We start from the raw sequence: 71,404 nt of genomic DNA on the forward strand, positions 1-71,404 counted from the left end.
GGCTGGCAGGCAACCAAGGATGTTGCCTCAGTCAGGTGGGGCCTCCCCTCCTGCTAAGCAATAAACAAGAGGTCACCTCCCTCACTCATGGGCCACCTCTCTCACTCCAAGCCCTATGGTAAAAAAGGGTCTCTTAACTACTTCTTGTTAGTCAATAAATAACTTTTCCACCTATTTGCCCATGATTCAGCTAAACACAGGGCCCTCAGCCCTTCATGAAATATCATTTACATAATGACTAAATAAAATAATAATCAATAATAGAAATAATAATGATATAAAGTACTGTCTTATATTAAATCAACCTAGTTGCATACCTTACAGAAACCTCCCCACCCCATTCCTGGTGGGCTGAGGGCCTGGTTGTTTATGTGCTAAGGGTGCCACAAGGCCTGAGAGGCCCAAGGTGGCTCCTCCAACTCAGTTCCCAGGTAATACACAACCACAGTGGCTTCAGTGCCCCCAGAAGCTCCTTCTGAGGCTCTGCCCAACGTGACACTGGCCCCTTACCTCCCCCCCACCCAGGATGAAGAAGGATGAGAAATGAGGCCTCCTGGTGCTCTTCCCCCCTCAGACCCCGGCCAGTTGGCCCACCACCCCCAGGTGATGGAGGACAAGAAATTAGTCCTACTGGGGCTCTGCCCTCCTCCCAGACCCCGGCCGATTGGCCCACCCCTGCCCCAGAGGATGGAGAAGGATGGGAAATGAGGCCTACCTCCCTGGGGAGCCCTCAGAGACAACCTCCCACCAGAGACCCTAAGAACAGAAAGGAAGGCGCCTGCTCCGCCCCGCAGGGATAGAGGGAAGTAGGCAAGGGCACGGGAAGGGGCAGAGAGTGCTGGGGAGGGGCACAGGGGTACCACAAGGAGGGAGAGGCGCCGAGGGAGAGCCGCAGGAGCTGCTCTGCCTCGGTAGGGGCAAGATGGAGTCGGGGCTGGAAGAGGCCTCACACAGTCGTCCAGGGAAGCTTCCTCCTTTGACGGGGGAGGACTAATGCTCGCTTAGCCTCCCAGAGGTAGCGGGGCCGATGCCAACATTCTCCAGGTTCCCTTTGAGCCGCCGCCCCATACGCTCCCTTTACAGAGTGGGAAACTGAGACCTGAGGTGGTGAACGGCTTACCCACCGTGGTCCCTTCCTTACCAAACAGGAAACTGAGCCCCGGGGTTCCGCAGTGGTGCCCAGAGATTTGTAGATCTTAAGTGGAAACTGAGGCCCAGAGTTGCCCGCCACTTCTCGGGTTACAAGCCCAAGCAGAAGCTCGCGGGCTCTGAGCGCGGTAACTCAGTATGCAGGCGCGGCAATGCTGGGACCAGAGCGGGGGGCGGGGGAACGGGCGGGGGCAGGGCAGGAGGAGCAGAGCTCCAGTCCACCCCGAAACTGTAACCCTCTTCAGTGTTTGTGCCAGGGTTCCCTGACAGATAAGGGCTGGGCTAGAGAAGGGCCAGGGGCATTGGGGGAGCCGAAGAGGTGGAAGCCAATCGATTCATTGATCAACAATTAGCGTTTACCAACCTCAACTGGTGTCACCCGACTGCTTTTTGACCAGGCAGTCAGTCAACAAACCTCGAAGAAGCCCCTAAATATGTGCCAGGCACTGGGCAAGGATGCAAATACAGGCAAAGACAGCCCTTCCCTTAAAGGGGGCCCAGCAGGGGTGAAGGAATGAGGCTCTGTGAGAGATGGGCTCTGCGGGTCTTCTGGAGGGGCTCACATTTTATTAGAATAATAATCACGGACATTTATATAGTGCTGACTGTGTACCAGACACTGTGGGGGCCATCTCCAGTCCTCCCCATCTATATTTCACCTCTAGACCAAGATAACTCCACTGGCGAAAGTCAAGCTGCTGACTTTGCACAGCCCTCCCTCACTTAAATGCAATTCACTTGCTTCTCATGGCATCATCTCCCTGATGTCATGGTCCCCTTCCAGAATGAAGGACAAACAACAACCGGAGAGGAAACTGAGGCGCAGGGAGGGGAAGGACTGACCCTTGCTCACAGAAGCCAAAATTGACCCCAGATCCTTTGATTCTACAGAGGAGTCCAGGAGGCTCTCAGGGAGTCTGACCAGCCTGCTTCCCAGTTCTCCATACCCTGGGAATCACTCCGGGTGCACCTGCTGCATTAAGCACCTACATGTGGCTGGCACTCTTCTAGGCACTGGTGACACAAATACAGTTAGAAGCAAGTCCCTGTCCCTCACCTCCTACTCTGGGGATACTGAGCCCCACCTGTGCCTCTTTCCAGTTATATAACCCATCTATGAATCGCCTAAGCTCAGAACCGTTAGCCCTTTCATCAAGTCTCAATTATTTATGTGACAACTAAATTAAATAATGGTCAAATTCTATGATATTATATCACCTGACCTCTATTGAATGCCCTGTAGAAACCTCCTCTCCCCAATGGCCTGGGTGTCTAGGTGGTGAAGACCTCAACAAGCCTGAGGAAGGTCATCAAACTCAAAGTTCCCAGAAAAACACAATCATAGTGGATTCAGTGCCCCCAGAAGCTCTTTCTGGGGCTCTGCCCCCCCCAGACCCCAGCCTCTTGGCCCTCCTGCCCCGAGGATGGAGAAGGATGAGAAATGAGGCCTACCGAGGCTCTGCCCCCCAGACCCAGGTCCCTTGGCCCTCCCACCCAGAGGATGGAGAAGGATGAGGAATGTGGCCTACTGGGGCTCTCCCCCCACCCAGACCCCGGACCCTTGTCCCTCTCCCCCAGTGGATGGAGAAGGATGAGAAATGAGGCCTACCTGGGCTCTGCCTTCTTCCCAGACCCCGGCCCCTTGGCCCTCCCCCACAGAAGATGGAGAAGGATGAGAAATGAGGCCTACCGGGGCTCTGGCCTGCCTAGACCCCGGCCCCTTGGCCCTCTCCCCCAGAGGATGGAGAAGGATGAGAATTGAGGCCTACCTTTCTGGGGAGCCCTTAGAGACAACCTGCCTTGAGGTCTCCCAAGGACAGAAGGAAAGGAGCTTGCTCTGCACCCTAAGGATAGAGGGATGTAGGCGAGGGCCCAAGAAGGAGCAGAGAGAGAGGGAGAGGAGGACCAGAGGGGCACCCACAGGATGTAAATATCGGAAACCAAACTTGAATCCAGATCCTTTGACTCTAGGGAGGAGACCAGGAGGCTCTCAGGGAGTCTGTCCAGCCTGCTTCCCAGTTCTCCATACCCTGGGAATTTCGCTGGGTGTACCTGCTGCATTAAGCACCTACATGTGGCTGGCACTGTTCTAGGCACTGAGGACACAAATACAGTTGGAAGCCAGTCTGTTCCTCACGTCCTACTGTGGGGATACTGAGCCCCACCTGTGCCTCTTTCCAGTTATATAACGCATCCCCAGCCTCCATGAATTGCTTTAGCTTAGAACCCTCAAGTATCCATTATTTATGGGACAATTAAATTAAATAGTGATCAAATGCTATGATATTATATCACATGACCTCTATTGATTGCCCTGTAGAAATCTCTTCTCCCCAATGCTGGTTGGCCAATGGTCTGGGTGTCCAGGTGGTCCAGACCTCAACAAGCCTGAGGTAGCTCCTCGAACTCAGTCCCCGGGTAAAACACAACCATAGTGGCTTCAGTGTTCCCCCAGACTCCGGCCCCTTGGCCCTGCCGCCCAGAGGATGGAGAAGGATGAGAAACGAGCTCTACCTCTCTCAGGAGGGGCACCCACAGGGAGGGAGAGGGGCAGAATGAGAGATCAAGGAGTCCCGCTCTGCCTCCAAGAGGGCCAACACAAGGTCATTTAGGAAAGCCTCTTTGTTCTACAAAATGTAAACTGAGGCCAGGTGAAGGGAAGGAACTGGCCCAATGTTATACTGGAAGTAAAGGTCAGAAGATTTTGAACAAACATCCTCTGATTCTAGAGATGTGACTATGTGTTAAAAAAATTTTTTTCAAAGATGGTGGAAAGGTATGGAAGGTAGATAGAGGAGAATTTGGGAGATAACCACTGGTCCAGACCCTAGAGCTTCATGCCCCCAAGCCCCCCTGCCTAATGGCCCTAAATAGATCCACTCTGCCTACAAGGCTGGCTTTGAACCAAATATTCTATGGAATGAGTCAGAAGATTTGTGTTTGGGGCAGGGGGATTTAGCTTGTCTGGTGTTGCAGTTTTGCCATCCAGCCTCCCACCCCCAATTCTAGCATCCAGCATGAGACACAGTAGGGGCTTTTTAATAAACATTCGGTCCAATGGACATGCCCTTGCCTAAATAGCTTTTAGAGGGAGCCTGAGTCCATCCAAATCACCCCTCAAATCTTTTCTCAAATCAAAGGAAGGAAAAGCCAGGTATTGCCAACTGAATGAAGGCTGAGTTCCCATTTGCTATAGCAGCACATTTGATTTTGGTTCAATGTGCGGCATAATCAGCTTGTCTCTTCCTGCCCCAGTCCTGTTTGGATGGACCCTCTCCAGGACCCCTTGTACAGTCTAAAGGCCCAGCACATATGTGGCCATTTTAGGGGGACCCTGTCAGCAAACCCAGTGGGGGGAGGTGGTTGGGGGGGGAGGAGTAAGGCCCCAGGCAGGAGCCTGGCAAGCAGCCAGGGACCTTGTCTCAGCCAGGTAGGGTCTCCCTTTCTGACCAGCAATAGACAAGGGGGTCTGTTGCTCACCTCAGCTGTGGGCCCCCTCTTTTACCCCAAGCCCTAGCTAATATAGGGATCTTTTATTTATTTTCTTATTAATCAATAAATAACATTTCCACCTATTTTTCCATGATTCACCTAAATGCAGAACCCTCAGCCCTTCATGCAGTATCATTTATATAACAATTAAATATCAATCATATAAAATAACATCATATTCTATTAAATTACCCCTTAGTAAATACCCTGCAGAAACCCCTCCCCATTCCTGGTTGGGTAAGGGGCTAGGTGGGTCGAGGCCTTGCCAAGCCTGAGAATCCTGAAGCAGCATCTTTCACTCAATCCCTGAATAAAACACAGCCATAATGGCATCAATACCCCCAGAAGTTCTTTTTGGTTCTACACCCCACCCCAGACCAGAGCATCTTAGCTCTCCCAGCCAAAGGATGGAGAAGGATGAGAAATATGGCCTACCTTTTTCAGGAGGCCCTCAGAGACTCCCTGCCTCGAGGTCCTCCGATGACAGAAAGGAAGAAATCTGCTCTGCCCTCTAGAGATAAAGGGATGGAAAGGTGGGCACAGGAAAGGGCAGAGAAAAGAGGAAGGGTAGGAGACAGAGGGGCAGCCACAGGGAGAAAGAAGAGCAGAGGAGAGCCAGATGTGCTGCTCTGCCCCCAGCAGGGAGAAGGCGGAGTTATGGCTGGATGGAGCTTCTCACAGTCGTCTAGGAAAGCCTCCTCCTTTTATAGGGATAGAAACTGAGTCCCAGAGACAAGAAAGGACCAGCCCTTACTCACACTGATATAAATATCAGAAGACAAGTTTGCATCCAGATCCTACAACTCTGGAGAGGGGTGCAGGAGGATCTTGTCCAGCCTGCTTCCCAGATCCCCCTATTCTGGGAAATACAATGGTTGCACCTGTTGCATTAAGTACCTACTACGTTCCTGGCACTGCAAATACAAATGGGAATGAGTCTCTGCCTGTCACCTTCTACTAGGGGGATACCAAATGTGCCTCTTTCCAATTATATAACTCATCCACCTGTATCTCCATGAATCAGCTAAGCTCAGAGCCCCAAACCCTTTCATCAAGCATTAATTATTTATGTGACATTTAAATTAAATAATGATCAAATCACATCATATCACATCACTCCTATTGAGTGTCCTGCGGAAATTTCCCCTCCCCACTCCTGGTTGGCCAAAGGGCTAGATAGCCATGGGGTAAAGGCTCAAGGTGGCACCTCGCACTCAGTCCCCAGGTGAAACACAACCATAGTGGCTTCAGTGCGCCAAGAAGCTCCTTCTGGGGCTCTGCCCCTCCAGACTCCAGCCCCATTTGCCCTTCCACCCAGAGGATTGAGAAGGATGAGAAATGAGGCCTACCTTTCTGGAGAGCCCTCAGAGACAACCTGCCTCCAGGTCCCCCAAGGACAGAAAGGAAGGAGCCAGCTCTGCCCAGCAGGGATAGAGGGATGTAGGCAAGGGCACAGGAAGAGGCAAAGAGAGGGGTGGGGAGGAGCAGAGGGGGAGGAGCAGAGAGGCCCAGAGGTGCTGCTCTGCCCCCAGTAGGGGCAAGATGGAGGTAGGTCTGGAGGGGGCTTCAAGGTCATCTAGGAAAGCCTCCTCCTTTTCACAGGGAAGAAACTGAGGCCCAAGGAGGGGAAAGGACTGGCACACTGATGTAAATATCAGAAACCAAATTTGAACCCAGATCCTTTGACTCTAGAGAGGAGTCCAGGAGGCTCTCAGGGAGTCTGTCCACCCTGCTTCCCAGGTTTCCATACCCTGGGAATCACACTGGGTGCACCTGCTGCATTAAGCACCTACATGTGGCTGGCACTCTTCTAGGCACTGGGGACACAAATACAGTTCGATGCAAGTCCCTGTCCCTCCCCTTCCCCACTTGTCTCCATGAATCACCTAAGGTCAGAACTGTTAGCCCCTTCATCAAGTATCCATTATCTATGTGACAGTTAAATTAAATAATTATCAAATTACATCATATTTAATCACCCCCTATTGAATACTTTGCAGAAACCTCCCCTCTCCATTCCTGGTTGGCCAAGGGCCTGGTTGTATATGTGATAAAGGCCCCACTAGGCCTGAGAGGCCCAAGGAGGCTCCTTGAACTCAGTTCCTAGATAAAACACAACCATAATGGTTTCAGTGCCCCCAGAAGCTCCTTCTGGTGCTCTTCCCCCCCAGATCCCAGCCCCTTGCCCGTCGCCCCCAGAGGATGGAGAAGGATGAGAAATGAGGCCTACCGGGGCTCTGCACCCCCACACTGTGGCCCCTTGGCCCTCTACCCCAGAGGATGGAGAAGGATGAGAAATGAGACCTACCTCTCTGGGGAGCCCTCAGAGACAACCTTCCTTGAGGTCTCCCAAGGACAGAAAGATAGGAGCCTGCTCTGCCCCCTAAGGATAGAGGGATGCAGGGAAGGGCACAGGAAGGGGCAAAGAGAGGGGTGGGGAGGGGCAGAGGGGCACCCACAGGGAGGGAGAGGAGCAGAGGGGGAGGAGCAGAGAGGCTCAGAGGTGCTGCTCTGCCCCCAGCAGGGGCAAGATGGAGTTAGGTCTGTAAGGGACCTCACAGGGTCATCTAGGAAAGCCTCCTCCTTTTACAGGGGAGGAAACTGAGGCCCAGGGTGGGGAAAGGACTGGCCCTAGATCACATGGATATAAATATCAGAAACTAAATTTGAACCCAGATCCTTTGACTCTAGAGAGGAGTCCAGGAGGCTCTCAGGGATTCTGTCCAGCCTGCTTCCTAGTTCTCCATTCCCTGGGAAACACACTGGGTGCACCTACTGCATTAAATACCTATTATGTGGCTGGCACTCTTCTAGGCACTGGGGATACAAACACAGATGGGAGTGAGTCTGTACCCCTCATCATCTAAATCTGAATGAGCACTTCCCAAACTACTTCCCTTCTGGCTGGAGATAGCAAGGGGACAGCTGATAATAAATAACACAGGGACAGCTGATAACACAAACCTTTCTTTCTTGTCCCTTTTCTTTCAGAAATGTGTTGAATGATTTTGGATAACTCCATTTTTTTGTGTGTTTGTGTCTATGTGTGCATCTGCACACTTTCATTGTTTCACTTGTTAAGGGAGGGAATTGGATGGTCCCTTCTAGTCTTAAAATCTGTGATTCTGAGCACACTTTTGCGTCTCCACTTTTCCGCTAACTCCTACAGTCCTCCAAGTGTTGGCATTTCTCTTGCCTTTGCATCTTGCAAGTCATGTGACCCATGGATCCTTGCAGCTTGCCATTTGCCTAGTTGTTGTTTGTCATTGTTCATCCATCCTTCATTTTCCAAGAGGACCAGGGGTGATGTCTTGACTCCTGGGTGAATCGGATTTCAGAGAGGCAGAGCTGCACAAAGTTTTCAGCCTCACTCTTCCAGAGTCATTGAAATCCAGTGGCAGGACAAAAGTCAGGATCACTGGTGATAGCCCTGGATGCAGTGGATGATCTTGGTGTCTTCAATGTCTGACCAAGCTCTAAGTGCTTCACAGCACCTGTTTCAGCCACCTTCGTGGCCACTGGAACAAATTGGTCTCATCTGCCCATTCCACCAGGGGAAGTCTTCACATGCTGGAGACAGACAACCCCTAACTCACTGATGAGCCCTTTTCAGGGCTGCCCATCTACCTTTGGTGTCTAACTGGCACTCAACTCTCACCCGTTGCTCCAAGAAGCTATAGTGTGTGAAGTGGCCGCACCCCAGTAAACCATCTCAGCAGATGGGCTAAACCAGGTTGAGGGTAACCCAAAAGGCATCTGCCTTGTGGTATGCTGTTAAATGTATGACAGCCATCTCTCGTCCCCCCAAATATTCTCATAATACAATTTGAAGCTTAATTTGCATATCGACATTTTTCTATTCTTTTCTTAAGTGAGACAATCAACAAAACAATCAAGCTCTGACTTGTAGCAATTGTTAATTTCCAAGATGTTAAGTACTCACACTGAAAATTTAAGAATCAATTCTCCTAAGTGCATCCAACCTGGCTCTAGCACAGCCCTGCACATGCCCCAGCACTGTAGCCTTAGGATTTCTGGGTCTTTGCTTCTGCCCTGAAGCTGGACTTTCTTGAGTGGGTTGTCTCCCCTAATTGTAATGTGATCTCCTTAAGAGCAGGGACTGTCTTGGTTTTTTTTTAATCCCCAGCTCTTAGAATGGGGCTTTGCACATAGTAGGTGCTTAATAATTTTTTTCATTAATTAGAACCATGCCTTTTTCTACGTTTTGATCAGAGTGATGTTAATCCATTACCAAGTACCAAAACTCTAGATTGACTTGATCAAAGTTCAATCTCGGAGACTTCTCTCATCAGGCTCTTTGGTTTATGTCCCCACCAAGAGTTTCCATGAAACATCATAATTTGGCTCATATTTGGCCTTTGAATAAAAGGTAAAAATGTGTTTCTCTGTTTCACTGCAAGTCCTAAGGCTAACAATATGTTGAAAATAAGATGTGTTTTATTTAACCCAGCAGAAAACACCAAAAATTCAGCATAGCCCACAAACAGCCAAAACTGCATCCCTTCCCTCTCTGATGAATCTCTAGTATTTTCCAGGGACCTATAAGGTCAAGACAACCAAATCTCCTCTCTTCCACCTCTCAATTCCCAAATCTGCTGCTATCCCTTGATTGAATGGTATTGCCAGCCTGACCAGGACCGAATTCTGGAAATGGAAAAGATGAGTATGTAAATGCCCTACTGGAATAAAGCTGTTGAGAAGCTAGGAGCATGAGACAACTCACTCAGTTTCCATCTTCCTGACATGTTTCTTTGTTTTGGAACACCTTGTCTTTCTTTTCTCTTCCATGTAACTGCCCTGGTATTATTGACCAATATGTTTGCTTCTGTGAGTCCCCTGTCTAGACGTGCCTGTAGATTTAAAATCAAAAGTACTACGAATTAATTCTTAATCTGAATTCAGCCATATGTATTTTCTCATAGAGACACATCTTATAGACAAACATTTAGTTCAACATTTCTTAAAGTACAGACTTCCCAAAGTTGTAGCTATTTGAAATGTCTTAGGCATTGCTTCCTTGACCTTCCTACCCCATTCAGCTACCATCCTACATTTCTCTTCCCTTTCATTGCAAAACTTTTTCCAAAGATTGTCTACCCTCAATGTTTCCATTTGCTCACCACTCTCTCTCTTCTCTGGGTTCTGATCCCAAAGCTCTATTGAAATTTCTCTCTCTGAGGTCACTGTTGACCTCCTAATCATCCAATCAAATGACTTCTTTTCAATCCTCATTCTTCTTGACTCCTCCATAGTACTTGACACTCCTGATAATGCCCTCTGCCCTTGGCTTTGTAGATACCAAAGTCTCCTGGTTCTCTTTCTACTCATCTAATTGATGCTCCTTTGTTTCTTTATATGGCTGGTCACCCTCTTCCAAACCAATTAAGATGATTCCTCTAAGACACAGAGCCAAGATGTTGTGGTAGTGGGAAGCAATGTAGAGAGCTCTCCTCCACAAACCGTTCCAAACAGATCTAGAAAATGTACCACCCTGAATCCTAATGGGGAAAGCCAGAAAAAGTCACAGGTGGTCATTTGTCCAGCCCAGTATACCATAGGGTGATGACAGAGAAATCAATGGACACTGGAGATGGGTCAGGTCAGGAGCATACTGTACGAGGAGCACTCCAATGCCTAGAGAGAGGAGGTCACAGACCCATACCAGAGCACTGTGACAGGCACAGGTCTGAGCTGACAGCTCCGTTGTCCACTACCCAGTCCCAGGTAGAGATCCAGGGCAGAGTGAGAAGAGGACCTTCATATAGCATAGAGAGGCCCTGGGAAGCATACTAAGAAAAAAGGGAGTTCAAAAGCCAGCAGAAGCAACAAAACAGCAGTGGTGTAGCTCAGACCCGAGACCCCACAGAGCAGGGTCTCATTTCCAGCATCTAGTTCAGCCTGTAGAAGAATAACCAAGGTAGGAATGCTAGACCAAAGGGAAACCTACAATTTTGCCGCTTTGAACCAATAGAGTTTTCCAAGCTGGCTGATGGGGCAGAGTCTGACAACATTCCTCAGATGCAAACCCAGGTCAAAAACTTGCAGAACTCAGACAAGGAGGCACAGCAATCCAACTTTGCCCTGATTCAGACTACCGTGGGAGCACTGAAAGCTTACAGGTTCCCAGCCGCATCCTGAAATCCTATAATATAATACTCGGTACCCCAAGAAAGCAGTGAGAAGACCAGCCCAGATCCTCCCTCCAGAAGTATGCCAAAGCCTAGATCTAACATCAAGTCTAAAATTAGCAAATAGGCTGGAAGAATAAGCAAACAAAAAAAGAACCCCACCATAATGAACTATTATTGTGGCAGGGAAGCTCAACACACAAACCCAGAAGAAGAGAATGACTCCAAAACAACTACAAGCAAAGCCTCAGAGAGAAAACACAGATTGGCCACAAATTCAACTAGAATTCCTGGGGGGAGGGGGAAGAAGAAAGAGTTGTTTTTTTAAAAGAGTTTTAAAGTGTTTTTATGACCCTGGAGAGACTAACATGAACTGATGCTGAGTAAAGTGAGGAGAACCAGGAGAACAACTGTACACAGTAACAGCAACACTGTGCAATGATCATCAATGATTGACTTAGCTCTTCTCAGCAATACAATGATACAAGACAGTTCCAAAAGACTCATAATGGAAAATGAGAAAGAACTATGGAGTCTGAATGCAGATCAAAGCATACTATTTTCACTTCATTTTTTTCATAGTTTTTTTTTTTCCTTTTGTTCTGTTTCTTCTTTCACAATGTCTAATATGGAAGTATGTTTCACATGATTGCACATACATAACCAATATTAAATTGCTTACTGTGTTAGGAAGGAGGGAGGGGAGGGAGGGAAGGAAATATGGAATTCAAAATCTTATTTAAAATAAATGCTTAAAATGTATTTAACATTAAAAACAAAAGAAAAATGTTTCTATGTGGCGGAGAGAAGATGGCTCTGTGAAAGGAGGGAACTACTGGAGCTCTCTCACAAATTCTATCAGATATGTCTAAAAAGGGGAATCTGAGCAGATTTGAGAGAATTAGAAGCCACTAGGAGACTGAGAGGAGCAGGAGCGCCAGGCATGTGGAACGGCACCAGACTACACCAACCAGGAACAGCAGAGGAACCCAGCCAACACGCAGGTCTGGGAGTGCGATGGATGAGTGAAACGCGGGAACAGGAGCAGGCCCAGGGGGGAAGTGCTGGCTATGGCAGCGATCGAGCCACAGGACTCTCAGCCCAGGACGGGAGTCTGTCCGAGATACAGGAGACACCAGTGGAGAGCCTTGGGCTGTGGCAGCAGCTACCCTGAAAGCCTCCAGCCCATAGCCTAGAGATTTGAAACTCATCTTCTTGAACTTCCAGGAGCTATGATGGCCAGGTAAATCGTCTCTGCCTCCCTTCTTCACCCAGAGAATACTCCCTCAGGAGATACAGAGGAGCCAGAAGTGGGGCTTTAGTAGCCTTTTAGCGAGAGAAGTTGGGGAGAGGGCCCTTCTTGTGGTGGCGGAAGGAGACTAGCGCAGGAAGAGAGGTGTCCCAGCAGGCCCCACCTCAGCAGAACAATGAGAGTTCCTGAGCCCCAGCGGGGTGGACACCAGGACACCAGATGTGCCTTTGCACAGCCAGGAAAAGTGGCAGACACCAACACAGACAACAGCTGAGACCACCCATGCTGTAGAGCAGTCCCGGGAAGGAGGAGACTTCCAGCAGCCAGACCACCCCTCCCTCACACCTCAGGAAACCAGAGTTCCTAGCACACAAAGCCAGTGAGCAGGCCCACAGATCCCAACACAAGAAACTTGGGACAGAGCCTCCTGAGCCCCAGAAGCAGAGATCCACTTTAGAAGCCAGGAGGGAAAAAACACCATGAAAAAGCACACTAAAAAGCCAAAGAACATTGATTCCTATTATGGAGACAGGGAAGATCAAAATACCAATTCAGAAGAGGACAGCATGGACACTATACCCACATCTGAAACCTCAAAAGGGAATGTGAACTGGTCTCCAGCCCAAAAAAAGCATTGCTGGAAGAACTCAAGGAGGTCTTTAAAAACCAAATTAGAGAGGTAAAAGAAAAAAATTGGAAAAAATTCATTGATGATAACAAACCTTTAAAAAGTAAAATTGGTGAAATGGTTAAGGAGATTCAGAATATAAATCGAGAAAATGTCTCATTGAAAAGAAAAATTACCCAAATGGAAAAGGAGATAAATAAGCTAAAGGAAGAAAACAGTACATTAAAAATTAGAATTGGGCAAGTAGAAGCTAATGACCCTATGAGACATCAAGAATCAGTCAAACAAAATCTAAAGAATGAAAAAAAAAACAGAAGAAAACATGAAATATCTGATTGGAAAAACAACTGACCTGGAAAACAGATCCAGGAGAGACAATCTAAGAATTATTTGTCTACTGGAAAGATATGATGAAAAAAAGAGCCTGGATAGTATCTTCCAAGAAATCATCAAGGACAACTGCACCGAGGTCCTAGAACCAGAGGATAAAATAGTCATTGAAAAAATCCACCAATCACCTCCTAAAACAGATTCCAAATTGAAAACTCCAAGAAATATTATAGCAAAATTCCAGAATTATCAGGCCAAGGAGAAAATACTGCAAGCAGCCAGAAAGAAACAATTCTAATATCGCGGAACTACAGTCAGGATCACGCAAGATTTTTCAGCCTCCACATTAAAAGACAGGAGAAATTGTAATATGATATTCCAAAGGGCAAAGGAACTGGGACTACAACCAAGGATCAACTACCAAAATTAAGCAGAATTTTTCAGGCAAGGAGATGGACATTCAACGAAATAAGGGAATTCCAGACCTTCCTGATGAAAAGGCCAGAACTCAATGGAAAATTTGATCTCCAAATACAAAACTCAAGAGAGACATAAAAAGGTAAACAGGGGGAAAAACCCCACAAACCTTATTAATAAGGGCAAATTATCTGCTTCTCTATATAGAATTATATCGTCTTATGTATGTTTTATATGTATATATATATATATGTCAATCTTGAGAATAGTACAGCTATTATGACAATTGAAGGGGATACACATAGACTGTGAATGTCTGTATAAAATAACTGATATAAGGATAAAAAACATAATTAAGAGATGTAAAGGGAGGGCTTTGAGAGAAGAGGTAAGGAAGTAGTAGAAAAGGGTAAATTACACCAAATGAAAAGGCACAAAAACACATTTTAGTAGAGGGAAAGAAGGGAGGGAGAAGAGCAGTATTTGATCTTTACTGTCATCTGATCTGGTTCAAGAAGGGAATAACATACCCTGATAAGTATAGAAATCTAATTCGTCCTACAGGCAGTAGGAAGGGAAAAGGGAAATAAAAGGGAGGGGGTGGTCAGAAGGTAGGGAAGAAATAGCAAGGGGAAAAAGGAAAGATAAGGGAGGGGAATCAAGAGGAAGGGTAAACTGAGGAAGGTGGCAGGCAAAAGCAAAACTCTTTTGAGGAGTGTAAGGGAGAAGGGAGAAATAGAAGCATAAACAGTGGGAAAATAGGATGGAGAAAAAGACACAGATAGTAATCATAACTGTGAATGTGAGTGGGATGAACTCTCCCATAAAATGGAAGCAGATAGCAGAATGGATTAAAAACCATAATCCTACAATATGTTGTTTATAAGAAATACATTTGAAACAGGGGGATACACACAGAGTAAAGGTAAAAGGCTGGAGTAGAATATATTGTGCTTCAGCTACAGTAAAAAAAAAAAACAGGGGTAGCAATCCTAATCTCAAATAAAGCAAAAGCAAAGGTAGATCTAATTAAAAGAGATAAGGAAGGACACTGCATCCTGCTAAAAGGCACTATAGACAATGAAGCAATATCATTATTTAACATATATGCACCAAGTGGTATGGCATGCAAATTCTTAGAGGAGAAGTTAAGGGAGTTACAGGAAGACATAGACAGCAAAACTATACTAGTGGGGGACCTCAGCCTCCCTCTCTCTGAACTTGACAAATCTAACCTCAAAATAAACAAGAAAGAAGTTAAGGAGGTGAATAGAATTTTGGAAAAGGCAGATATGATAGACCTCTGGAGAAAAGTGAATGGGGATAAAAAGGAATATACTTTTTTCTCAGCGGTACATGGCACATACTCAAAAACTGATCATGTACCAGGGCATAAAACCCTTACAATCCAGGGCAGAAAGGCAGAAGTAGTCAAAGCATCCTTTTCAGATTATGATGCAATAAAAAATTATTTTTAATAAAGGACCATGGAAAAATAAACTAAAATTTAATTGGAAACTAAATAATCTAATCCTAAAGAATGAGTGAGCCAAAGAACAAATCATAGAAACAATTAATAACTTCATTCAAGAGAATGACAATAACGAGACAACATACCAAAACCTATAGGATGCAGCAAAAGCAATTCTTAGGGCAAGTTTTATATCTCTAAATGCTTACATGAATAAAATAGATAAAAAGGAGATCAAAGAATTGGGCATGCAGCGGAAAAAAGCTAGCAAAAGAACAAATTGAAAATCCCCAATTAAATACAAAATTAGAAATACTGAAAATCAAAGGAGAGATTAATAAAATTGAAATCAAGAAAACTATTAAATTAACAAATAAAACTAAAAGCTGGTTTTATGAAAAAAAACAATAAAATTGATAAACCTTTGGTCAACTTGATTTAAGAAAAAAAGAAGAAAACCAAATTACCAGTATCAAAAATGAAAAGGCTGAACTCACCTCCAACGAAAAGGGAATTAAAGCAATGATTAGGAATTATTTTGCCCAATTGTATGCCCATAAGTTTGACGACCTTAGGGAAATGGATGAATATTTACAAAAAATATAAATTGCCCAGGTTAACAGAAGAGGAAGTAAAATTCGTAAATAACCCCATCTCAGAAAAAGAAATTGAGCAAGCCATCAATGAACTCCCTAGGAAAAAATCTCCAGGGCCAGATGGTTTTACATGTGAATTCTATCAAACATTTAAAGAACAATTAATTCCTATACGTTATAGACTATTTTGGAAAATAGGTGAAGAAGGAATCCTGCCAAGTTCTTTTTATGACACAAATATGGTACTGATACCCAAACCAGGAAAAGTCAAAACAGAGAAAGAAAATTATAGACCAATCTCCCTAATGAATACTAATGCAAAAATTTTGAATAAAATATTAGCAAAAAGATTGCTGCAACTTATCACGAGAATAATACACTACGACCAGGTAGGATTTATTCTAGGAATGCAAGGCTGGTTCATTATTAGGAAAACTATCAGCATAATTGATCATATCAACAAGAAAAGTAGCAAAAATCATATGATCATCTCCATAGATGCAGAAAAAGCCTTTGACAAAAAGCAACACCAATTGCTATTAAAAACCCTAGAAAGTATAGGAATAAACGGAGCCTTCCTTAAAATTATAAATAGCATCTACCTAAAACCATCAACAAGCATTGTATGTAATGGGAATAAGCTAGATGCATTCCCAAGAAGATCAGGGGTGAAACAAGATGTCCAGTATCACCTCTATTATTCAACTTGGTACAGAAATGTTAGCTGTAGCAATAAGAGAAGAAAAAGAAATTGAAGGAATTAGAATAGGCAAAGAAGTAACTAAATTATCACTTTTGCAGGTGATATGATGATTTACTTAGACAATCCTAGAGAATCAAGTAAAAAACTACTTGAAATAATAAACAGTTTTAGCAAAGGGGCAGGATATAAAATAAACCCACAGAAATCCTCGGCATTCCTATACATTACTAACAAAGTCCAACAGCAAGAGATAGAAAGAGAAATTCCATCCAAAGTTACTGTAGACACTATAAAATATTTGGGAGTCTATCTGCCAAGACAAACCCACGGCCTATATGAACATAATTATGGAAAACTTTTCACACAAATAAAGTCAGATCTAAATAAATGGAAAAACATCAGTTGCTCATGGTTAGGCCAAGCTAATATAATAAAAATGGCAATTTTATCTAAATTAATTTACCAATCGAACTACCAAATAATTATTTCACAGAGCTGGATAAAATAATAACAAAATTCATCTGGAAGAACAAGAGGTCCAGAATATCTAGGGAATTAATTAAAAGAAATGCTAGGGAAGGTGGCCTAGCCATACCAGATATCAAACTGTACAAGAAAGCAGAAGTCACCAAAACTACTTGGTATTGACTAAGAAACAGAGCGGTGGATCAGTGGAATAGGTTAGGTACACAAGACACAGTAGTCAACGACTATAGCAATCTACTCTTTGACAAACCCGAAGAATCCAGCTTCTGGGCTAAGAATTCACTATTTCACAAAAACTGCTGGGAAAATTGGAAAATGGTATGGCAGAAACTGGACACAGACCAATATCTTACACCCTATACCAAAATAAAGTCAAAATGACTTCCTGATTTAGGAATAAAGGCTGATACTATAAGCAATTTGGAAGAGCAAGGAATAGTTTACCTAACAGATCTATGGGAAAGGAAAGAATACATGACACAACAAGAGATAGAGAGGATTACAAAATGCAAAATGGATAATTTTGATTATGTTAAATTGAAAGGTTTTTGTATTAATAAAGTCGAAGCAACAAAGATTAGTAGGGAAGCAGAAAATTGGGAGAAAATCTTTACAACCAGTGTCTCTGATAGAGGCCTCATCTCTAAAATACACAGGGAACTGAGCCAAATTTATAAGAATATAAGTCATTCTCCAATTGAGAAATGGCCAAAGGATATGAACAGGCAGTTTTCAGAGGAAGAAATTAAAGATATCTATAGGCATATGAAAAAATGCTCTAAATCACTATTGATTAGAGAAATGCAAATCAAAAGAACTCTTAGGTACCGCATCTCTCCTGTCACATTGGTTAACATGACAAAACAGGAAAATGATAAATGATGGAGAGGATGTGGGAAAATTGGAACCTTAACACATAGTTGGTGGAGTTGTGAACAGATCCAGCCATTCTGGAGAGCAATTTGGAACTATGCCCAAATGGCTATAAAAAATGTGCATACCGTTTGACCCTGAAATACCACTTCTAGTTCTGTATCCCAAAGAGATCACACAAGTAGGAAAGGGACCCATATGTACAAAAATATTTGTAGCAGCAGTTTTTGTGGTAGAAAGAATTGGAAATTAAGGGGATGCCCATCAACTGGGGAATGGCTGAACAAGTTGTGGTATACGAATGTAATGGAATACTATTGTGCTATAAGAAATGGGGAAGATACGGACTTCATAATAACCTGGAAAGACCTACGTGATATGATGCCGAGTGAGCGGAGCAGAACCAGGAGAACATTGTACACAACCACAGATATATTGATTCTGTGCAGGAGACAAATCTTGGAGGGACATGGCCACTGTGAAAATTTGTTTTTGATTGACTATACATGTTTTAAAGGGTGTTGTTTTTCTTGTGTTCTCAGCTTGGGGAGGGAGTTGGGATGGGAGGGTGAGAAGGTGGGTCTTGGCTGATTAAAATAAATAAAATATATTTTTTAAAATGCTCCCTTTTGCCTTCCCCCATCTACACTCTTTCCATTGATAATCTTCACTGTCATAGGTCCAGATGGCACCTCTACACAGATGACCACCAAATTGACATCACCACTGTTGACCTCTCTTCTGACCTCCAGCCCCACATAGCCTTTAGGGCTTTATCCCATAGATGCCCTACCTACACCACAAATTTGGTGTGCCCCAAAGTGAGTTTGTCATCTTTCCCCTAAAGCAGTTCCATCTTCTGTCTTCATTATTTCTTTCAATCTCCCATGTTCAAAACCTTAACATTATCTTTGAATCTTCCCTCTCACATTTAATCAGTTACCAATTCTTATTGATTCTAGCTCCCTAAGTGTATCTTACATCTGTCTCCTATCACTCAAGAATTTATTAAATCCCTTATTTGTGCCAGGCACTGTGCTAAGCACTGGAGGTACAAGGAAAGGTAGAAATAGTCCCAGTCCCTCAGGAACTCACGTTCTAATGGGAGATACATGTTAATAATTAGGTATGTATACATACATATGGATTAGATGAAAAACAACTTTACAGGTGAAGTCTCTAGAAGCTAAGGGGACTAGAAAATGCTTCCTGCAGAAGGTAGTATTTGAGCTAGATCTCGAAGGAAGCCAGGGATTCTAAGCGTTGGATGTGGAGAGGGAGAGAACTCCAGGTAGGAGAGACAACAGCCAATGCAATGGCAAGGACATAGTAATAACAGCATCACGTGCAAGGAGCAGCAAGTAAACCAGTATCATAGAGTGTGTGGAGAGGAGTGGTATAAAGCTGTAAAGGTGGAGGGGTTATAAAGAGTTTCCAAAGACAAACAGATTTGATCCCGGACATAATGGGGAGCCACTGAAATTTATCAAATTGCGGGTGGGATGACATGGTTAGACCTATGCTTTAGGAGAATCACCTTGGTAGGCTAGCTGAGGATGGACTGGAATGCAGACAGAGTTGAGGCAGGGAGTTTAGTTAAAAGGCTATTGCAAGAGATGATGAACTAGAGGGGCAGCTGTGTGGGTGAGGAGAAGAGGACATATACAAGAGATGTTGGGGAGAAAATAACAAGACAGCAACCAATTGGCAACGTGGAGCAATTGAGAGTAAGGATTTACGGATAATACCAATGACATGAACTTGGGTATTTGAAAGGACGGTGGAGTGCCTCATAGTCATGTGGAAATTCAGAAGTGAGGAGGATTTGAGGGAAAGACAATGAGTTCCTTTTGGGACATGTTGAATTTGAAATGCCTATAGGATGTTCAATTCAAGATATCTAGTGGGCCGTTGGCGATGAAGGATTGAAGCTCAGGACATAGACTAGGGCTGGATTAAGAGAACTGGGAGTCACCTGATAATTGAACCCATGGAAGTAGATGATATTACCAGGGTAAGATAGTATAGAGAGAAAAGAGAAATGGACCCAGGATGGGCACTCAGAAATCGTGCCTTGAGGGGCACCCCCCAGTGACTGCATATGACATGGATGAAGATCTAGCAAAAGAGACTGAGGAGAAGTCATTTAGGTAGATGCAAAAGCTAGCACTACTGCATTATGCAGTGTCATGAAACCTTAGAGAGGAGAGAGTAGCCAGAAGGAGGAGGTGATTGACAGGGTCAAATGCTGCAGAGAGGTCAAGAAAGATAAGAACCAAGAAAAGGCCATTGTTTTGTTTAGTCATTCAGTTATGTCCGACTCTTCATGACCCTGTGGATCATACATGAATCTATCCTCCACTGTCTCTTGAAATCTGTCCATGTGCACGTTCTCGGCTTTCATGGTATTGTCCACCACCTTATCCTCTGTTGTCCCGCTTTTCCTTTTGCCTTCAATCTTTCCAAATATAAAGATCTTTCCCAATAAGTCTCATCTTTTCATTATGTGGCCAAAGTATTTAAGCTTTAGCTTCAGTATCTGCCCTTCCAATGAATTGTCAGAGTTAATTTCTTTAAGTATTGATTGATTTGATCTCCTTGCTGTCCAAGGAACTCAAAAGCATCTTTTAATTACATGGTTGCAGTCAATGTCTGAATTGATCTTTGAGCCCAAGGATAAAAAATCTGACACTTCTTCTGTTTCTTCTCCCTGTTTGCCAGAAAATGATGGGATCACTTGCCAAGATCTTAGGTCTTTTATGTTAAGCTTCAAGCCAGCTTTTACACTCTCCTCTTTCACCTGCACCAAGAGGCTTCTTAATTCCTCTTCACTTTCGGCCATCAGAGTGGTATCATCTGCATATCTGAGATTGTTGGTATTTCTCCCAGCAACCTTAATTCTAGCTTTAATGTCGAGCCTGGCATATTTCCCATGATGTACTTTACATGTAAGTTAAATAAATAAGGTGACAATATATAGCCTTGTCACATTCCTCTTCCAATCAGTTGTTCCATGTTTGATTCTAGTTTGCTTCTTGACCCCCATACAAGGTTCCTCAGGAGACAAGTAAGATGTGTCCTTAAATCTCTTTGAGGACTTGTCGCATTTTGTTGTGATCCATACAGTCAAAATCTTTAATGTTGTTAATGAAGCAGATGCTTCTCTGGAACTCCTTTGCTTTCTCCATAATCCAGCGAATGTTGCCAATCTGGTTTCTAGTTTCTCTGCCCCTTCTAAAATCAGCCTGCTCTTCTGGTAATTTTCAGTTCATATATTGCTGAAGACTATCTTGCATAATCTTATGCGTAACCCTGCTGGTGTGTGAAATTAGCACAACTGTTAATTAATTTGAACATTCTTTGGTATTGCCCTTCTTTAGGATTGGGATGTAAATTAATCTTTTCCAATCCAGTGGCCACTATTGAGTTTCCCAAGTTTGCTGGTATATTGAGTGCAGCCCTTTAACTGCATCATCTTTTAGGATTTTAAAGGGAATTCCATCACCTCCACTAGCCTATTGCTAGCAATGCTTCCTAAGGCCCACTTGACTTCATTCTCCATCATGGTTATTGGTGTGTTAAGATCTTTCTTGTACAGTTATTTTGTGTATTCTTTCCACCTCTTCTTAATCTCTTCTGCTTCTGATAAATCCTTACCATTTTTGTCTTTTATCATGCCCATTTTTGCATGAAATGTTCCCTTGATATCTCTAATTTTCTTGAAGAGAGCTCTTGTCTTTCCCATCCTACTGTTTTCTTCTATTTCTTTGTATTGCTCATTTCAGAAAACCTTCTTGCCTCTCCTTGCTGTTCTCCAGAATTCTGCATTCAATTGGATATATCTTTCCCTTTCTCCTTTCCCTTTCACTTTCTGTCTTTCCTCATCTATTTGTAAAACCTCACCAGAGCCATTTTGCTTTCTTGCTCTTCTTTTTCTTTGGAATGTTTTTTGTTGCTGCCTCCTGTACAATATTGTGAACTTCTGTCCCTGGTTCTTCAAGCGCTCTAGCTATCAGATCTAATAACTTAAATCTACCCATCACCTCTACTTCACATTCATAAGAGATGTTATTTAGGTCAGAACTATGGGGTATGATAGTTTCCCCTACTTACTTCAATTTAAGTCTGAATTTTGCAATAAGAAGCTCATGTTCTGAGTCACAGTCAACTCCGGGTCTTGTTTTAACTGACAATATAGAGCTTCTCCACCTTTGGCTGCAAAGTATGAAATCAATCTGATTTCTGTATTGACCATCTGGTGATATCCATGTGTAGAGTTGCCTCTTGAGTCGTTGGAAGAGTGTTTGCTATGACCAGTGAGTTATCTTGACAGAACTCTATTATTCTCTGCCTTGCTTTGTTTTGTACTTCAAAGCCAAACTTGCCTGTTATTCCAATGATCTTTTGATTTTCCACTTTAGTATTTCAATCCCCATGATGAATGTGCCATCTTTTTTGGTGTTATTTCTAGAAGAAGTTGTAGGTCTTCATAGAGTGATCAACTATGGCCTCTTCAGCATCAGTGGTTACAACATTAATTTGTATTTTTTGGTTTGGTTTTTTGGGTTTTTTTGGCAGGGCAATTGGGGTTAAGTGACTTGCCCAAGGTCACACAGCTAGTACATGTGTCAAGTGTTTGAGGTCCTCCTTATTCCAGGGCCGGTGCTCTACTCACTGCACCACCTAGCTGCGCCATAAACTTGTATTACTGTGATGTTGAATGGTTTGCCTTGGATTTGAACAGATGACAGTCAACCATTTTTTAGATTATACCCCAGTACTGCTTTTCTCACTTTTTTATTGACTATGAGGGCTACTCCATTTCTTCTAAGGGTTTCTTGCTCATAGTAGTATATATAATGATCATCTGAATTAAATTCACCCATTCCCATTTATTTAGATTTGACAATTAAGAGATCATTGATAATTGAGAAGTTTCAGCTAAATGATGAGGTCAGAAGCCAGATTATGGAGGGTTTAGAAGAGAATGATAGGTGAAGAAATGGAAGCGCCATGGATAAACAGTTTTTTCAAGGAGTTTAGCTGAGGAGAGATACAGTATTATAGCTAAGAAGAGAGGTAGAATCAAGCACTTTAGGGGGGTTTTTGTTTGTTTTCTAAAGATGGGAGAGATGAGTGTGTTTGCAAGCAGCAAGAAGAGAACCAATAGTTAAGGAGAAACTGAAGATTGTAGAAAGGATGGAGAGAACAATGGGGACAATTTGTTGGGTGAGACAGGAAGGGTGCATGTAGTGGGGTTGGCCTTGACAAGCAGCAGGGCCATCTCATCATCTGAGACTGTGGCAAAAGAGGAGACAGTGGGATATTATGACTGAGAGGGGTGAGATGAGGAGAAGGGGAGAAGGAGGAGCTCTCTAAGAAGGGCTGCAGTGAGGCAAAGTAGGCAAAGGCACCCCATGGGAGGCTTAAGGAGAGAAAAGAAGGTTTTTCAAACAGCAAATATGGCAAGTGGCCTAGATAATTGATTAGGGAGAAATGGAAAGACTGTCTTGTTTCAGTAAGAGACGAATCGAGATTTAAATAACATAAATCTAAAATGAACCCGATCAAAATAATGTCATGATTGCCACTGGTTCCACCCAACAGCATAGGTATTTCTGTGCTGTTAGGTTTCTGTTTGGTAAGATGTGATCCTCAATAGCACAACATGATGGGTGGCATCCTCAATTTCTCCTAACATTATAAAGAGGCCAAGGAAGCATGGGGATTGTCCACTGGTTATCCCTCATTTTTGTCAGGTGGCTTACCTATCTTCTCTTTTGATCTCTTCAGAGGCATCCTTTGCTTTTGTTCTTCCTCATTGCTCATTCCTTGTTAGGTGCTACAGCCTATTCACGCTCACCATGTGTCTCTTCATCAGTCTCTGAGGGATGCTTGTTTTTCATTCTTTCCACATTGTAGTGTTCTGTGACTTGTAATTATACAACACCAGTAGAATACTGGTATTAAAACTAGGAGGGTTTGTTTCTGAGAAAAGTTGGAGTCATTAAAGGAGGTTGGCAAGCAACCAAAGGCAATTCAAGCCCACTTACCCGCCTAGTAGTTAACTTTGAGACGAACTCATTGTCCATTGACAAAAATCTCTACAAGATGTAGATCTAAATGCTGATGAATGAGCTCTATGTCAGCATGTGGGGAATAGGTAGACTTCATTTATTTTGGCTTTCACCAACTGGCATTCCTTGGATTCTATGAGGAAGACACCAGTGGGGATGCCCAAATTCTGGAGACATATACCCTTCAGTTGCCCCCAAAATTCCACATCTTGTAATTTCCTCAAGTTGGATGGGGAGCTCATAGAACAGAAGAGAGAGTCATCTGATAAACCCCCCTTTAAGTAAGCAAATATTAACACCTTGCTATATTCTGGCTACCTGGGAAGGACAGAGTGCAAAATTCACAACTTGCCTCTCCCAACCCCCAAATTCCAGGCTCTACTTGAAGCCAGAAAAGAGGGCAATGGATCATGCAAACTGTTGTCCCTCAAGGGGGGTGGTGTGGACAGTCAACCAAGGGGCCTTCACAGCTGGCCTGGAACTAAGGCTGCAACAGAATGTAGAAGGAGGGAGTGGTGCTAGGGGGTAGTAGTGGTAGAGAAAAGGTAAGATGCTAAGAATTGGATTGGACAAATTCCCTGAGAGCCTCCTGGGTCCCTCTCTGGAACTAGGTTCAAATGCTGCTGTTGATATTACTAGCACTGTGACCTCAGGCAAGCCCCTTCCCGTCCCTGGGCCTCAGTTTCCTCTCCTATAAAATGGACTAGGTGAATTCCTGGAGCCCATTTATAGCCAGGATCTCTGGTTCTGATACACCCCTGCTGTGAACAGAGCAGCACCTCTGGCTCCTCTCCCTCTGTTCCCCTCCCTCCCTGTGGGTGCCCCTCTGACCGTTCCTGTGCCCTCGACTACATCCCCTTATCCCTAGGGGGCAGAGCAGGCTCCTTCCTTTCTGTTGTTGGGAGACGTTGAGGCAGGTTGTCTCTAAGGGCTCCCCAGAGAGGTAGGCCTCATTTCTCATCCTTCTCCATCCTCTGGGCAGGAGGGCCAAGGGGCCAGGGTGTGTGAGGGGGCAGAGCCCCAGAAGGAGCTCCTGGGGGCACTGAAGCCACTCTGGTTGTGTTTTATCCGGGAACTGAGTTCTAGGAGCTACCTTGAGCCTCTCAGACCAGGCGGGGCCCTTACCACATAAACAACCAGGCCCTTGGCCAACCAGGAATGGGGAGGGGAGGTTCCTGCAAGATATTCAATAGGCAGTGATTAAATATGATATAATTTGACAATTATTAAATTTAATTGTCACATAGATAATTGATACTTGATGAAGGGGCTAACAGTTATGAGCTTACGTGATTCGTGCAGACAAGTGGGAAGGAGAAGGACAGGGACTTGCTTCGAACTGTATTTGTGTCCCCAGTGCCTAGAACAGTGCTAGCCACATGTAGGTGCTTAATGCAGCAGGTGCAGCCAGTGTGATTCCCAGGGTATGGAGAACTAGGAAGCAGGCTGGACAGATTCCCTGAAAGCCTCCTGGACTCCTTTCTAGAGTCAAAGGATCTGGGTTCAAATTTGGCTTCTGATATTCACATCAGTGTGATCCAGGGTCTGCCTTTCCCCTCCCTGGGCCTCAGTTTCCTCCCCTGTGAAAGGAGGAGGCTTTCCTAGATGACCTTGTGAGGCCCCCTCCAGTACTAACTCCATCTTGCTGCTGTTGAGGGCAGAGCAGCACCTCTGGGCCTCTCTGCTCCTCCCCCTCCACTCCTCTCTCTCTCTTTGGGTGCCCTCTGACCCTCCCCACCCCTCTCTCCGCCCCTTCCTGTGCCTGCGCCTGCATTCCTCTATCCCTAGGGGGCAGAACAGCACCTCTGGGGCTCTCTGCTCCTCCCCCTCCACTCTTCTCTCTCCCTTTGGGTTCCCGTCTCCCCCTCCCCACCCCTCTCTCTGCCCCTTCCTGTGGCCTCACCTACATCTGTTTACCCATAGTTGGGAAGAGCAGTATCCTCCCTTTGTGCCCTGTGTCATCAGAGGATACTGAGGTAACCGTTCCCTGAGGCCCCACTGGGGCAGGAAGGGGAGGGGAGAGAGACAGAGACAGAGACAGAGACAGAGACAGAGACAGAGGAGGTAAGGCCCATTTCTCATCCCCCTCACTCCTTTGGGCGGGACGGGCGGGGCCTTGGCCTGGTGGGGGAAGGCAGGAGAGCCTCAGGCCCCCGGGAGCACTGAGGCCTCTTTCGGTAGGGGGCCACATGTGGGGTGGACCCGCACACACATACTCTCTCTCTCACACACACACACACACACACACACACACACACACACACACACTGCCCAGGCCTGTGGCTGATCCTGATTTGGGGGAGGGGGGGGATGTTCTGCAATTCTAATAGAATGTGATAATTAATGTAATATTATATAACACAATACAACAATTATATATGATACTATATTGCCTGTTGTGTTATGCTATGTAAGTGTATGTTGTGTTAATAATTCTATTGGGAGGTAATGCCATTCATGTACTCTAATAATTAATATATGATGAAGGGGGTGGGGGTTCTGAGCTTATCTGATTCATGGAGACATAAGTCAAGAAGTTATAATTTATGGAGGAGCCTGGATTGTCCCAGAGCTCACAAAGATAAGAATTAAATAGGTCAAGTGGCAGGCCAGATGGTGACCCAGAGGAGAGGTGGGTCTTCTTGATGAACACCCCCCCCCACAATGGCTACACAAGAAGCCCCGCCCAAGTATCCAGGAAGTGGCCCATCCATCCAGGGCAGGACTTGGCCATTTTTCAAAATTTAAACACCCCCTGCAGAGACTCCTCCTTGTCCTCCTTGCCTCTTCCTCCTCCCTGCCTGGCTGCCCACATGGCCTCTTCTTTAGAAACCAGGAGATGAGAAGGCAAAGGCATCCAGCCTTGAAGGAGGGCCTTTGCTTGGATACAGGTGAATGGGGGAGATGCCTGGGCCTACAGAGAGGGGTCAGCCTGGGTACAGAAAGCAAAGCTGCACTGGCTTGCAGGAAATGTCACCCAAACAATCAAGTCTACTTACTTGCTCCCAGTTTTTCCTCCTGTTTTTGTGTTTCTTAGTCAACATTCTGTTTGTACCCAGGTTCTGGTGAAAACCCATTCCTTTGCTGGATCATCGCCTGAACATCAAGTGCCTGCCCCTTCTGTGAGCCTAACAGGGAAGAAGAAGCAGCCCGGGGACTCCTGACTTGCCTCTGTAAGTTGGGGATGAGGCACCACCCTTCCCTGTCCTTGACCCCTAACTTCTCACTCCAAAAACCCCAACGATTTCTTAGTGGAAAAGGAAACACTTGGCTCGGGGCAATGCTCTCCTCTCATGTTCTGCCCATGTTTATATAGACGGGTTTGCATGTTCCTATCTTTACCCAGTCTTCTTTCTGGTTCATTCCCTTCTGCTTGCCCCCAGATCCCCAGGTCTCCCTTCTGCTACAAACAAAGTCTTCCCTTGTCCCTTGCCCCTTGGATCCTCCCCTGCCTCTTGGCAGTCTACACTGGCTGCTCCCCCCCTCTCACTGCCCACTCAGTCCTCACTTCCCTGGCCTGTCTCTAGGTGAACAGCTTGGATGAGAGCTCAGATCCAGTGCATTCTGGTTCATCCAAAGGACACAAAGCATCCCTTCTAAGAGCTCCTTCTTCCCATCTTTAGAAAGGCTCTTGAGAGGAGCATGGAAGCCTCCCAAAGATAAGGACAGAGAATAGGGTGGAGAAGAAGAAGGAACAGGAGCTCTGGTAACAGAGTTTGACAAAATCGGGAGAGTGACCTGGGGTTCAGGAGAGGATCTCAGTCCCACAGCCTGGTGAGACTCCCTCCCTCCTTTGCCCCAGAGAAAGCAGGTCCAGTTCTGAGGCCAAGGGGCTGGACGGAATGCTTCTTTTTAAAGACCACCAGTGGAGGGGAGTTTGGAGGCCATAGAGCTGGGCTGCACAAGTCTCAGGGCAATGAGCCACACAAGGGTTGGGACAGGCTACAGGAGCAGGAGGGAGGCCTGGGAAGGAAGGAGGCTGGGTGACCTGGCTGCTAACACCCAGGGCTGTGAGACTGGGTGGCCCAGACTGGGGAGCCAGGACACCGGGGAGGATGGGCAGACCCAAAGCAAGAGGGCATTTGCAGAGTGGGTCCCCAGAGGTTGGGGGGAAGTTTTAAAAGCAGAGGGAGGCAGGGGAGGTGGTGGCCACATAGCCCTCCTCTTGAGCACCTCCGACTCCATGGGGGCCTGCTTTGGCTGGGCGCCATGTGGCCTGGCTTTCTGGAGCAGGCACCCAGGAAGCACCCAGAAGCTGCAGCTTCTGCTTCAAGACATCTCCCCCCTGTTTTGTGCTCTCATCCCCAAGGTCCAGTGGAGCCACTTAGAGGAGAGACGTTAGGGCAGGAAGGCCCAAGTGGAGTGGAAGATCTGCCAGGATGAGTACAAAGGTCAAAGGCAAAGGGAAAAAGTCCAAGCAAGCCAAGCAAGAAGAAGCTGCTACAGGAGATAGGCCTCCTTCAAAACTCCAGCAGATGGAAGAGAAGGAAATAGAAACAGTGGTAGAGCAATTAATAGCCTTAAATATTCGAAAGAGTACCCCCCAGGGAGCAGAGGCCAAACCTGAAGGCAGGGAGGAAACAGCCGCTGAGGCAGCTGGTGGGAGCCCTAGCTCTGCCACTTCCCAGGGGTCTCACTCCTCATCTAGAAGGGGTGGCAGAGGGAGGAGAGAGAGGAGGAAATATGACGAGAAAGGCAGGCTGCTTAGTAATGGTGTAGATCTGTGTGACTGCCTCAATGTAGAGTGCCCTGGCTGCTTCTACCCATGCCCCAACTGCAACTCCAACAAATGTGGGGTCAAGTGTCGCTGCAACCGGCGCTGGACCTATACGAAGACCGTAAAGGAGTCTGGCGATCTGGTCCACGAATTTCCATTTGACTATCCCAACTAAGGGTGGCCCGGCGCCCACGGGACACAGCCGCCTCCCTTTCTTTTGGAGGGCACAAGTGGCTGCTTTCTTAATGACTTGTAGGGCAAAACTGGGCAAAGAGCTGGCCTGGCCCTAGGGAGCAGGGAGCCTTCCAGTGCTGGGCACCAGCAACTGCCCCCTGCCTAGGGCTGCTCTCACAAAGCTCACCTTCCATCTTTTTCGGGCTTCTGTGCATAGGAAGGACAATAAGGCATTCCTGCCCTCTCGTCCTCCCTAGAGCCAGTTCAGTTTCTAAAGTAGGGGCTGCCTCTGTTTCTTGTTGCAATTAGCACCCAAATGTTAACAAACAAACAAACAAAACCCAACCTGGCTGTTTATTTTCTGTCAAGTTGTAGCACTTTGGAATCTTTCTGCCTCTTTTCTCCCATTTGCTTAATTTTTCATGTTGAGTTCTAGGTGTGAAATTGTTCAGCTATTGAGATGTTTCAAAGATGAAATGGATAAGGATTGTTTAAGTAATAGCATTTAAAGAACAAAATAAAAGCCATTTAACAAATCCAAAGTTGGTTTTTAATCACAAAGAATTCCCTTCTATTCAGAATCCAAGCAGAGCTCTGGGCAACCATATGCAAGGGGTATACCTGGGTGTGCAGGCAGGCTGCCCTCCCCACCCAGAGGGTGAAGGTAAGAAAGATCCACATCTGGAGGGCAGGAGGGCCCCGCTTCACCCAGAGGGTCGCATGAAACTTGGCCATGCAGCCAGAACAAGGGGAAGGAAGAATGTGTCACAACCTGGAGGACCCTCCCCATTCAAGCTTTGCCTCCCAGGGAGGGGCTCCAAGGCTACATCACATCTTCCCTTAATTGCTTGCAGAGGCCCAGGGGAGGGATGGAAATGGAGTTTTCAGTGGTTAGCAAATTCAGCTGCCTTCATGGGGACTAACTAGTTCTTTGGTACCCTTCCCTTCCCCTCCTGTCTGGTATCTACCAGCATCATCAGATATGTGACTGTAAAGGGGCCCTCTGACACACAAAGCCTCCTGAAGCAGGCCCCTCCACCCTTGACCCACACTGGCCTTTGATCCTGTGCCATCTCCATTCCTGGCCACCTCATGCCTTAGGGGCTCCTGGACACTCCCCCAGACACACACAGTTTCATTTGGCCTATTTGCCTTGCCTATCTTGGGTTCCCAGGTAAAGTTTTAGTCCAGAATCACCAATCCAACGCAGTATGTCCCCTGTACAATCTAATGGGAACAACAGACAGGCCTTTGCCCGCTAGATTAGGCTACCCCTTTCCAGGAAGAAAAGAATACAGGAGGTAAACGGTTGTCAAGAAAATCCCACAACTATTTTTCTGAGACTGTTCCTCTATTCCTGTCCCCTGTTTTTATACACTTCCCTGGGACCCATTCCATAATCAGATGTCTCTCTCAGAGCATGAGCCTTTCAGGAAATCAGACAGCTGACAATTACCCCTGGTTGGGAGGTGGGGGGGAAGAGCGGGATAATTTATCTGTACCCACAACCCAGTAATAATCCCTAAGCCCAGGCTGTTCTCATTCAGTGAAACAACTAAAAGTGTGGGCCCAGTGTATGAGACCAAGATCTCACACCAAGTGGTGGAATGAATCAGATGAAAGGATAGTTCCTACCTGATTTTAATGTGCTGATACGTTAATAAAAAAGAAATATATCAATGTGTGGTTTTCTAAGTTGACAGGAGGTCCATGGGGATCCTTAGGTTCTGGTTAGTGGCCCTTCTTTCTATTTGAATTCGAAACAGCTGCCCAATAGGACACAGTTCATTAAAAGCAAAGATATTTAATGAACTATCATAGAAAGAAAAGTAGTAACAAAACGCTTCCCCCAGCTTCTCATTGGACTCCCCTTCTTGGTCTGAGGGTTTAGGCCCTCAGTCCAAAACCTGAACTTGGTCTGTGGTGAGCATTCTAAATACTTCCTAATTTCAATACCTGAAGGCTAGACTGTTGTGGGTGGGGGGGTGTTTCTGGTAAATGTTTAACAATTGGCTCAAAGGGCCCTGAAAACTACCACTACACTTTTAGGTTTAATCTGCATTAACATTCTCTGTCACTTTCTTAAGTCCAGATAATCAAAAACAATAAAGGAAGCCTTGATCTGTAGTGCCTGCCTATTGCCTAGGGCAGGTAAGTGGCTCAGTCCATAGAACGCAGACCCTGGAGTCAGGAAGACCTGAGTTCAAATCCAGCCTCAGACACTTACTAGCTGTGTGACCCTGGGCAAGTCACTTCACTCTGTTTGCCTCAGTTTCTTCACTTATAAAATGAGCTGGAGAAGGAAATGGCAAACCCCTCCAGAATCTTTGCCAAGAAAACCCCAAATGGGCTCAGAGATCATCAGATACAACTGGAAAAAGTAACTGTACAACCAAACCTATTTCCAAGCGTAAATGCTCACACTGAAAATTTAACAATCAGCTCTCACTAGCCCTGGAACTCAGGTGATGGTTGTTTGCCTAATAACTACCAAACAGCTCTGGAGCTCAGGGTTCCCCACTCTTCAAAACCTATGTCTCATTCTCTCATGTAGTTGAGTAAGTGGAGGAAAGGCACAGGGTCAAATCAAGGCCACAAAGCTTTGCTTCAGGCCTTCCTAACCTTTTCGTATCCAGGCACAGACAGCCCAAGGCTTCAGGGTTTTTTGAGGCACACCCTTATAGAATTGGGTTTCTTTAGATTACTACTCTCACTACTCATTTTTCTATTCTTATAACCTAGATATGAGCTGGGGGGGGTGGGGTTTTTAGTCCATTCTAGAAAAGGACCAATGATGTCCTGGAGTGGGGTCTTGACTTGCTGGTGAATTGGAATCAAGTGAGGCAGGGCTGTGCAGTCTTCAGCTTCACTCTCTCCAAAGTCATCAGAGTCCAGTGGCAAGACATAAGTCAAGCCAACTGTCGATGACCTGGGATGCAATGGGTGACCTTGGCCTATCTAAATTAAGGTCTTTCCCAGGCCTCAGTTTCTCTGACATAATTCGAATGGATAGAACAGAACAGATCTCACAGCAGGGAATCTTCTACCTAAAGAAGGCATGATTTATGGAAGGCAACCATGAAGGCAGGCTCACCATGGGGAGGCCTTAGCCTTGCTTGCTAGTCCAGGCTCCTTGGGGAGACCTTTCCCAGTTTTGTCTTTATGGAGGGCTTGCCTGAGCTGTGGGAGACTCTGGCCTAGGGGGTAGAGTGGGGAGAGCTGAGCAGGGAGGAGTTCTCACAGCTTTCAGTGTCTGCCTTGAGGCAGCTTTGGTGGGGGGGGGTGGGCAGGGTAGGACTGTGGCTGTTGTTCTTTTCAGTTGGATTGCAACCAGATAGATGAGCCTGAGGTCCCCTGGGCTTTGGTCAGACAAGGGGATGGGGGGAAGGTCTGGCCAGAAGAGGTCCCCACTGCTGTGGGAGGATGTCAGCCAGTTCTGTGGCTTCTGCCATCTTACAGGAATTCTGTATTCCAACTTCTGCCGAGGTAAGTGAGGTGATTGATCCACCATTTGAGATCTACTCAGTAGTAAAACACCAGATTTCTCTTACTATGAAAAGAACACCACCCCCACCCCCCCACACACACACCACACTTAGATGTTCTTTCATTCAGTAATACAAGGACACACATTCCCCAGCAGTCTAATCCTCATAAGGGTAAGTTATGACTGACTGCCTTTGCTCCTTGCCATGAGCCTTCCCCCCGGGGCACATTTTGGGGGCCCACCAACATGTGGCACCACATCTGTGAACAGAGAGGAGACACAAGAACCAAGCATCTCTCTCTCTCTCTCTTACATCGGACTCCCTTCTCAGGGGCTCTCACTAAACCTCCCTTCTCCGTCTCTTGGGAACTGCCAGCATTTTAATAGATGATAAGACAAGGTATTAACAACTTGACTTCCATCCTGCGTCAGATACTAGCTGTGTCCTCTTGGGTAAGTCTCTCAGCCTCCTCACCCATAAATGAGGATAAGAATGGTACCTGCCTCACATTCTGGTTGAGAATATCAGACGAGATAAGATACGTAGAGCACTTTGCTAAACCTTCAAGTCTTGTGCAAATGCTAGCTGTCATTATCATTACTCTTATGGTTGTCTTCATCTCCCACCTCTAGCCCTTTACTCGCAAACTTTCCGGGCTTTCCATTGGCCATAGCTTTGCTTGTGAGATGGTCACTTTGAATATAGCCTGGGTCTTGGCAAAATGTCTCAAGTTACCTAGGATGGGGGTGGGGGGAGGGGAAAGCAGGGTATGCTGCTGGAATGATCAGACTCAGGACTTGATTTATTATTTTGTTGATTGTCTAGACTTAAGAAAATGATAGCAAAAAATGTTAATAATGCAAATTTGACTTTAAAATATATTGAGCATTTTCAGAGAGCTGGTCGTTAAACTTAACATCAGATGACCCTTAAATTCAACCATTGGTGAATTATGACAACTTTTAAAGGAATTCTCCATTCTTCCCATTATAACAAAAATTCACCAGGGATGTTTCACCTTTGTTAATAGGTGCTAAGATATTAAATATAGAACCTGAGATTTTGACCTTTTGTGGAAAAAAAAATTCTGTATGCTGCAGTTTAGGTGAAAGTCTGCCCGAAGCAATTTTTATTAATTAACAAAAACACCTTGTAAATCCAAATTTTTTTTTCTAGGATGTCATTAGTGAAGTAAGTACTATGAATCAAAACTATGTGGTATTTTCAATGATCATATATAGCCTTAGCATTTCGAAAAGTTTATCTCTTTTGCAAATGTCATCTCACATTTGATGTTGCCTTTTTAGGCCAAAGTGAAACTTTCTAAATCATCTTGTTCCTTGCCTGTTTCAAATTGAGCCGGTTAGAAGATATGTAGGGATGTTTTCATCCTTTTCAAGACTGCTGAAGTCATACTTTTACCCAACACATCAAGCCAGCCTGCATCGAATAAAACCAAAGGCAAACCTTTTTATTTCAAAGCAGCAACCATGGCAATTAGGCTGAACTAGCTATATGTTAACTGATACCCCTCCCAGTGCCAACCTTAGGATCTAATGACTTTAAGGAAAAAGGAATTACTTAGTGGATAACTTGTGTTAAATATGTTCAAATCAAACATGTGATTTGGAAAAAGACTTGGGGGAAAAGGTGATGCTGAGATAGTTATGAAATAACTACAGATAGAAGTTTATCCTACAGTAGGTTAATTCTTATTTCTAGCTTAAAAGGGCTCTTTTTTTAAAGTAGAAAAGTGCTTTACAATTATTGTCTCATTTGATCTTCACAACAACCCTGGGAGGTAGGTGCTATTATTGTCTCCATTTCATAGATGAAGAAACTGAGGCAGGCCAAGAGAGTAAGTGACTTGCCCAGGGTCATATAGCCAGTAAGTATCTGAGGTCACATTTGAACTTAGCTCTTCCTGACTCTAAGTCCAGTGCTCTATTCACTGTGCCACCAGTTGCCTCCTCCAGCTGGAGAATCAGCAACAATATAAAGACCAACACATAGAGCCACAGGCTTAAAGACTGATACAGCCTGGACTTGACCTATTTTTCTAGCCTCATTATAACTCCTCTTCCTGTACTCTACAATTCAGCCAAACGATCATTCATGGGTAAGTCATGGCCTTTTCTCCTTTCCCCACAGAAGCTACCCCATGTCCAGCCTCTGCGCTTTGCACTGGTCCATGCCTGGAATGCTGTCTCTCCACACCTCTGCCTCACAGAAACCCCCTCTCTCTCCAAGAGGCAGCTCAAGGACCCCCTTCTACATGAGGCTTTTCCTTGTTTCTCAGCTGCATTATCTTTATTCTGCATCTATTTATATACGTACACATCGTCTACCTCATTAGAAAGTGAGCTGGAGGCTTTCGTTCTTTGATATGCCCGGTGCCTGGCCTAGACACTACTGTGAGTTTATCTTTTAACTAAGTTTTTTCTTGATGTCCTTTGTTTTTCACATCACCAAAGTTTTCTCCAGTATCCCTCTCCATTCTCGAGAGCCATCCAATATAACAAATAGTATTTTAATATAAGAAAGAGGAAAAAATCAGCACAACCAATCAATACAATGAAAAAATATGAAAATATGTTCAACCCTGTGGGCCTCCCTCAAAGAAATGGGTTGGGAATGTCTTCTCACATCTCTTTTTTTCTAGGCATGGTTGATCTTTAGAATTTTACAACATTCATTTTTCATTTTTGTGTGTATGTGGTGATTTTTGCCATTTACATTGTATATATTGTTTTCTTGGCTCTGCTTACTCCACTCTGCATTAAATTCATAGAGATCTTTCTATGCTTCTCTGGATTCATCACAGCCATCATTCCTTACATCACAGTAGTATTCTATTACATTCAGATACCACAATTTGTTTAACCATTCCCCAATGTACTTTGTTTCCAAATTCCTTGTTATCACAACAAGTGCTGCTATAAATGTTTTGGTATCTATAGGAACTTTCTTCTTATCAATAGATTCCTTGAGGTATAAGCCCAGGAATGGAATCTCTTAGTCAAAGTGTACGGAAATTGTAGTCACTTTTATTTATTCAATTCCAAATTGCTTTCCAAAACATTTATACCACTAATAATGTATCAGTGTGCCTATCCTCTAACAATTCTCCCAGCATTAACTATTGTCATTTTTGTCAACTTTGCCAATATTCATGGTTTGAGATGAGACTTCACGGTTTTCCTGAATTGAATTTCTCTTACTACTAGTGACTTGGAGCATCCTTTCATGTGGTTGTGAATACTTGGCAATTCTTTTGAGAACTGTTCGCTCATATCCTTTGAGCAATTATCTATTGGGGAATGGCTATTGGTCTCACGTGTATTTGTTCATTGTTTATATATCTTGGATACTAAACCTTTATCAGAGAAATTTGTTATGAAGACTTTCTTCTCTTTTTCCTGGTTCCCTTCTTATCCTAGTTACATTGATTTTGTGCAGAATCTTTTCAGTTTCATGTAATCAAAGTTACCTATTTTATCTTTTGTAATTGCCTCTATCCCTTGTTTGGCTAAAAATATATCGCCTAGCTATAACAGTGAGAGGTATATGATCTGTTTCTCTTCTCATTTTTATAATATTATCTTTAATATTAAGGTGATATATCCATTTATAATGTACTGTGGTACATGGTGTAAAGTGCTGGCCTAAGCTTACCTTTAGCCAGACTGCTTTCTAGTTGTCCCATCAGTTTTTATGAAATAGGAAATTCTTCTGTAAGTCCCTTGCCTGTTTATTAAACCCTTCCATCATTTCTGATGCTTCTTTTTCTTTGTCTAGTTGGTTCCTTTTATCTACCTTTCTATTTTTAACCAATACCAGATAGTTAATTGATGACTGCTGGTATATAATATAGTGTGAGATCTGAAAGTGTCATTCCCCCTTCATCCCTACTTCTTCTCATTGCTTTCCATGATAATCTTGATCTTTGGGGGTTTTTTCCAAATTTATTTTATTATTTTACCAAGTTCTATTAAAGGTCTATTCAAATCCCTTTGAAAATTTGGTATCGAATTAAGAGTGTAAATTAACTTTGGTAGTATTGTCATTTTTATTATATTAGCATGGCCAAGCCATGAACTGGATTTTTTCCAGCTATTTCAATTGTTCTGTGCTTCTTTGTAATTAAGTCTATGCAAATCTTCTATGTGCTTTGGTAGCTCAATCTCCATACACTTCATGCATTTGGTAGTTATTTGGAATGGGATTTCCCTTTCTATTATTGCCTCTTATATTTTGTTATTATTATATAGGAGTGCAGTTGATGGGGAGGGGAGTTGGTTTTTATCTCATTTAGGTTTTTTTGCTGATTCTCTAGGATTTTCCAAGTAAATCATCCTAACCTCAGCAAATAGGGATGGTTTTCTATCTTTTTAATGTATCTTTAGATACATTAGAGAATTTCTTTCTCTTATTACTATTTCTCACACTTGTAGAATTGTATCAAATAATAGTAGAGAGGAGCAGCATCCTATGCTTTCCTGCTGTATTTATTGGAAAAGGTTTTGGGGCATCTCCATTGCATCTGATGCCTCCTTTTGGTTTTAGATAGATACTTTTTGTGATATTAAGCAGATCCCTCTATACTCATATTTCATAGGTTTTAAAATTTTAGCATAAATGAATATTGTACTTTGTCAAAGATTTTTTTGCAGTTATTGACATAATCAAGTGGTTTGGAATGTTTTGGTTTTTAACATGATTAATTATGTTGATTGTTTTCTTAGTGTTGAACCATCCTTACATCCCTGGCATCAATCCAAATTGGTCAAAATGAATGATTTCTTGGAAAAATTGCTGTAGTCTAACAGGACTTTATTTTAAAATTCTAATCAATATCTTGATAAATGATCAAAGGTTACGACCAAGTAGTCTTCAGAAGAAATCAAAGCCACCTATAGTCATCTGAAAAAATGCTCTAAATCGCTATTGATTAGAGAAAGGCAAATTAAAACAACTCTGAGGTACCACCTCACACCTATCAGAAATGACAAATGCTGGAGGGGACGATGAAAAAGAGGTACATTAGGGAACTGTTGGTGGAATAGGGAACTGTTCCAACCATTCTGGAGAACAACTTGGAACTGGGCCCAAAGGGCTATAAAACTGCATACCCTTTGATCTAGCAATACCACTACTAGGTCTGTATCCCAAAGAAATCAAAGGAAAAGCACCTACATATGCAAAGATATTGATAATAGCCCTTTTGTGGTGGAAAAGAATTGGAAATCAAGGTGATACCATCAGTTGGGGAATGGCTGAAGAAGTTGTGGTGTCCATGATTGTGATGGAGTACCATTGTGCTGTGAGAAATGACGAGAGGCAGGGGGTGGTTTCAAAAAAAATGGCAAGGCCTACGTGAACTGATACAAGCTGAAGTGAGAGGAACCAGGAGATCATTGTGCACAGTAGCAGTAATGTTGTAATGATGCTCAACTATGAAAGAGTTGGCTACTCTGATCAATACAACAGCCCAAGTCAATTCCAAAGGATTCATGATAAAAAAAATGCTATCCATCCCCAGAGAGAGAACTGATGAACTCTGAGTGCAGATTGAAATATCATTTTCTTACTTTATTTTTCTTGCTTTTTTGGGAAATATGGCTAATATGGAAATATGTTTTACATGATTTCACATGAATAATTGATATCATATTGCTTGCCTTCTCAGTGGGTTGGGGGACGGGGAGGACGGAGGGAGAGAATCAGAAACTCAGAATTTAAAAAGAATACTAAAAATAAATAATAAATTTAATTAAAACAAGAATCCTAACTCTTTTAAAAAGTGCTATACCTCAAGACATGCTCTGTTGCATTGGAATGTCTCAGTCTGTGGGATAATCTTCCTCATTAATGAGGAAGCTTTAAGGGTGGTTGCCTAGTGCAGCAATGATGTGGTGCTCTCTCAAACCCATCCAGGGCTGATTCAGTTAGTCTCCTGTGATAAGGATGAGACTTTTCTAATTGTACCAACTAATGAGTGTTCTCTTTCCATCCCAGATTGCAGCAGCAGTGTTGGTTATTCCAAAGGTATCCAAATAAATCTTTTTTACCTCTCCCAGGCGGTAAGGACAGTTGGATGCTAGTCAGGTCTCAAAGTTTTGTCAGTCAAACAAGTGTCCTCTGAGAGCAGAAGTTCTTGACCTGAGAGGCTATCAACTTCTTTTTTATACATTTTGGCAACTGTATTTCAACATAATTGGCTTCCTAACCTCTTTTCCACACTGGAGGTTTCCCCGACCTTGCAGACATTCCTTTAGTTGGGAGGATATCCCAACCTTATGGTCAGGAGCTCCTGGTAAGTCTTTATATCTCTAAATACAGAGCAAATCTACACGCATTAAACAAAGCTCCAACAAACAGAAAAGAAAAATCCTGAACATACCAGTTTATGCCAATTGGTAAGCCCTAAACAGAGAACATTGGAATTTATGGGATTCCCAGAGGAGCTCTGCTCACTAACCAAGCCATCATAACTAGACTTGGTCTGCTGTTCAATGTTAAGGAAAGGTGTGAGGAAAACATACCTGTTACCAGGTTGCAGGATTGGGCTAGCCTCCATTTCTTTCAGAAAACGTTCATTTCTCTTCTATTTAAAATCACAAGCAACCCAGTGCAGCTGGGATTAGCTTAGTCCCAGATCAGAAAGTTGACTTCTGGATGATCCAGGAAGGCCTTATTCTGGCATGGTTTAAGGCAGGGGTGGGGAACCTGTGGCCTCGAGGTCATATGTGGCCCTGTAGGCCCTCAAGTGCAGCCCTTTGACTGAATTTCTTCTGTGAAGTTTGGATTCAATCGAAGGGCTGCACTTGAGGGCCTACAGGGCCACATGTGGCCTCGAGGCTGCAAGCTCCCCACCCCTGGTTTAAGGATTCCCATATACAACATAGAAGGTGGCTACAAAAACAGACGTGACCAGAAGCATACCCCTTACTGTGTATCACAGACTTGGCTTTCTTTTCAATGAGGAATCAGCAAGACAGGGCAACTCTATCCCAAAAGAACTTCTCATAATGGTTCAAAAGGTCCTTCAACTCTGGTTAGTTGACTATGTAAGTCTTCCAAATAGAGGTGGCTCTGCCTGGCCCATACTGGTCTTATTGGCATTGAAATTTGGCCTTTCTCTAAGCAAAAATGCTTACATTAGAATAACCTAGACGAATAAAAAAGACTTCTGGCAGGCTTGTGCCTCAACACAGAATACAGAATTTTATGCTGCACCTTTAATATTAAGCTTCAGGTCAACCCCCAGAAAGGTGGCAAAGGGAGGGCCCTATCAACAATAAGACATTAAATGAAATAGCCTTGGTTGTGTGTGGCGGTATATGCCTATAGTCCATGCTGCTAGGGAGGCTGAAGCTGGTGGATCACTTGAGTTCCGGAGTTCTGAGATGCAGTAGGGCTCAAGCACTGATGTGTTTCTGCCTCTGCCAAGAAGGGAAGACCACCAGGCTGCCTAAGAAGGGATGGACCAGCCCAGGTCCAGAATAGGAGCAGGTTAAATTTTCCATGCTCATTTGTATTGGGATTGGGCCAGTGCATGGCCACTGCACTTCTAGCCTGGAAAAGATAGACTTACTCTTCCCACCCTGCCCCCAAAAAAGTGCAGGATCTTGAGACTGCCTGGGGCCACAATGAAGAGGAGTTGAGTCTTCATCTCATGACCTTCTAAAGAATAGATAAGTAAAATAGAAGTTGCAAACTGTGTTGTATTGTCTACAATCTTTTGCTAGCTTCCAAGAGGGACAGCTGGGGGTGGGGTTGACTAAGCAAATTGAACTGTGCAATTCTTACAGCTTTTTAGTTAGTCATATGAGCAAACTTCCTAGATCTGGGAGAAGTTTCGGGTACACAGCCAAATTGTAAATGTTTTATTGTGTCTTATTTATTGCTTTTATTCTTCTTTCTCTATACATAGTTGACCATCTTTTGTCTGTTCCTGAGAGGAGTGACTTCACTATGCTAAATTCACATGACTTGAGCTCTGAAAAATATAGCAGATGTGGAGGGGGAAGGGGGAGGCTTTTTGGTAGGATGTAGGCTCAAAGCAGCTTCTGAATGAATAAATCCACACTCAATTCATCCCCTACTAGACTTAATGTGTAGAAGTGGCTACCAGAGAGGCAGAGCTGAGAGGTCAGCAACTTCCTGAGAACCATAGTTGCTGTTGTTTAATCATTTCAGTCGTGTCCAACTCTCCATGACCCCAGCTGGGGTTTTCTTGGCAAAGATCCTGGAGTGGTTTACCATTTCCTTCTCCAGCTCATTGGACAGATGAGGAAACTGAGGCAAATAGGGTGAAGTGACTTGCCCAGCCAGACAGGAAGTGTCTGAGGCCAGATTTGAACTCAGATCCTCCTGACTCCAGGCCCAGCACTCTATCCACTGAGCCACGTAGCTTCCCAACTATAGACAGAACTGAACCACAGATAACCTAACAATGCCTCATGTTTCCTCACTGCAGCTCAGTTCAATAATCTCCAGGGTGAGAATGAGACTCCCAGCTTCTAAACCTTTCTACAATCTTTCTACTGACTAGGATAAGGTTAGTGGCTAATAGTGTCCCCCTAGTGGTTGAACACTTATCAAATGTTTTGGGGGCACCAGCTTTTGTGCAGGATACTTGGAGATGATGGTACCAGAAGTGGGATATTTTAAGAAGTCAGAAGTGTGGCCCATTCTGCCTTATTTCTGCAGCCTTCATCCAAAGTTCTTGCTAGCATGAATGCTACCACTGTACTTTCTCCCTCCCCCTTCTTCTCCTGCCCTCTTCATTTGCACAAATCCATACTTTGGCTAGGAAGAGAAAAAGTGAAATATTTAGATGATCAGAAACTTTCTGTCCTTAGAAAATCTATGGAAGACTGAATCATAGGACTGGAGGGGTTAATTTCTCTTTCATTCGAGGGCATCCTTCCCATCACCCAGGTTCAAAATTTCTGAGTCATTTTTGGCTCCTCATTCTCCCTCACCCCAATCAGATGCTAATTCTTGTCAATTCTACCTCCATAAAATCTCTCCTATCCATCCCCTTTCCTCCATTTGTTCCCAAACCACTCAAATTGAGGTCCTCATTGCCTCTTGCCCAGGCTACTGCAGAAACCTACTTGGTCTCCCTGCATCCTCTCTCCAGTCCGTCCTCCATAGAGGTACCAACTGATGGTCCTAAAGCACAGTTTTTACCAGGTCACACCCCTACTCAAGACACCTGAGTAAGAAACCCTTTTCTATTTGGTATTTAGATCCCTTCCTAGTGGGGCTCCATCTTTCCTGTCTCTCCCTTGGACACACTCTACATTCCAGCCAAAGCAGCCTTCTTGATGTTTCCCCGTATGCTACATCCCATCTCCCACTTTGTAGTTTTGGTTTCCTCCTCATCCTCAGTTCCTGAAGTGTTCTCCTTACTCACCTCTTCCTCTTGAAAGCCAAAACTCCCATTAGGCTCAGACTAAGTGCCACCTCCTACATGAGGCCTTTCATAGTCCCATCAACCCTTGTTAGTAAGCCCTGCCTCTCCCTATGCCAAAAGTACTTTGAATTTATTTTGCATTTGCTCATTCATGCCTCTAGGATCTTGTTATATTCCCCCAGGGGACTGTAAGCTCTGGGAGGGCAGAGGACATTCCTTGTTGAGCTGGTAGCCTTGGACCTGGCACAGAGTAGATGCTTAAGAAAGGCAGGCTTATTCAATTGAATTGACTACTTTGAGTCTATGATCCAATCAAGTGCCCATTTCTGTACTCCTAACTCCTTCCCCCTGGATTGAGAAAATCTGCCACCTGGCTGTAGACTGGGCCACCAGGAAGCTCTGGGACTTGCCCTGCTCTGGAGCTAGGCTGCCTATAGACAGGAAAGGATTGTGAAGGTTGGCCCTGGAGTCAGTGCAGGGTCCATGTCAGATATTCTGCTGATTGTTTTAATGTATGGATCAAATTTTACCTGGGAACCCAGGACGGTCAAGGCAAATAGGCCCAATGAAACTGTGTGTGTCTGGGGGAGTGTCCAGGAGCCCCTAAGCTATGAGGTGGCCAGGAATGAAGATGGCACACGATGAAAGGTCAATGTGGGCCAAGGGTGGAGGGTTCTCCTCCAGGAGGCTTTGTGTGTCAGAGGGCCCCTTTAGGGTCACATCTTTGATGGTGCTGGACAGATGGGAAGAATGGAGGTCTCTGCCTTTTTGTTGTATTCCTGCAACCTTCATTCGAGGATCTTATTGGTATGAATGCTGCACACACTGTTTCTCTCTTCCTCTTTCTCTTTCATCTCCCTTTCTCTCTCTCATCCATCTCTCTTCTCTCCAGTCCATCTTTTTCATTACCTCTGCCTTGTGTCCCCCCTTCTCTCTCCCTCTTGTGCCCCCCATTCTCTCTCCTTCTTTGTCTCCTTTTCTCCCTTGTGTCTCCCTGGATTCAATCCCTCTCTCCTTTTTTCTACATTTTCTCTTTCTTTGTACTAGTACCATACTTTAGTCTAGTTCATATGTATCTTTCTTACCTCTCCCCTGTTAGTGAGGCAATCTTGCCTATCCCTAGTCATACCCAGCTGGATATGATCGTCCAGAGCTCTGCTAGGGTTGTCTCAAGGCAAAGCCCCCTAACACCTTCTAAAAATTTAACCAAATGCTTTCTGATTTAAAAATGCCTTTCAATTTCAAATTGCTTTTATTTTTGTTGGAAATACAAGTATCTTCTGACATACAAAAGTCAGAGAGAATCCACATTTCTCTAATAATCTTTAACAATGCGAGGGAGAAAAAAATGATTATAGGCAGGAACTTATTAATACCATGAATATAATCAACTATTTCTAACCTCACCAAGTATAACTGCACCCTAGTTGTCTTGGGTGGTTGGTGTTTTGCTTTTTTGTTTTGTCTTGTTTTTAAATCTTTAAGTACTAATTCTAGCATCCAAAATAGCCTCTGGCTTTAGAAATTAAGTCTCCTTTCTCTTTTCAAAATCTAAAGGACATTTCTGAACTGGCTGTGGTGATAACTGAAGGTGGAAGAATAACAGGGCAGAGATCACTTATTTTACTTTCTATATAAAACACTCCTAAAGTGAAGGAAGACAAACTTTCCAATAAACTTTAATAGCGATCCTCAAGGGAATGGGGCACTTATTGGTCCATCATGCTGGAATGATCAGTTGTCGCTAGTGCCATTCCAGCCCTTTGCCCACACCTCACTTACTAAGAAAAGAGGCTAGTTCAGCATTAGAAAGAAAAGGGAGCAGAGCGCTTCTGGGACCTTACTGGGAACAAGCAAAGGGAAGTACATTGAAGAGGTCTCCAGACTGATCCTCCACCTTGTTATAAACCCACTTGCAATTGCAGCAACATCTGACTCCACATTTCTTGGAGTTACACTTGAGGCATGGAAAGAAACAACCTGAACACTCGATCTGTAAGCAGTCACACACATCTAAACCATTACAGAGCAGCCTGCCTTTCCAGTCATATTTCCTCCGTTCTCTCCTGATCTTTGGCCGTCTTCTAGATAGGTAACGATGATCTAACTTCGGGTTCTCAAAAGTGCCAGGATTTACAGTGGCTCCCTGGCCCACCTGGCCTTCCCTCCTGGCTTCAGGAATGGCAGCTTCTGCCCGGGCTATTGGATTTTGCACTTTTAAATTGTTGGACTACTGCCTGTATTTGTTTCTCTCCCATTTCACAGTTTTCCATAGAAACCCCATCATGGGCAGCTTCTTCTTTCTTGTCACTGGGCTTTTCACCTTGGAATGCCACCTGTACACTCATTTTTTCAATCACTGGTGGGCAGATACTTCCATGTTCTGCTCTCCTTTTTCTCTTTACAAGTTGCTACTGGACCTGAGGAATACATATTGGGTACATAGCATCACTATAAATGGATGTGGGTGTGGGAGGAAGTCAGATTTAGGAATCAAGAAAGCCCAAGGACCCAGAACATTGGCAGGGCCAATTGGCAGGGCCTGGATCCTAACGGCAGGTCTCTGAAATTGGGGCATCCTTGAGTACCTCCCAAGATGAGGAAGAGGAAGGACATGGGGGACGCCAAGCTGAGGAAGATCACCTGAAAGTATAAGGCGAAATTAGCTCAGGGCATATCTCCTCTCTCCTTTGCTTGTTCTTTCTCTCCTCTCCAATTCTCATTCCTTGACCTGGCTTCAGCTCTGTATTAGGATGAGCAAAACTGACACCAAAGCCTGTATGGGTTTCCCTGTCCCAGGGCTTCTTTGCAGACCTGATCTCACAGGATTGGAGCTGGCAGAAACCTCTGAGGTCATCAACAAAATCCCAACCAAGCCTCTTGCCACTTCCTGCCCCTACAGTGGCCTGTTCCACTTCTGACCAGTGTCAATGATTAAAAAGGTTTCTTCCGTCTAGCCACAATCTGTCCCTCAGGTTTCTCCACTCCCTGGGCCCAGTTCTGTCCTCTGACACAAAGTGGGAGTGAGATATCTTTGAACAGAAGTTGTTGCTGTGGTTGCTGGCTGCCTTTCCAGGGAGCCAGGCCACACAGTGCCCAGCCAAAGCAAGACCCCAGGAAGGGACATTCCTGGAGTCAATGCTGCTTAAGAGTGGGATGTGTGTCTGCTACCTCCCATCCCTTCCTCCACTTTTAAAACTTCTCCCTAACATCTGGGCATGAATTCTGCAAATCCCCTTTTGGTTTTGGTCTGTCTACCCTCCTGATGTCCTGGCTCCCCAGTTAGGGTCATCCAGTCTCCCAGCCCTAAGTAGAAGCATCCAGCCCACCTATCCTCCTTCCCCCAAATACTTCCTCCTCCTCCCCTCCTCCACTTCAACCCTACTTGTCCATCATCTGGCCCATTGCCATGGGACTCCTGGAAGTTAGTTTATGGCTTACAAACTCCCCTACATCCTTGGCCTTTTCAAGCAACATTCCTTCACCCCTTCACTGTAAGGGAAACCTAGCCTCCTTGCTCCCTCAGAGCTGAGACTAACAATATTTTCTCTGGAGCACATGGGGGAGGATCGCTAGAGTGGCACCTTCAGTGGGGGAGGAAGTACACCCTAGAAACGCAAAATTTCTACACTGGAAGTACAGCATCAGTGTCATGGATCAAAGGCAGGCAGAGGAGGAAAGACTGTATAGCCACCAGTGGTGGCTAAGCCTAAGAAGTGCCTCCTATGAATCAAATGGGCAAATGGACATCTTAAATCCTCTCCCCTGGGCAATATCCTAGTTTCCCTAGCCTAGCTCTGGCTCTCCTTCCCTTGCTGACAGTCTTCTCAGAATTTCTGAGGTAGATGGAATAGCAGTACTCCCAACTCCAGGCCTCCACCTAGGCCCTCCCTCCTCACCTGGGTATCATTGGATCCTTCCCTTCCTTCAGAGCTCAGGCCAAGTGCCGCCCAGGGGACCTTGCTTGATCCTGACAGGAGTGCTCTTGACCCACCAAAAGGAGAGTATATTTATTCTCCATACATTTTGTGGGTATGCGTGTGCATGCACACACACAGATTAACACACATAAACACACACACACACACACAAACACACGTGCGCGTGTGCGCTCGAGCATGCTGCTTCCTCCCATGCTTTGGTCCCCAAAAGAGTTCCTTTAGGGCATCAACTGTTTAATTTTGCTTTATATCCCCAAGAACCACGTATCCTGTAGGCGCTTAATAAATGCTTTAAAAAATGTAATTAAATTGTGTACAGTCAGACCATAGATCCCTGGACCTATAGGAAAGAGGTGCTTATTACCTGCTTTTTACTGAACAACCAGCTAGATACAGAAAGCACTCTATTCTCCACATACACACAGGTGTGTATGTGTGCATATGTGTGTAAGAGTATGTAGAAGCGTCACATGTGTGATGCAGGGAATATTATCTGGCTATTTCTGGTTGAGCAAAAGGGAGCTGGGGGCTGGCTTCTGGCCACTTCTGGCCAGGTCAGGGCTGAATAGCTCGCAATTTTAGATGACAAGGTGTCCCCTAATTGGCTGCTGAGCTGAAAAAGCTAATGACTCAGTGGATGTACAAAAGGGAGCTGCCAGCTTCCTGCTTCTCTCCTCCTTTCTGACTGCCCTCTTGGCTGTGACTCTCTCAGCGTCATGATGCCACTCCTGTGAGGGGTAGAAAAGGATAGGTCCTTCTCCATCCTGGTACCATGGCAACCACACCACTGCTCCCCATCTGGAGCATGGCCTCAGTGAAGCGAGCTTGCACTAGGGCCCCTGGCTGCCTCTGCGTCTTTTATGTTTGTTCTTTCTCGATCTTAGGTGAATGAGCATCCCATAGGACTGGTGACAACCTTGTGAGTTCCAAAAATCTAAAGATCTTGGGACCAATGAGAGGAGTGGCTGGTCGCAGGAGCTCTACCATTTCTGGTTATTTCATTAAATGTTTTTAGTTTTCTCTCATCCATTCTTTCTTTCGTGGTATCCATGGCTTTGCTTAGATTTGCTAGTTTCTGGGCTAGGAGTGGTGACACACTCCTATAATATTGCTACTGCGGAGGGGGGAGGGACGGGGGGGGGGGGGGAGCTGAGGTTGGTGGATCAATCGAGCTCGGGGAATCCTGAGCTGGGCGAAGGGAAGGTGAGGGGAATAATCCTTTATTATGTGCCAGGTACTGTGCTAAGGGCTTTTACGAATACATATTGGCTCATTTGATTTTCACAACAACACTGAAGGTAAGTGCTATTATTATCCCTCTTTTACAGTTGAGGAAACTGAGACAGACATAGGTGAAGTGAGTTGCTTAGGATGGTGCATCTAAGTAAGTGTCTGAGGCCAGATAGGAATTCAGGGCTTCCTGACTCCAGGCCCGGTGCTCCAGCGACTGAACCACCTGTGGCAGAAGGCAGAAGCTGATCAGGGCTGTACACCTGTGTGGCACTGACACGGTGAGCTCCATAGAGGAGGAGACAAACAGGCAGTTACAAGGGAAACAAACCGGCCCAGACCAGAAACAGAATAGGTCAGAGCTGTCGTGTGGATTAGCGGTGGGATCAGGCATCTGAATGGCACACAGCTGGACTCCTGGCCTGGGTGACATAGAGAGACCCATTCTCAAAACCATAAAAAAGATTGCCCAGTTCCTGTTCTAAATCATCAATTCTCCTTTCAGTTTTTCATTAAGAACTCTAATCTCACTGTTTTTCTCTTCCTTCAGTTCCTTTATTGAACTTTCCACCTACTGAGGGTCTCGGGTCCAGTGCATTCTCGTCTAAGATTCTAATTGGAGTTTTGGCAGAAATATCTCTTCTTCTGGAGTTTCAAACTGAGATTTTCTTACCCCATCATATTTCTTCACTGTTTTAGAAATTATCTTTGCTCATTTCCTCTGTATTTTTGCTGTTGTATTTTCCCCCTCTGGTGGCTTCCTTGGAATGCTTTTGTTTCTTTTCCTAATTTTAATAATTGGTTTTCTTGGTTAAATGTGGTGCATTTCTAGGTACTGTGAGGTGGCAGTAGGGAGCTAGATGCGTATGTAAGTTCTTGCTAGAAGTGCCAGTGCCATTCGTTTGAAGAAGAAAAAGCTGATGCCTAGGGAAGGAAGGGGTGGAGGAACATAGAAGGGCAGTGCTGAAGGTGACCTTTGGCAATGATCAACTGCAACCTCCTACTCTTTGCATAGGAAAAAAATGAGGCTCAGAGAATGGAAGGTAGAGCAGGAGGTGATATTAGAGAAGATAAGAGAACCTCACCACGCTACTGTAAAGGAAGAAATGAAGACCGAAAGAAGGGCAGGTATATGAGATGAGAGAATGTGAATGCTGGAAGGCTCCTTAGTGGTAAAGCAAGTCAAAAAAGGGCTTTTTTCAAGTGAGGGACCTGAGGCTTAAAGAGGGTAAGGAACTTGGAGGATCAATAACAGAAAGAATGAGAAGAAATATTCCAAATTGACCAAAGCCAAAATGGCCAAGATGAATATGCAATGAATAAAAAGAAAACACAGACAATTTTCAGAAGTTACTACAATCAGTTGTAGGCTAGCGTAACTGAGAACATAAAAGAAATGGATGAAGACTGGCAAAATGATGAAATGCCTGAGACTGAACAAAATCCATGAAAACCCAGAGAGTCAATTCAGTACCATGGGTTACTATAGCTAAAAGGGGAACTTTATTGCAGAAAGAAAAACTACAGAGCTCTCTCTGTAAGCTGAAATAGTAAAATTGTAAGATGTGTGGGTGGATTGAGAAGTAGGCTAGACAGACTCCTGAAGAGTCTTCTGGATTGTTCTCTAGAATCAAAGGATATGGGTTCAAATTTGATTTCTGATATTTACATCAGTGTGCTTTCACTTCCCTGGGCCTCAGTTTCCTCCTCTGTAAAAGGAGGAGGCTTTCCTAGATGACCTTGAGGCCCCTTCCAGCCCTAACTCCATCTTGTCCCTGCTGAGGACAGAGCAGCACCTCTGGGCCTCTCTGCTCCTCCCCTCTGCTCCTCTTCCTCCCTGAGGGTGCCCCTCCGCCCCTTCCCACCCTTCTCTCTGCCCTTTCCTGTGCCCTCGACTATATCCCCTTATCCCTAGGGGGCAGAGCAGACTCCTTCCTTTCTGTCGTTGGGAGACATCGAGGCACGTTGTCTCTAAGGGCTCCCCAGAAAGGTAGGCCTCATTTCTCATCTTTCTCCATCCTCTCTGGGGGGGAGGGGCAATGGGCCTGGGTCTGGGGGGCAGAGCACTTGTAGGCCTCATTTCTCATCCTTCTCCATCCTCTGGGCAGGAGGGCCAAGGGGCCAGGGTCTGGGGGGGGCAGAGCCCTAGAAGGAGCTCCTGGGGGCACTGAAGCCACTCTGGTTGTGTATTATCTGGGGACTGAGTTGGAGGAGCCACCTTGGCCTCTCAGGCCAGGTAGGGCCCTGACCACATAAGCAACCAGGCCCTTGGCCAACCAGGAATGGGGAGGGGAGGTTCCTGCAAGATATTCAATAGGTGGTAATTAAATATGATGTAATTTGACAATTATTAAATTTAATTGTCACATAGATAATTGATACTTGATGAAGGGGCTAACAGTTATGAGCTTACGTGATTCGTGCAGACAAGTGGGAAGGAGAAGGACAGGGACTTGCTTCGAACTGTATTTGTGTCCCCAGTGCCTAGAACAGTGCTAGCCACATGTAGGTGCTTAATGCAGCAGGTGCAGCCAGTGTGATTCCCAGGGTATGGAGAACTAGGAAGCAGGCTGGACAGATTCCCTGAAAGCCTCCTGGACTCCTTTCTAGAGTCAAAGGATCTGGGTTCAAATTTGGCTTCTGATATTCACATCAGTGTGATCCAGGGCCTGCCTTTCCCCTCCCTGGGCCTCAGTTTCCTGCTCTGTGAAAGGAGGCTTTCCTAGATGATTTTGTGAGGCCCCCTCCAGCCCTAACTCCATTTTGCTACTGTTGGGGGCGGAGCATCACCTCTGGGCCTCTCTGCTCCTCCCCCTCTGCTCCTTCTCCCTCCCTGTGAGTGCCCCTCTGCCCTTCCCCACCCTTCTCTCTGCTCCTTCCTACATCCCTTTAACCCTAGGGGGCAGAGCAGGTTCCTTCCTTTCTGTCGTTGGGAGACATCGAGGCAGGTTGTCTCTAAGGGCTCCCCAGAGAGGTAGGCCTCACTTCTCATCCTTCTCCATCTTCTGGGGGTGGAGGAACAAGGGGCCACAATATGGGGGGTCGGGGCAGATGCCTGGTAGGCCTCATTTCTCATCCTTCTCCAGTCTCTGTGTGGGGGGACCAAGGGGCTGGGATCGGGGGGAGGGCTCAGAGCCCTGAGACGGAGCTTCTGGGGGCACTGAAGCCACTGTAGTTGTGTATTACCTGGGAACTGAGTTGGAGGAAACACCTTGGGCCTCTCAGGCCTTGCAGGACCCTTAGCACATAAACAACCAGGTCCTCAGCCTACCAGGAATGGGGTGGGGAGGTTTCTGTAAGGTATGCAACAGGGTTGATTTAATATAATAAAATAGTACATTATGTTATTATTATTTATATTATTGATTATTATTTTATGTAGTCGTTATATCAATGATATTTCATGAAGGGCTGAGGGCCCTGCATTTAGCTGAATCGTGGGAAAATAGGTGGAAACATTATTTATTGATTAATAAGGAAGTAGTTAAGAGACCCCTTGTTTACCCTAGTGCTTGGGGTGTGAGAGGTGGCCCACAAGTGAGGGAGGTGACCTCTTGTCTGTTGCTGACCAGGAGGGGAGGCCCTACCTGACTGAGGCCAACTTCCTGGTTGCCTGCCAGCCCCCTGCCTGGGACCTTACTCCTCACCCCAACCACCTGTCCCGATCGGCTTGCTGCCAAGAGGCCCCTAAAATGGCCACGTGCCTGGTGGGCCCTTAGACTGTTCAAGGGGTCCTGGAGAGGGTCCATCCTTCCAGGGCCAGGGCAGAAAAAGATAGGCCAATCATCCTGCCACCTGACCTAATCCACGACTCCTCTCAATCTGCCCAATCAAAGGCAGTCACAACATTGAAATGAGAATCGGGAAATCTGGATTGTGGCCTCAGTCCTGAAATTAATGAAGTGTTTGTGACCCAGGATAGTATTTAGCCTCTCAGGGCCTCAGTTTCCCTTTCTAGAAAACGAACTGGTAGGGCTCGGTAATCTCTACGTCAGCAAAGTGGAACCTTAGAAGCCAAAGAATTCACAACTGAACACTTTGATTAATGGACATCTGGGAGCTGAAAGTTTGGAATCCCTCATGCCTACTGAGGACATGGGTTTTCACTTTCCTCACCCGAGGGCAGGTGGTATCTGTCCCCCAGCATCATGTAAGCTCTCTGAGGGCCAGAATGGTTTTGTTCTTCTCTTTAGCTCCCCAGGGCCTACCTAGCCCAGTGCCTGGCACAGAGGAGACACCTTTTTAGGCAGAAATCCCACTCATTTACCCCTGTGTCTGTTTTTCTTCCAGGTTTCTCCAAGACAAACACTTAGCTGGCAGAAGACTCCAAAGGCAAGTAACCCTTGGCAATTAAAGCCCAGATGTGGTGGGTGGCAAGACCCGGGCCCAGGGCCATTGGTGTCTGGAGCCATTCAGCGCACAATCCTGGCCAGGCCTTCCTTCTCTCCATCTAGCCCCTAGCAAGCTCTCTGTTTTGTACGGAGGCCCTGGGCACAGTCCCAGTCTGAGCCAGCTCCAGTTTGAGCTTCTGTCCTTGCCCCCCAGGCAGGGGCATCTATCTCCCAGCCTCTCTGCCCAGCCCTGCCCCTGCCCCTGCTCACTGCCTCTGGGGGGCGGGGAGGCCCAGTCAGCATCTGAGGATTCTGAATGAAGGGGCCCAGAGGAAAAAGGTGGGATCTTTCTCCAGAGAGGGAGGGAGGGAATCCATGACCATTGGCCCTGGCAGGCCTTCTTAGCCTCTTGGGGGTCATGTACACCAGGCCCATGTAGCCCTTCTCAGAATAAGGTTGTTTTTCACTCAAAGAGGAAGGAAATGCTAAATTGCACTTAGGAGTTAGATCCCAAAGTGTCCAGTTAGGGAGGCTTGCTTCCAGCCTCCCCTTTATAAACATTTCAATTCTCTTTATTCTTGTGGACTTGACCATCCCCCACCCAGGGGAAAGAGAAAGGGAAGGGAACCGGCCTTTATTCCCACCTCCAATGGCCCAGGCTGTACTAAAGTCCTTTACAAATAGCTCATGGGATCTTAACCACAACCCTGGGAGGCAGGTGCAATTCTTATCCCCATGTTACAGTTGAGCAAACTGAGGCAGACAGGTGAAATGGCTTGCCCAGGATCCCCCAGCTAGGAAGTGCCTGAGGCCAGCTAGGAACTCAGGTCTTCCTTGTGTTAAATGCTGGTGTTTTTGAAGGAAGAGATGTTGAGTTTAAGGGAGCAAGGACAAAACAGCCCTGCCTGAACCTCTGAACATATTCTTTCCCCAGCTGGGCATTTAAATGAAATTTGCTCTTTTTCTGTCAGGTGATACCCACCAGCCACCCTTCACTCCCCTAATGGAAACACCAGCCTGTACAAACCTATTGGATTGAACACACCATGTAAACCTGCTCTCTGACCACATGCACTTAAGTTAATTTTGATGAAGAAATAGACCATTTCCCCCATTTGCTATCACCCTTTTCTGCCCTCCAATCCCAGAGTTCAAGCCCACTCATAACAAATCAGTCTAGTCTCAAAGCTCCCATCTACATATTGGGGGGAGGCAGGGTCATGTCTTGGGCAACCTACCAGCTCTCTGGAGGCTCTGAGGCCAGGGGCTCAGCCTCCAATGGAAAGGGTTCCCTGAGGGGTTCATCTGCCCCTCCCCAGCCCAGTGGCTCTGCTTTCAACAGGAGAGAAGCCAGGAGCCTGAGGTTGGGTGGTCCCAGGGTAGACTTTCTCCCCACCTCCTCCTGCCTTGCCCCAGAGAAAGCACGGGTACCCCCACACAGCTCTGATGGCTAAGGTTTCCCTTACAGGGAATGGAGTGGAAGAAATGTTGCTTGAAACAGTAAAGGATGGAAAGGAGTTTGTAGGACACAGAGCTGGGCTTCCAGAAGATCACTGGCAATGGGCCAGATGATGGCCCAGAAGGGCTGGAGTAACCTGAAATTAGATGAAAAGGAGGAGGAGGACAGGAAGGAGCACTAGGCTGACCTTTCCACCCAGGGCTGGGGGAATGGATGGCCCACACTGAGGAACCAGGGCAATAAGTGGATAGAGAGACCCAGACCAAGAGGAGATTTGTGGAGAGGTCAGGGGACCCCATTCAGGCCTTAGTGTCAGTTGCTTTGATGGTACTGAACTGAAGCCAGGTGGGGGAATGAGAATTGGGGAGGAGGGAAAGAACAAGGAAAAGAGAGAGAAGAGATGTGGCCTGAGTCAGGTGTGGATCCTCCCTTCAGGTGACCTTCTCAGTCTGGTTGGCCCCATCCCCCTTCTCCCTCCTTTGGGGAGGTGCTCAAGGAACCCCCCACCCCCATTTGCAGAGGCCTACCCATGGATCTATGCCCATTCAGTGCCCTCAGCCCATGCGGTTTCTTGGTCCCTGAATCCAGTGTCCTTCCACACCAGTATACATACACTCACTTCTAGTGACCCTATGTGCCTACTGTCCTTCCTAAGGTCCTGCAGCTACTTCTGAGAGTACTCAAGGCAGCAAGAGAAGCTGCCTTCCAGTGGCCGGTATGATGAGCCATTCTCAAGAGTCTAAGAAAAAGGAGGATGTGGTGGTGAGGAGATCAGTTCGCCTCATGAACAAGCAGGCCAAGAAGCAGGAGGTCAAAGAGGAGCATCAGATGAGAGCTGAGGCCGAGAAGAAGTCAAGAGGCCAGAAGAAGAAGCTGACTGCCAAGGAGGTAAAAGGCAAGCACAGTGCTGCAGCGGGGCCCAGCGGTAGCGAGATCGCCTCTAGTGTCCAGATTGCCTCCACTGTCCAGACAGGCCCCAGTGGTCAGATCGCTTCCAGTGTTGAGACCGGCCCTAGCATCCAGATGGCCTCCAGCATGCAGACTGGCCCTAGTGGCCAGATCACCTCCCGCGGCCGCCCCAGAACCCGTATCCTGACCGGCTCCCGCCTCGATATGAAGTCCCAAGGTCTGGTGACCTACCAAAGCCAGACCCGCCCCTCTGTCCAGATTGGCCTTCATGGTCAGACTGGTCCCCAAGAAGAGATCAGCACCCGTGGCCGCGGACGCGGCCGTGGCTTCACTGGTGGCCGTGGCCTCACTGGTTGCCGTGGCCAAGGCCACCCCTATGGCCTAGCCAGCTCCCACAGCCAGGCACACCCCCATATCCAACCTGGCCCCTACGGCCAAGCTGGCGCATATGGCCAAGCTGAAGCTGGCCCCCAAGGCCAAGCTGATGCCAATAGCCAAGCTGGCCCCTATGACCAAGCTGGCCCCCACTCAGCTCAACTACCTGTGAAGCTCCCACGTGGCAAGAAAGGCATGAAGAAATATGATGACAGAGGAAGGCTGAATCTGAATGGGGAAGACCTTTGTGACTGCCTGGAGAGAGAGTGCCTAGGCTGCTTCTACCCATGCTCCAAGTGCAAATCCACCAAGTGTGGGCCCACTTGCCGCCGCAACCGGACATGGATTTATGAGGCCATTGCAGACGAAAGTGGAGAAGTGGTCAGCACTTTCCCATTTCCCCATGCTAAGTAAGGGCCCATGCCTCACGTGGCTGTGTGTGTCTCAGTGTTAGTGTGCATGTGTGTGTGTGTGTGTGTGTGTGTGTGTCTTTTTCCTGACTGAGCTTCCCTGCCTGGAGAAGGAGCTGGACTGGCAATCCTGACTCCTGACGCTCCCCAGCAGTATTGCCATGAGCACCCTGGGAGCTTGCCCACCTTCTCCCAATGTCTTTACTCTGAGCCCAGATGCAGGTAAAAACCAAAAGGCCTTCCACCCATAGGGGACCCCAAGTGTCAATCTTGCTGGAGATTTTCTACTGAAGTCTCTCCTACTGCTGACTTTTTGGAACTTCAGAATTTTCTTCTAGATAAGGTGGAATGATGTTCCTGCCCTGCCCCCCTTTCTGCCTCAGGTGTCCCTCGAGCCGGGGCAGGATTCTTCTCCAGGTTCCTAAAATCCTCTTTCCTGTTTCAGTTAGTGCCGTTTGTCATGTATTTGTTGTCATGTCTAGATGGTCACGCAGCTGTCTGTCATATCTTGTGTCTGTGTTGTTTCCTTTATGCTTCTATGGTTCTAGAGTTGGATGTTCTGACAACTACGACTTGCCTAATCGCTTTTTTGCTCTCCTCTTGTTGCAGGTATTAAAAGAGCCTGGATTCTCCTGGGACTCTCTTCAGAGTCTCTCTTCTGCAGTTTATGAAGTGGAAAAATATCTACATATATATTTAAAATAGTTATGAGATTCCACAACAGAAGAATATATATATATATTGTTAAAGTGACAGCAGATAAAAAAAGAATAAAAAAAACTTTGTGAAGTTAATTTATCGTTGCCTTCATTTCAGAAAAACAGGCAGGGAAGATGCACGTTCTCCGAGCCAGGCATGGTACCAAACATTGGGGAACCAAGGTCAAAGCTTACGCAGTCTCTGCCTCCAAGGATTTCCTTTTAGTCCCTGTTGGCACCTGGTACTTGGAGAAGGGCGCTCCAGCGGTGTTCCTCTGGAGAGGCCTCTCCTCTGGCACAGCGTGCCCAGCTACACCTCTTTGGTTATTCCCCAGCAAGAGTGTTAGAGACTGCTAGGCTCTCACTTCCTCCCCCAGGGCAACACACACACACACACACACACACACACACCCAGAAAAAGGGCGATGAGGGAGAGGAAGGGGAACGGCAAAGATCCATAGGAACACAGGAGAGGGACAAAGAGAGAGGGGGATTAGTGAGCTGGCCAGGTTCCACACAGGAGCAAAACAGGGTGGAGGACAGTGAGCCTGGAGAAGGGAAGACTTGGGCAAGCCGTGGGACTTGCTCAAACTCTTCAAGGTGAGGGTGGGCAACCCTCACTGGAGGGTGGCATGTGGGAGAGGAATGACCCTTCTTCCCTTTGACCCCAGAGAGTCAGAAGTAGGCAGGATGACTGGAGATAACAGGGGGAAATTTGGCCTTGATGGGAGTGGAAAGGGCTGTCCTGGGTACTGGGGAGTCCTGAACAATGGAGGTTTTCAGGCAGGGTGGGAAGACTGATTCACCCTTATAGCCAATTTACCTTGATGGAACAGATACTACTTATACTCTTTCCTCAATTACTAAACACTTAAACCTCTTCATACCTGCAATCCAGCTTTATTGGTCAAATAGAGCAAACAATACAAACAACAGCCACATCTCAGAAGGAACCAGCCACCTGCTTCCTAGAAGTCGTTTTAAAGTATCTTTTCTACTGGTGGTCATGGCAAGGTGCCCTCTGCCCAGACAGAGGCCACATGTCTCCCTCCTAAGTGGGGGCCCAGCAAGTCTCCCTAAATCCGCACTATTCACAGGCAAACACTGGCTGCTCAGGGCTCAAGTGTGGGGAAAGGAGGAGTGTGTCCCAGATTGGCTCTGGGAGCAGGCTACTGCCTGGCGCCTCCAAGGCCTTTGCCTCATGCTGTCCTGTATGCGTGCTCATTCGTTACTACATATATCACTGGAGAGGTCAGTTTGTCACCTAAGCTACTGATAAAGTATTGTGTTTATTGTAGTTTTTCTTTCTTTGGTGGTCCGTCCTATGAGAGGGTCTGCATACACTTACCAATTGAACACATACGTGTAGTCTTCTAGATCCTAACATACAAGTGATTATCGTGTATTGAAAAACAGCTTCCTCAAAACTACTCCATCACACACACAGGCTTCATTAATGAGGTAGTGAAAGTACTCCTCACACAGGGCCTCTATGGCCATTTGTCAGGCATTTTCAGTTCTCCAATTTTGTGATTTTGGGGGAAGAGAGGGAGCAGCATCCATGCCAATAAAGACCTTCCCCTAGGCTGCAGAACTACAAGAGAAAAGGGAGCTCCTCTGATCTCTCTGATCTCTTCTGGTACCCAGCCATTCCAGTCCATTGCTGTGACTTGGAGGCCTTCACCAGAACCAGACAAGCCACTGATACTTAATTGAGCGCAATCAGTCTTTATTATGGGCGTATTTTCCCTAATCCTAGTGAAATGTTGGACAGTTAAAAAGCTGCCTGGGGGAGGAAATCAGAGGAGAATGCAGAGTCAGCAACAAAAGAGATAAGAAGCCTCTCATCAGCTTTGGCATCCCCAGCTACCTGGTCACTCCTGACTGTGTGGGAGCCAGCTAGGACCTTGTCTTAACAACGAAAGCAGCACTGCAATGCTTCCCCAGATGCCTGCTCCACCCGAAGACAAGGGGCCTGGTATCCATTTGATGCTTCCCAAAGTAATGCTACAAGCTGACCCCCATCCTAGGACAGTCTGCTTCCTGGGAACATCCCTGAGACTGGCTCCAGGCCCAGGAGTTTTGCAGAGTGGGTCAGGAACATGGACCTGTCACAGACCTGATACATACATACATACATACATACATACATACATACATACATGTATATATGCACATATGTGTATATACAAATACACAAATGAGCACACACATATATATCTTAACCCCCAAGGGACTGTGCGTCATTTCTCTTCCTCAAATTGCCCTCCAGCAAGCGAGTGACCTGCACATCCCACCCTGGTAGGTGACCACATGATGGCTGAATTGACCTCACTCAACTGATTCCTCCTTTGTTTTAAAGCCCCTCAGCCTTTCTTTTCTCCGTCTGTTCTACACTGGCTTGCACACTTTTGACCATGCCACAAAAGGGTTGTTGAGTCCCAGGCCATGTGTGACTTGTGTCCCCCACTCTAGACTGTAGGCATTTTAAGAACAAGCCCATGGGAATTTCCCACACACATCCCTGGCCTGTTACTCTGCAAATCATAGCCTCAGGGAGTCGCCTTCGTCCCCAAGAGGTCATGCGCCTTGCTCCAGGCCACCTCAGTCACTTTGGCGTCCATGGCCCGATGACTTTGGCAGCTGGGCCTTGCGGTCTTCATTTAGGTCCAAGCCATGCGTAAAGCCCCCGCTGCAGTGAAGACCCTCAGTGGGAAAGAACGTCTGGCTCTTGGCCTTGAGCTTTTGTTGACGCTGGTGATGAGACCACGCACAGATTTGCTTGAAATATCTGCCCTGCTCAGAGCCCCAGAGTCTTGCATCTAACAGCAGAGAAGGAGAAGCCACCAGCCACAACCCAGGATCATTTGCTCCCGGCACAGACCTCATCAAGATGGAAGATTCATTGAAATCATTCTTATGAATTACTTTCACCCACACTGGCAAACTCGCCCACACTATGGATGCTGAAGCCTTCCAACAAAGCAGGAAGGTCGCATTCAGGTGGGACACCTTGGGAGGACTGGGGATCCCTGTGAAACTGTAATTAGGCTCGCCACCACAAGGCTGTCTTTCATAGGGTAAGACCCGGAGATAACTTGCACATTTAAAATGGTACCTGATAAGTGGACTAGAGACATATAAGAAAAGTGCTGGATGAGGGTTACAGCAAAGCAGCTTTTTCCATTTGGGGGAGTGGGGAGATCAGCATGGAGGAGGCAAGATTTGAATGAGCCTTTACAGGGTGGTGGGAATTGCAGAGGTGAAGGGAGGAGAGGGCAGTGCAGGGGAGGGGAGTCCAGGCATGGAACACAATGTGAGCAAAGGCACAGAGGAGATGGGAAAGGGAAGGGGGGTCCAAGAAAAGAGAGGAGTGCAGTTTTGCTGGAGCCTAGGCTAGCTCAGTGTGGTTCCTGAGATAGGTAGGAAAGAAAAGGGAGTGCCATTTTGCAGAGGGTGTTGAATGCCAGGAAAGGAAGTTGAGCTTCTTTGGCTTAATTGGCGATAGGGAGCCATGGAAGGCTTTTGAGCAGAGCAAAGCCACCACCAGATGTATGAACAAGGAAGATGAGTCTGGCATTGACATGAAAGATGCGTTGGATGGGGGAGAGAGTGGGCTATTGAAGGACTCCATGGGGAATCCAGTGAGATGATGCACAGTCACAGCAGGAATAGAGAGGAGGAGACAGATGCAAGATGTCTATGCCATGGAACTGGGATCAGTCTGAGTTGGTAGATGAAGGGGAAGTGTGAAGAGAGAAAGGAGCTTGTTAAGGATTTCAACAGGGGACATTGGAAATAATAGTGAAGTCAGAAGATGTAGCTGCTTCATTGGAAAGATGCTGGGCTGGCTTGGTATGGTCAGTGACATTGCTATGTGGTGATGTCCTGAAAACTGTTGGCCCTGTGGGGCTGAAGCTCTGCAGAGAGCTCATCGGTGGGGAGGTGCTAGGTGAAGCTAGGGGAGTAGGGAAGTTTCTCAAGGGATGGGGTGTGGATGGAGGAAGGCTAGAGGCAGCATGTTAAGAGGGCTGGAAGAGGATCATTATCCCTACAAAGGAACCAAGAAGCATCAGTTGGGGAGTGGTAAGGTGAGAGCCAGAAGGTGGGGTCTATAAGGCCAGTGGGGGAGGGAAGACATGGTCAAGGGTGTCCAATGCTGTTGAGGGGTCACGGAGAATGAGGACTGAGAACAAGGCCATTTTATAAGGATTTAGAAAAATCTGGAGATCTGTCTACAACCTGATGCAGAGGGAAGTGAGGAGAACCAGGGGAACAGTGTGATGACTTAACACAATACTGATCATTAGAGAGAGAAGTACCTCTGAAAGACCTCAGAACTGTGAGTAAGGCAGGGATCGATTCTGAAGCAGATGTGGCTTCCCAGACGTGGCTTCCCAGACATAAGCAAAGGGTTTACCTGTTTTTTCTGGTGGTAGATATTTTCTTGGATTGAGGGGCACGAGGGGAGCTATGTTGATGAGTAGTCCTGGATAGGGAGAAAATTCTATTTTATTCATTGAAATAAATTAATTTAACTGCAAATTGTTATGGACCAAGTTTAGGAGATTGTCTTCATTATTAGGCTTTCAATAGAACACATTTTTTCCTAAAAAGAAGAGGCCATATGGATCTGTTTTCCTGATTTTTAACAATCTCTTCTGCTTTTTCCTTTTTTTTCTTTTAAAATATTATGTGTTAAGAAATGGTTATTATGGACACCAGAGGGGAAGAGATATTGGGAGCAATGTTGGTGGCGTAAAACATAAAGAACCAATTAAATGTACTGGGTTTTTTTTTTTCAGATCAGGCCATTAGCTTTGGTAATTAGGTCATCAGTGAGCTCAGAGAGAGCAGTTTCAGTAGAGCTTTGGGGGAAGAACCCCGAGTAGAGTGGGGGGAGGGAGCGGCGGCGAGCAAATGGAAACATTGGGGGAAGCCAACCTTTCGGAAATGTTGAAAAATGAAAGGGAAGAGAGATGTGGGATCTTAGAAGGGTCAGGGAAGCAGTGTCTAGGCTTTTTCCAATAGATACAACTTTAGATAGTCTTTGCTTTCAGAATTATCAGGCTAATGTTTTCTGTAAGCTGTCTCCTTCACAAACACATTTGGCTGAATTCAGGTTAAAATGTCATTCAAAGTACTTTTGATTTCAAGTCTCCGGGAGTGCCCAGACAGAGGAACCACTGAACCAAATGTGTTGGTTGTAGCATCAGGGTGGCATGAAGGAAGCAGCTTGTGAATAGGATAACCTTCTCCTGTGGACATCGTCGGAACTGGGTGTCCCACGTTCCTGGACTCTCAGCATCTTGGGCTTAATTATATATCAATAAAGTCTTTACTCATTACTTCCATTCATAGAAATCCTGGTCCAATTTGGCATCACTACTGCGGGTCTATCCAGGGCTGTGCTGGAGCGGATTTAAAATTTTCATTTGGAATATTGATACCCTGGAAAGAGGCAAACACTTCAAATCGGGGCACTATTTATGGTTTTGTTCACGGTCTAAACTAAAGAGAGTGAAGAAAAATAGGTTAGTAATGCAGGTTAGACAGAAAACTGTGTTCTGTGTTCATTCATTCCCCCCACTCCACCCCGAGAGCTGGTTGCTAAATATTGACCAGCATAATTCTGGATACATCTATTCACTGGAGGATAGCAGAAGACCTAGAAGTTGGAAGATGCAGTATAGGGGAGTTGGTTGTCCATAGGACCATATTTGTTGTCGAGTGATTTCAGTCGTGTCCGACTCTCCGTGAGCCCATTTGGCGTTTTCTTGGCCGAGCATTTTGGCATTTTCTTCTCCAGCTCATTCACAGATAAGGAAACCGAGGCAAACAGGGTTAAGGGACTTGCCCAGGGGCACACTGCTAGTAAGCACCTGAGGCTGGATTTGAACTCAGCAAGATGTCTCTTCCTAACTCCAGGCTCAAGGTTCTATCTCCTACAACACTATCTGGCTTCCCATAGGGCCACGTAGATTCCTGAAAAATGCCAGAGACTCACCAGAGAGGGAAGGAGAAGAGTTCTGACTGGTTACAGGTTACGACGTGAGTCTTCTGTGCTTTTTGTTGGGTTCAATAAAATCCATCCTATGCTCAATGTATTCTTAGCCTCAGTACTTGCAAGGGACCACAGGCTTCTTTATGTGTTCTTCAGGGAGCCAGGCATGACTCAAATCCTGAGGTTCCCACAGCAAACCCTTGGTGGGCTGGCAACCCAAACAAAGTGGGATTAGTGAGAAGCCCTCAAGAATGAATGCTGTCCCTGTAAACCCAGACTTCCAGTTCAGGGGCAAGTGTTGAAAAATCTGTGAGCCAAAATGTACTTCTTTCTTCTAGGGTAAAAAAGAAACTCCTCTGTTTAGCTTTGAAAGCCCTTGTCACCCTGGCCCCAACCTGCCTCTCCAGCCTCACTGGACATTCCTTCCCTTCCTGCAACCTTTGGTCCAGCCACAGTGTCTCTGTGTCTGTTTGTCACTCACAACACCCCATCTCTCACCTGCATGCCTTTGCACTGGCTGTGTCCCATGCCTGGAATGCCCTCCCTTCTCACCTGCACCTCACAGAATCCTTGTCTTCCTTTAAGCTTCAGCTCAAGCACTGACTTCTGTATGAAGCCTTTCCTGATCCCCTCCCCCACCTTGGAATGCCCTCTTTCTCTCCCGCCCCTGTAAGTTAGTATACTCTTTCCAGTTCTGCTGCAGATGGTATTATTATTATAATAAGTATTATAATAAGTATTGGAATGTTATCTCCTTGTGAGTAGGGATTCTTTCCTCTGCATTACCAGAGCTTAGCACAGTGCCTGGCACATAGTAGATGCTTCAGAAGGACTTGCTGATTGATTTGATAGAATTAATTGACTACAGAAAAGAAGATACAATTATAAAGTTGTGTCATTTAAATGGGTCAAATTATGTTTAAAATCATAAATTCTGGGATTTTACAGCCAGAAGGGCTCCTACCTTAGGCCAGGGCTCTCATTTGAAAGGTGAGGATGCTGGGGACAGAAAGGGGCTGAAAACCAAGGCCTGTGTTGAGGCCCCCAAGAGAGGAGGTATCAGTGGAGCCCTTGGTACCTCCCAGGTAATGGGACAGGAGGAGCCTCCCAGAGCAGCCTCCTTCCCTTCCCCTAGAGGAGGGGTGCCTCCAGGAATATTTGCATTTCTTTCTCTTTGCAAGACTATGCCCAAGGGAGAATGGAAAGACCTTGGGGGCAGGTCCTGTTTCCCTTGTGCATCTGGGTCCCGGTGCCTACTCCGGTGCCTGGCACCCGGGTAGCACTGAGGGAGAGCTTGTTAACAAATACATAGATGGCCAGAGTTCCTAGCAAGGGGCTGTGCCACTGGGTGGGGGAGGTGGCTTCTGTGCAGACAGGCTCAGGCTTCTTCATCCCAATCCAGTCTCTTTGAAAGGCCAAGTGAGCCCTGTGGCCCTCACCTCTGGCCCACGGCGGAGGGTGCAGCTACAAGTATCCAGTGTGAGGGGGATTCCCAGTTTGGACAAGTGGAGAGACAGGCCGAATCAATTCTCTAACAGGCCCTGTGTGTGTGTCTCTGTCTGTGTCCCTCTCCCTCTTTGTCTGTGTCTCTCTCTCTGTCCCTGTCTCTGTGTGTCTCACTTTCTCTCTCGTTACTAAAAAAGGATTCCAGTCTTGTCTCTGCTGAATTGTCTGGGTAACTTAACGGTCATCATTTGACCTCTCTAGAGCTCACTTTCCTCTTCTGTAAAATGAAGGGGTTTAAAAGATGATAATTAGGTCTGGTCAAGTTCTTGATCAGAGGTCCCCAAACTTATTGAGCCTACTGCCTCCTTTTGAAAAAAAATTACTAAGCTCTCCTCTGGAAATCTACTTTTCATAACTCTGTAATGTTTTTTTTTTAATTTGCATCATTTCCAAAAAATATAAAATGTTTTTCTAAAAATGGATGTATCTTAAATATAAAAATTTATTGCAAAATTGTGGGTTTTTTCCTGCATTGAAATTTCGAAGACACAATATTGTGCCATGTAATCATCTGGTATCACATTGTAAAGAAGTCATTACATGCACATATTCCTTCCAGTGCATGCTGGACTTTCTGACAATGTGGGACGCCCTCACCCACCAACAGTGGACTTGACCACTGATCAGTTGTGACTTGCATTTTTTGTGTGTGTTTATTCGGAAAATAAAGTATTCACTATGACTTTAACTCTGTTACACAAAAGATGAGACATATAGGAACGGTTTTCAAAATTTTCTTCTCTTATCTTCTTTCCTTATGCTTCCATTGCCCTCTTATTTTTATTCAACACTCCCAAATGTTCCAGCAGCTACTACCATCCCCCAGGGTCGTTCCAGCGCCCCACCAGGGGGCAGTATCACCCACTTTGGGAACTGGATCTATGATCTTATGTTGAACAAGCTCCTTCCCCTCCCTGGGCCTCAGTTTCCTCCTCTGTCAAAGGAGGAGGCTTTCCTAGATGACCTTGAGGCCCCTTCCAGGCCTACCTTCATCTTGCCCCTGCTGGGGGCAGAGCAGCACCTCTGGGCCTCTCTGCTCCTTCCCCTCTGCTCCTCTGACTCCCTGTGGGTGCCCTCTGATCCTCCCCCACCCTTTTCTCTGCCCCTTCCTGTGCCTTCCCCTGCATTCCTCTATCCCTAGGGGACAGAGCAGCAACTTTGGGCCTCTCTGCTCCTTCCCCTCCACTCCTCTCTCTCACTTTGGGTTCCCGTCTCCCCCTCCCCACCCCTCTCTCTGCCCCTTCTTGTGGCCTCACCTACATCCCTTTACCCATAGTTGGGCAGAGCAGTATCCTCCCTTTGTGCCCTGTGTCACCAGAGGATACTGAGTTCCCTGAGGCCCCACTGGGGCAGGAAGGGGAGGGGAGAGAGACAGAGACAGAGACAGAGACAGACAGAGACAGAGGAGATAAGGCCCATTTCTCATCCCCCTCACTCCTCTGGGCGGGATGGGCGGCACCTTGGCCTGGTGGGGGAAGGCGGGAGAGCCTCAGGCCCCCGGGAGCACTGAGGCCTCTTTCGGTAGGGGGCCACATGTGGGGTGGACCCGCACACACATGCTCACACACACACACACACACTGCCCAGGCCTGTGGCTGATCCTGATTTGGGGGAGGGGGGGGATGTTCTGCAATTCTAATAGAATGTGATAATTAATGTAATATTATATAACACAATACAACAATTATATATGATACTATATTGCCTGTTGTGTTATGCTATGTAAGTGTATGTTGTGTTAATAATTCTATTGGGAGGTAATGCCATTCATGTACTCTAATAATTAATATATGATGAAGGGGGTGGGGGTTCTGAGCTTATCTGATTCATGGAGACATAAGTCAAGAAGTTATAATTTATGGAGGAGCCTGGATTGTCCCAGAGCTCACAAAGATAAGAATTAAATAGGTCAAGTGGCAGGCCAGATGGTGACCCAGAGGAGAGGTGGGTCTTCTTGATGAACACCCCCCCCACAATGGCTACACAAGAAGCCCCGCCCAAGTATCCAGGAAGTGGCCCATCCATCCAGGGCAGGACTTGGCCATTTTTCAAAATTTAAACACCCCCTGCAGAGACTCCTCCTTGTCCTCCTTGCCTCTTCCTCCTCCCTGCCTGGCTGCCCACATGGCCTCTTCTTTAGAAACCAGGAGATGAGAAGGCAAAGGCATCCAGCCTTGAAGGAGGGCCTTTGCTTGGATACAGGTGAATGGGGGAGATGCCTGGGCCTACAGAGAGGGGTCAGCCTGGGTACAGAAAGCAAAGCTGCACTGGCTTGCAGGAAATGTCACCCAAACAATCAAGTCTACTTACTTGCTCCCAGTTTTTCCTCCTGTTTTTGTGTTTCTTAGTCAACATTCTGTTTGTACCCAGGGTCTGGTGAAAACCCATTCCTTTGCTGGATCATTGCCTGAACATCAAGTGCCTGCCCCTTCTGTGAGCCTAACAGTGAAGAAGAAGCAGCCCGGGGACTCCTGACTTGCCTCTGTAAGTTGGGGATGAGACACCACCCTTCCCTGTCCTTGACCCCTAACTTCTCACTCCAAAAACCCCAATGATTTCTTAGTGGAAAAGGAAACACTTGGCTCGGGGCAATGCTCTCCTCTCATGTTCTGCCCATGTTTATAGAGACGGGTTTGCATGTTCCTATCTTTACCCAGTCTTCTTTCTGGTTCATTCCCTTCTGCTTGCCCCCAGATCCCCAGGTCTCCCTTCTGCTACAAACAAAGTCTTCCCTTGTCCCTTGCCCCTTGGATCCTCCCCTGCCTCTTGGCAGTCTACACTGGCTGCTCCCCCCCTCTCACTGCCCACTCAGTCCTCACTTCCCTGGCCTGTCTCTAGGTGAACAGCTTGGATGAGAGCTCAGATCCAGTGCATTCTGGTTCATCCAAAGGGCACAAAGCATCCCTTCTAAGAGCTCCTTCTTCCCATCTTTAGAAAGGCTCTTGAGAGGAGCATGGAAGCCTCCCAAAGATAAGGACAGAGAATAGGGTGGAGAAGAAGAAGGAACAGGAGCTCTGGTAACAGAGTTTGACAAAATCGGGAGAGTGACCTGGGGTTCAGGAGAGGATCTCAGTCCCACAGCCTGGTTCGAGGCTCCCTCCCTCCTTTGCCCCAGAGAAAGCAGGTCCAGTTCTGAGGCCAAGGGGCTGGACGGAATGCTTCTTTTTAAAGACCACCAGTGGAGGGGAGTTTGGAGGCCATAGAGCTGGGCTGCACAAGTCTCAGGGCAATGAGCCACACAAAGGTTGGGACAGGCTACAGGAGCAGGAGGGAGGCCTGGGAAGGAAGGAGGCTGGGTGACCTGGCTGCTAACACCCAGGGCTGTGAGACTGGGTGGCCCAGACTGGGGAGCCAGGACACCGGGGAGGACGGGCAGACCCAAAGCAAGAGGGCATTTGCAGAGTGGGTCCCCAGAGGTTGGGGGGAAGTTTTAAAAGCAGAGGGAGGCAGGGGAGGTGGTGGCCACATAGCCCTCCTCTTGAGCACCTCCGACTCCATGGGGGCCTGCTTTGGCTGGGCGCCATGTGGCCTGGCTTTCTGGAGCAGGCACCCAGGAAGCACCCAGAAGCGGCAGCTTCTGCTCCAAGACATCTCCCCCCTGTTTTGTGCTCTCATCCCCAAGGTCCAGTGGAGTCACTTAGAGGAGAGACATTAAGGCAGGAAGGCCCAAGTGGAGTGGAAGATCTGCCAGGATGAGTACAAAGGTCAAAGGCAAGGGTAAAAAGTCCAAGCAAGCCAAGCAAGAAGAAGCTGCTACAGGAGATAGGCCTCCTTCAAAACTCCAGCAGATGGAAGAGAAGGAAATACAAACAGTGGTAGAGCAATTAATAGCCTTAAATATTCGAAAGAGTGCCCCCCAGGGAGCAGAGGCCAAACCTGAAGGCAGGGAGGAAACAGCAGCTGAGGCAGCTGGTGGGAGCTCTAGCTCTGCCACTGCCCAGGGGTCTGACTCCTCATCCAGAAGGGGTGGTAGAGGGAGGAGAGAGAGGAGGAAATATGACGGGAAAGGCAGGCTGCTTAGTAATGGTGTAGATCTGTGTGACTGCCTCAATGTAGAGTGCCCTGGCTGCTTCTACCCATGCCCCAAGTGCAACTCCAAGAAATGTGGGGTCAAGTGTCGCTGCAACCGGCGCTGGACCTATATGAAGACCGAAAACGAGTCTGGCGAGCTGGTCGACGCATTTCCATTTGACTATCCCGACTAAGGGTGGCCCGGTGCCCACGGGACACAGCCGCCTCCCTTTCTTTTGGAGGGCACAAGTGGCTGCTTTCTTAATGACTTGTAGGGCAAAACTGGGCAAAGAGCTGGCCTGGCCCTAGGGAGCAGGGAGCCTTCCAGTGCTGGGCACCAGCAACTGCCCCCTGCCTAGGGCTGCTCTCACAAAGCTCACCTTCCATCTTTTTCGGGCTTCTGTGCATAGGAAGGACAATAAGGCATTCCTGCCCTCTCATCCTCCCTAGAGCCAGTTCAGTTTCTAAAGTAGGGGCTGCCTCTGTTTCTTGTTGCAATTAGCACCCAAATGTTAACAAACAAACAAACAAAACCCAACCTGGCTGTTTATTTTCTGTCAAGTTGTAGCACTTTGGAATCTTTCTGCCTCTTTTCTCCCATTTGCTTAATTTTTCATGTTGAGTTCTAGGTGTGAAATTGTTCAGCTATTGAGATGTTTCAGAGATGAAATGGATAAGGATTGTTTAAGTAATAGCATTTAAAGAACAAAATAAAAGCCATTTAACAAATCCAAAGTTGGTTTTTAATCACAAAGAATTCCCTTCTATTCAGAATCCAAGCAGAGCTCTGGGCAACCATATGCAAGGGGTATACCTGGGTGTGCAGGCAAGCTGCCCTCCCCACCCAGAGGGTGAAGGTAAGAAAGATCCACATCTGGAGGGCAGGAGGGCCCGCTTCACCCAGAGGGTAGCATGAAACTTGGCCATACAGCCAGAACAAGGGGAAGGAAGAATGTGTCACAACCTGGAGGACCCTCCCCATTCAAGCTTTGCCTCTCAGGGAGGGGCTCCAAGGCTACATCACATCTTCCCTTAATTGCTTGCAGAGGCCCAGGGGAGGGATGGAAATGGAGTTTTCAGTGGTTAGCAAATTCAGCTGCCTTCATGGGGACTAACTAGTTCTTTGGTACCCTTCCCTTCCCCTCCAGTCTGGTATCTACCAGCATCATCAGATATGTGACTGTAAAGGGGCCCTCTGACACACAAAGTCTCCTGAAGCAGACCCCTCCACCCTTGACCCACACTGGCCTTTGATTCTGTGTCATTTCCATTCCTGGCCACCTCATGCCTTAGGGGCTCTTGTACACTCTCCCAGACACACACAGTTTCATTGGGCCTATTTGCCTTGACCATCTTGGGTTCCCAGGTAAAGTTTGATTCATACATTGAAACAGTCAGCAGAATATCTGACATGGACCCTGCCCTGGACTGACTCCAGGGCCAACCTTCACAGTTCCTGTCTTTAGGCAGCCTAGCCCCAGAGCAGGGCAAGTCCCAGAGGTTCCTGGTGGCCCAGTCTATGACCTGGTAGCATACTTTTCCAATTCGGGAGGAAGGAGTTAGGGGTACAGAAATGAGCACTTGATTGGATCAGAGATTCAGAGTCATAAGAAAGCCATTGGAGGCCAACTAGCCCAACCTTCTCATTTTCCCCTCAAGCCCCAGTTGCACAGTAGTGTAATGGCCAGATTTGGCAACTGACTGGGTATGTGGGATGAGGGAGAGTGAGGAGATGAAAATACACAGAATTCATGAACCTGAAGACTAAAGAATGATGCCTTTGATAGAAATGAAGATTAGAAGAAGGGGATTTTTGGGGGTAAATATAATGTCTGACAGTAATGTTAAGGAGAGAAAGTGTTAATATGGATGTCTTCTGCATAGAGATATTAGTTAAACCCAGGAGAACTCCTGAGGTCTTGAAGAATAAGAGAACAGAGAGAAAAGAAAGCCCAATACAGAGTCTTTGGCTAAGTCTTAATTCAGTGGAGTCATATGAATAAGGGTATGGGTAAATGAGCAATTAGAAAGCTAAGGGAGAACCAGGACACAGCGTCTTGAAAATTTGACTCAGGAATTTTGTCTTCTGAACTTGTGCTCATGTTTATAGAGACAGTTTTGCATGCACATACATATACAATATACACATAGACGTACATACATACACACATATACATAGAGCCTTCTTTCTGGTTAATTTCCTTCAGTTTATATATCCTCCCAGATATCTGCACCCAGGTATCCAAATCCCAGGGTTTGACTCTGAAATAAATGTCTGTATCTTCTTCCCAACTTATATGGCAAGACTGTTACTGTATACTGTTGGCTCTCATATTGACTTTTGCAAAGCCTCCCAAAGGACTGAAGATGGCATTTGTAACTGTCTCACAATCTTACTGAAAACACTTGGGACATATACACAAGGAATACCTAACTCTGACAGACAATGTGGGGATTTGGCATCTGAGGGTCCAAATTCCTAAGTTCAGATCCTTCTTGCTGAGTTGCCTCCCTTTTCTCCAATGGCACTGCAATCTGATCGAAGTCTCTTAACCTCTGGGCCTCAGTTTCCCCCTCTATAAAGCAAGGTCCTTTCCAATTCAAAATCTGTGATCCATCTGTTTGATAGAGGAGCAGGAAGCATGGTATAATGGAAAGAGCGATGGAGTTGGACCTGGAAGTCTCTAAGAGCTCTCGGAACTCCCTGAAAAGGGGCTCACAGTTAAGCAGGAGGCCCACTAACCCAGAAGCAACATCTGCCCTCCCCCCGCTTCTCTCCCACTGCAGCAGGAGGGATCAAGGTTAGACTTGTCTTTAGAGGAAGGAGGAAGAGGAGTCATCAAGTCAAACTAGCATTTATTCAGCATTTCCTGTGTGCCGAGTTCTGGGAAGAATCCCAGATGCTCCCCCTATCTTGTCCAGGGTTAGAGGTTGGGAGGGGGAGGAGGTTGGTTTCCACTTAGGAATCTCAAAGAGAACAAAATACCACCTCAAATATTCACAGCCCTTCTACGGTTCTACAAGGAACTTTCCACATATCTCATGTAATTCTCAAAACTAACTTGTGTGGTAGGTGCTGTTATTATCCCCTAAAATGGGGAAACTGAAGCAAATAGAGAGAGGGAATTAGCAGGCCTAGAGGAATAGGCCGGTCTACGATTCCCAGAATCCTCAGAGCGGAATCATTTTTCAGCTGGATTCCATTTCCCAGAGGCCGCAGCTCGGTCACAGTCCTAGAGATTCTGGGAAGTGTAGTCCCGTTGGCTGGTGCCGAGGGTTATTCTCTGGATCATGGAAACAAAACCCCAGGATGGGTTTGGGGGAAAACAGAATTGGGGTTTGTGCGCATGTGTCTGAATTTACGTATCTCTATGGGCAGAGCTTGGCGGAATCCGAAGAGAAGCAAAGAGACCTGGGCGGGGCGGGTGGGGCGGGGACTCTGAGGGGAGAGGAGAGGAGGGGAGGGGAGGGGAGGGGAGGGGAGGGGAGGGGCTGTGTGTACAGTGAGCAGATCCTGGCAGTCTCCAGCCACCTGAGTTCAAGTCCCGCCGCTGACGAATCCTAGCTGTGTATCATAAGGAGCAAGTCATTTAGCCTCAGTTCCCATTCCGTAGAAAGTGGTACTTAGGGGCTATTGGGATGATAATGCCCATAAAGTGCAGTGGCAGTAACGGGCGTCGTGGTTCGATACCGTCCATTCGCTCTGAGAAGATGGAGAGGAAGCCTGGGTTAGAAAGACAGACGTGAAACCATCCCAGCCCCCAAAGAGCTTGTGCTTTAACGGGGGAGATAACAGTGAACTCAAATGTACAACTATCCACAACATGACTCCCGGGTCAAGTGGGTGGGGGTGGGGGAGAGACAGGAAGGATCAGGAAAGGCTTCATATAGAAGATGGTATTTGGCCTGAATCTTGAAGTAAATCAGGGATTCCAAGAGGTGAGGAGGGAGAGCATTCCAAGCATGGGGGACAGCTTGTGCAAAGGCCTGGAGTCAGGAGATAGGGTGTCTTGTGTGAGGAGCCACAAATAGGCCAGTGTAAGTGGATCACTGAGTGTGGAAGGGAATAAAATGAAAGACTGGAAAGATAGTAAAGGGCCAGGTTTTGAAGACCTTTAAATGTCAGAAGGCTATATATTTGATCATTGAGGTAATAGAGAGCCACTGAAGGTTACTGCATGGGAGGGGGGCAGAGTGTGACATGACCAGATATATGCTTTAGAAAAGTCACTTTGGCAGCTGAGTGGAGGATGGATTGAAGTGAGGAGAGCCTTGATTAGAGGAGACCAGGTAAGACGTGATGACGTCCAGAACTGGGGTGGTAGTTATGTGAATGAGGAGAAGGGAACATAAGGGATAGATATTATGAAAGTAGCAAGGATGAGATTTGTCAGTGGATCAGCTATGTGGAATACATGAGACTGAGGAGTCAGGGATGACACCGAGGGTAAGAGCCTGGATGACTTGGAGAATAATGATGTTATTGACAATAACTAGGAAGCTCAGAAGAAGGGAGGATTGGGGAACAAGATAATGAGTTCAGTTTGGGGTGTATTGCGTTTGAGATGTCCACAGGACATCCAGTTTGAGTAGTTCACACACACACACACACACACACACACACACTCACACACACACATCTCAGTAGTGTTTCCATGTAGGAATTCTTTCCTGGCATTTCTAGGGAAATATATACGGTTTTTGGAATCCTAAAGCCCAAAATAATCAATCAAGAAATCAGGAAAAAATATGTGGACTGGAACAGGAGCGCTTACGAGAGAGGCAATCATCAGCCAGTCAGTGAGTCTTGCTTTTCACTTGTTACCATATGTGTGTTCATGGACCTTTCTGCTGCTAATGGTGAGTCATTCTTCCAAACACAGTAAATATTAATCAGTTTAAACACCGAGTATACTCTATATACATCCTCTGAGTGGTATTCCCAGAAATGTTTTGGTAGCAAAATAGGTCCTTAAATTGTCCATTTCAGTTCTGTGTAATGCTCTTAAGGTTGCTAGGAGATCAGAATATTGTGTTACTTGACTGTCACCCAGTAATGTTCACCAGCATTTCCCAGTATTTGAATGTTTGCTATAGGCTA

General features: G+C 46.2%; 3 protein-coding genes across 3 annotated transcripts; all 3 read left to right on the forward strand.

The window, feature by feature from the left end:
- The first annotated feature begins 28,002 nt into the window (after window positions 1-28,002).
- LOC118832481 (ARL14 effector protein-like) lies at window positions 28,003-28,515 on the forward strand. The gene has a single exon (XM_036739793.1). The coding sequence runs from the start codon at window positions 28,003-28,005 to the stop codon at window positions 28,513-28,515; it is 513 nt and encodes a 170-aa protein (XP_036595688.1).
- Window positions 28,516-34,096: 5,581 nt separating this feature from the next.
- Window positions 34,097-54,877, forward strand: LOC118832610 (collagen alpha-1(I) chain-like). The gene is made up of 4 exons (XM_036739911.1): window positions 34,097-34,121; window positions 50,891-50,932; window positions 53,046-54,084; window positions 54,694-54,877. Exons 3-4 carry the CDS (start codon window positions 53,108-53,110, stop codon window positions 54,698-54,700), a joined length of 984 nt encoding a protein of 327 aa, XP_036595806.1. The 5' UTR covers window positions 34,097-34,121; window positions 50,891-50,932; window positions 53,046-53,107; the 3' UTR covers window positions 54,701-54,877.
- An 11,107-nt stretch (window positions 54,878-65,984) lies between these two features.
- LOC118832482 (ARL14 effector protein-like) lies at window positions 65,985-66,497 on the forward strand. Its single transcript, XM_036739794.1, has one exon. The coding sequence runs from the start codon at window positions 65,985-65,987 to the stop codon at window positions 66,495-66,497; it is 513 nt and encodes a 170-aa protein (XP_036595689.1).
- The last annotated feature ends 4,907 nt before the right edge of the window (window positions 66,498-71,404 follow it).

Source organism: Trichosurus vulpecula, chromosome X (assembly GCF_011100635.1).
Source record: "Trichosurus vulpecula isolate mTriVul1 chromosome X, mTriVul1.pri, whole genome shotgun sequence".
NCBI lineage: Eukaryota > Metazoa > Chordata > Mammalia > Diprotodontia > Phalangeridae > Trichosurus > Trichosurus vulpecula.

Excerpts from the sequence above, each read along its gene's own strand:
- LOC118832481 (XM_036739793.1), top strand. The coding sequence starts at position 28,003 with ATGAGTACAAAGGTCAAAGGCAAAGGGAAAAAGTCCAAGCAAGCCAAG.
- LOC118832610 (XM_036739911.1), top strand. The coding sequence starts at position 53,108 with ATGATGAGCCATTCTCAAGAGTCTAAGAAAAAGGAGGATGTGGTGGTG.
- LOC118832482 (XM_036739794.1), top strand. The coding sequence starts at position 65,985 with ATGAGTACAAAGGTCAAAGGCAAGGGTAAAAAGTCCAAGCAAGCCAAG.